This window comes from Squalius cephalus, assembly GCF_949319135.1.
Source record: "Squalius cephalus genome assembly, chromosome: 11".
NCBI classification, from domain to species: domain Eukaryota; kingdom Metazoa; phylum Chordata; class Actinopteri; order Cypriniformes; family Leuciscidae; genus Squalius; species Squalius cephalus.
Genome location: NC_137132.1, coordinates 40,877,424 through 40,949,512, shown reverse-complemented (window position 1 = coordinate 40,949,512; position 72,089 = coordinate 40,877,424). Strand labels below are relative to the sequence as shown.

Here is a 72,089-nt window from a genome sequence, read left to right as displayed (position 1 = left end):
TTTAGATCCGCGGATTCAAGCGGTTCAAAGGGAAAAGCCTTTAGGGCCGCTAGGACCAAGGACAGATCCCACGAGGGAACCGAGGGGGGCCGCGGGGGGTTCATCCGTCTAGCTCCTCTGAGGAAGCGGATAATGAGCTCATTCCTTCCCATTGCCCGGCCGCGCGTCGTCTCAGCGAACGCTGCAATAGCGGCCACATACACTTTGAGCGTGGAAGGGGATCTGCCCTTTTCCAACAGCTCTTGCAAGAAGGAGAGCACCCGCGGGACCCCGCATGCGCGCGGATCCAAGTTTTTAGTAGCGCACCATTTAGAAAACACCGACCATTTAGACGCGTAGAGCCGTCTCGTAGAGGGGGCTCTCGACTGTGTGATCGTGTTCACGACCCCGTCTGACAGGTCAACGGGTATCCGTTGATCACCCATGCATGCAGCGACCAGCGCTCTGGATGGGGATGCCAGATCGACCCACCGGCTTGGGAGAGGAGATCCTGTTTCACCGGGATCGGCCATGGGGGTGAGTGCGACAGCCTCACTAGCTCTGGGTACCAGGTTTGGTTTTCCCATCGCGGGGCTATAAGCAGCACTGAGTGGTGCGTTTCTCTGATCCTCGAAATGACCTGTGGCAACAGGGAGATCGGAGGAAAAGCGTACAGCGGGAGGCTGGGCCATGTCTGGGACAGCGCGTCCTCGCTCTTCGAATAAAACTTCGGGCATTGAGCATTGTCTTTCGACGCAAAGAGGTCGATTTCCGCTCTGCCGAATAGGCGCCAGAGAAACTGGACTGTCTGGGGGTGCAGAGACCATTCTCCCGGGGGAATGTTGTCCCTGGACAGTCTGTCTGGACCGACATTCAGGTGGCCCGGCACGTGCGCGGCTCTCAGCGAGCGCAGCGAGCGGTAAGCCCACACGAGAAGGCGTTCTGTCAGCCTGCACAGATTCCTGGATCTGATACCGCCCTGTCGGTTCACATAGGATACCACGGCCGTGTTGTCCGAGCGGACTAGCACATGGTGATCCCGTATGAATGGGAGGAAGCGCCTGAGCGCGTTCTCGACCGCTATCATCTCCAAACAGTTTATGTGGAGGCATTTTTCCCGGTCTGACCATAGGCCAAAAGCCGGTTTGCCCTCGAACAGAGCGCCCCAGCCGGAGGTGGAAGCGTCCGTCGAGATAACTTTACGGTGTGAGATAGCTCCCATTGTCACTCCCCGCTGGTACCAGTCGGCCGCTAACCAGGGCTTCAGAGCTGAAATGCAGCTCTGAGTCACTCTGATGCGAATACCGCCAGAAGCCCATGCTCTGTGAGGCACTCGGGCATTCAGCCAGCGTTGTAGCGGGCGCATTCGTAAAAGACCCAGCCGAAGCGCTGCTGCGGCTGAGGCCATACAACCCAGTAACCTCCGAAACGCGCGCGCTGTGTCGACAGGCGGGCCGTCATCGCTACAGTGTCCAGATCCAAACCCAGAAAAGAGGTTGATTGACTGGGCACGAGCGAGCTCTTGGTCCAGTTGACCGTAAGCCCCAGGCTGTCCAAATGGCTTAAAAGCACTGTTCTGTGGGCGATGAGTTCGGCCTCTGACTGTGCTAGGATCAGCCAATCGTCCAAGTAGTTCAAAATTCGCATTCCCCGACCCCTCAGGGGAGCGAGAGCCGTGTCCATGCACTTCGTGAATGTGCGAGGTGCCAAAGACAGGCCGAACGGCAGGACGGTGTATTGATATACCTGACCGTCGAAGGCGAATCTCAAGAATGGCCTGTGACGGGGTATTATCTGGATCTGAAAGTACGCGTCTTTCAGATCGAGAGATATAAACCAGTCCCTCGGGCGAATTTGCGCGAGGATTTGTCTGGTTGTGAGCATTTTGAACGGTCTTTTCATAAGAGCCTTGTTCAAACGTCTCAGATCCAGAATTGGTCTGAGAGCTCCGTCCTTCTTGGGAACGAGGAAATAACGGCTGTAAAAGCCCGACTCGCTCATAGAAGGGGAAACCGGTTCTATTGCCCTTTTGCACAGCAGTGTGGCTAATTCTGCTCGAAGTAGATGTGCTACTTCCCCATTCACTCTGGTCTCGATACGCGCTTGAAAGCGCGGAGGGCGGCGAGCGAACTGCAGAGTATAGCCTCGTTTTACTGTGCTCAGCACCCATTCTGACGCACCTGGAATAGCTTCCCACGCTCTCGCGTGTGCAGCCAGGGGCAGAATGGTCTCTGGGCTCTGATCGCCGCTGATCGCGGGCTCGAGAGCTCGAGACGGAGGGGCGGGCGTGACGCGCGCGCTCTCGGTGCTTAGATACGGCGGGTCGCACACAGCGGTGACTGGCCGTTTTACACACAGCGTCCCGGTGGCTTTTGACGGGGAACATACAGTGTGAAGCACGACGCTCGAAGGCGGCGTGGGGGGCGAAGTAAGAGAGCGGATGTGTGAGCGCGTGGAAGCGGGCACAGCATCCGTGTTTATAACTTGACCGGTTGTGAGGGGTTGTGTAACAGAGCGGGTAGTGAGTAGGTGTGGGCACAGCGGGGTGGACACGTGACCTACTTTTATCACTCGAGCGGCTTGTGCCAGCTTTATGCGAGTGGGCTCTGTGAGAAACACGGGGTTTATGGTGCTTGTGTGCAGAGGTGAACACAGATAAGTGGGCACATTTTCTGCATTTGAAACACTTACATCGCAAGGCGCGCGACCAGGCATAATACTCTCTTTGAGATTTCTCTGAGTCGCCGTGAAAACGGCGGTTGTGTGCAGGCGAGAGGGTGAGTTCACCGGCTCGTTGGCTGCGAAATGAGTGTCTGCAGTAACCGTAGCAACGGGGACTGACAGAACGTGAAGCTTTGACGACGGTCCGGCCGCGGCGGGACCCAGTCGTCGCTTTTCTCCTCGGGCTAGGAGGATTTTGGAGGCTCAGGCTTCACCGCGATCCTCTGCCGGGGTCCCCGGGGAGGCGGCGGTCTGACGCGGCTGGTCGAGCGAGAGCGAGGGCGGCCGCCCTGTCGTCGCTGCGAGGACGGAGGTCGAGCTGGGCGCTGGGCAGAGCTATGTGCAGGCTGGTCCGAAGGACGGCGTGCAGCAGGCCTGGAGCGTCGAGGCAGAAACAAATTCATTGCCTGTGTAGTTTTTTGAACCTCCGAAAAGCGGTCGACGATCCCGCTAACCGCTGGGCCGAACAGGCCGGTGGGGGAGAGGGGGGCATTGAGAAACACCGCGCGCTCAGACTCCCTCATGTCCGCGAGCGTGAGCCAGAGATGCCTCTCTGTAACTGACAGAGAGGCCATGCACCTTCCAATGGCCTGGGCAGCGGATTTCGTGGCGCGAAGGGAAAGGTCCGTCGCGCTCCTCAAATCCGTGATGGAAGCAGGCTCCGAGCGCTTCTCGTCCAGATCACGGAGGAGGTTAGCCTGGAGAATCTGCAGTACTGCCATAGAGTGGAGTGCTGATGCGGCCTGCCCCGCGGCGGCGAAAGCGCGGCCGACGAGGGCTGAAGTGGTCCTGCATGCTTTGGACGGGAGGGCAGCCTTTGAGCGCCAACGAGAGGGCGGGCAAAGGTGCGCTGCGACCGCCTCCTCCACAGGGGGGATGGCATTATACCCCTTCTCAGCGGCGCCATCAACCTGTGAGAGCGTCGATGAGGCGTGTGAAGACACTCTCGCGGAGAATGGAGCATTCCACGATTTAGAGAGCTCGCTGTGAAGCTCAGGCAGGAAGGGTGCTTTTCTGGACGCCAGCTGTCGGCGGCGTTGGTGAAGGAAGCAGCCGTCGAGTCTGTTCGGGGCTTGCTCTTCCGGGGAAGACCAGTCAAGGCCCAGCTGTTCGACAGCACGCGTGAGGAGGCGTAAAAGTTCTGCGTCCTCGCCCGCTCCAGATCGGCGTGAATCCTGGACTGAAGAGGAGGCGGTAGACCATTCCTCGCTGTCAGAGGCCAGGAGAGAACAGCTATCCGCGGCGCGTTCACCAAGTTCATCCGCCTCATCCCCTGAAGCGGCGGCGGCCGGCGGCTGCGCGGCCGTGAGGGGGGGCGGGGAAGGCGAAGGAGAAGCTCGAGGGAAAGGCTCCGGCGAGCTTCTGTACGCCTGGTTGGTCTCCGGTGGTCGCTGTGAGCGGCGCTTTTTCTTGCGCGGCCCAGCAGGGACGGGCGGGGAGACATGTAGGTCGAAAACTCCAAGCCGAGCCCGCAGGGTCGACATTGGAAGTTCCTCGCACTCGGGGCAGCCGCCCGTGGAGAGTGCGGTGGCGGCGTGATCGCGGCCCAGGCAGAGAGCGCAGATGAGATGGCGGTCTCCGTCGCTGAGCGGGGCATGGCACGAGCCGCATGGAAAACGGGGCATTTTTAGAAAAACGCCCCGCGCTCTTTTAGAAGGAGAGGGTGTGATGCAGTAGGCAAACACACAGCAGTGAAAAGGATATGACGCCGGATAGCGTAGCAGGCACGGAAGGCTGAAGGCGGCGAAGGCGGCCGGCTTCTTCAGGCGCTGTCCTAGGCTTGCTGGTCGCTGGTTTCAACGGCGGCGGCTTCTCCAGATCCAGCGATGCGAAGTGCTTCGCTGAAGACAAGAAAATCCGAATTTTAGCCTGTGAGCGCTGAATTTATACACGCTGGCCACACCCATTCTGACGGTTAGAAGGGTGTGGAGGGCGCAAAGCGCCCTCATTGGTTGCCGCGTTCAGAGCGCTCACCGATAGGCTTAAGCAGTTGCCGCCCAGCAGCCAATGAGCACGCTTATACAGCCTGCCTAGGTCTGTCGGCTGCTGCACTGCGTTGACAATGTATACAAATTAAGGATAATTTTTTGGCTTCAGATCTCGAAGAAAGAAGACTTTCCCGATGCGTAAGCTAACCTTACGCAATACGAGAGACCTCTCGTAAGAGAACAGCAAAAATTCAAAGTGGCTTGTTTGGAGCATATTTTTTCCATGTAGATCCATGTAGCTCTCTCGGTCTCGGCCCCCCCATCGCTATCAGATGGGTCTGACCCAGCAAAAATCCAGTTTGGCGCTGTTTGACAGTGCGCGCGCTCAGAAAAAGTGCATCACGTCAGAACAGAACGCCAATGAAATGTTTACCCGGCAAAGCTTTAAAACACGAGCAGATAATGAACTTTTGTGATTGTAAATAAGTGCAGTGTCCTGTGAGTGTAACTCTACCGCTGCATTAACATGTGATGTGAATGTACGTCGAGTTTTACAGTATTGGGACTGAGGAGCCAGAACTGCAGCTGATAGAGTGTGCGCTGTACGATACTACAATATTTTAGTCATGATTATTGTGTTTCCACAACAATGTTAGTTCTGTCAGGTCCATTAAGTCAAGAACACACAGACAATAAAAATAATTTAAGAATTTTTATTGAATAGATTGCAAACAAGTTGATGTTCCTGAATTGAAATTTGGCGGTATGGCTCTGTTCAGGGAGTCCTCTGACCTTTCATGAGCACCATGAAATAGCAGAGAGTCAGAGGACAGCAGCAGCAGCATTAGGGAACGCTCACACAGTTTAGGACTGTGAGAGCTAAAACATCCCCCCCTGTGAACAGAGCAGGCAACATGACATAAAGCAAATGCCACGTTATGCATAAGGAGGAGCTGGGGAGGTGGCGGGCAGCAAAAGCGAGCAGCAAGCATGTATGAGCAAACTGAATGTGCTTTAAATAGGGCGCCTTGTTTGAGCTTGGCCATTGAGCAGCGAGGGGAGTTAACGAGCTAATGCAGCTCAGCTGGAGCAGATCAGCTGACGGGACAGTGTTGTTAGCAAGTAGCATTAGCAGCGTCTTGACTACCTGGCCTGCCAGAACTAACGCTGACGCTCAATTGAGTAAATCTACTGAAATGGCCACCATAACAGTGGAGTGTGATGTGTAAGATGTAGGGCTACCACATCTTTAAATTACTATTAGTATTATTTGAAGTTAACATAATAAAATACGTAGACCTACACCAAAAAACTAGTTGAGGATAAATTCTTTAAAATTGGGCAATTCCAGCGTTATGGATGTGACATTTGCAGCCAAAACTTGAAATATAAATTCTCAGAAAATGCATTTAATACCAATATAGTGAAACGTCTGTTTATATATACATAATCCCTTAAAGGTATAGCGGAGGATCTTTCCGAATTTTAGATAAGTCCCGCCCTCTCCACTTTTTGAAAAGTTTGTATAGGGTATCCACCCGGAAGTAAAAAAATCCTCCGCTATAGGAGTCTAGACATTAGAAAAATATCAGTCTACATGAGTTTTATATTTAATATGAGGGAAATACACATGACGTGACACAAACAATCTTTAACTTTTAGGTGGCAAAATATTTTTTCGTAATTCTATGAATTACACTGCCCAAAACAAAAGTAATATACCCACCGGATGAAGAAGGGTCAGCCTCCACAGAACATAAAATATTCTTTTTTTTTTTTTTTTTTTTTTAGGAAAAAAACAGTGTTACGGACGTGACTGTCAGGATTCCATCTCCACCAGCACGCTCATCATCACCTCCGCCCACTCATTCTCTTTCTCCGCCCTCTCATCCAGTCACCCGTTCATTATCCCCGGACTACTAATCACTGTCACCTGTGTCCCATCACCAGCACTCCCTTTATAAGGTGCACTCTCCCTGCAGTTACTTGTCTGGTCTCGTCATTACATGACTCACAGACTCCCTACACACTTACCTGGATACTTACCTGACGCTAACCCTCATCCTTCTGCCAGCCCGCCTTCCTCTTCAGCCTTCCATCCTGGGTCAACTACGAGAGAGAGAAATAGAGAGACATTACCAATCAGATAAGCATTCACTGTTATTCTGTGTTGCTGTTACTCACCATCTTCCTGCATCTCCGTTCATTCTGCAATTAAAAGAGTTAAACTTACCATCTTGTCTGCTTCCTCTGTAAACCCTGACAGAAGACCAGACCGCAACATGCAGAAAGCGGAGTCTTCCGAGGACTTATACACGGATTTCCCTGCCGAATCCGTTGCTTCCATTCCATCACGTTCACTTCCGCAAACACCCGCTGCTTCGTTCACTGCCTCTGCGAGTCCCATGGCCCGGCCAGCGACCTACTCCGGTGAGGCGGAGAACTGCAGTGGGTTCCTCCTTCAAACATCACTATATTTCACCATGAATGAACATCAATTCCGTAACTATTCCGCCCGAGTGGCTTTCATGATTTCCTTTCTATCAGGTCAAGCACTTCAGTGGGCTCAGTCTTTGTGGAATTCAGAGTCTACAGTGGTAAGATCCATTACAGATTTCACTCAACATTTCAAAGAGGTTTTCGGGCAAACCGTCTCCGAACTGTCAGTTCACGACCAACTGTATAATCTTCGTCAAGGAAAATCATCGGTGAGTTCTTTTGCCCTGCAGTTTCGCACTCTAGCCGCATCCAGCGGCTGGAATGAGACCTCTCTGATCACAGCTTTTCGACATGGTTTAAATCCCAACATCCGCCATCTGTTGGTTGTGTATGAAGACAGCATGGGGTTAGAGAATCTGATCCAGAAATCTATTCGCATCTCCCAGCGCCTCACAGCTTGTGATCAGTCTGCACCCACTGTAAGTTCTCCGCCTGCGGCTACATCCATCACTCCTCCAGCACCTATTCCAATGGAAGTTGACTCCACCCATCTATCACCCTCTGAATGTCAGCGCAGAATTCAGCATCATCTCTATCTATACTGTGGATCAGATAAACACCTCCTCAGCACCTGTCTCATTCGACCTCCGCATCCGGCGGTAAGTTCAATTCAGCTAACTCCAAAAATTGAATCCTTAATCCGTACCAGAGTACATATCCTGACGTCCTGTGTGTGTCTCCCAGCGCAAGCTCTCATCGACTCCGGGTCAGCGGGGAACTTTATATCCACCCAATGCCATTGGGACGAGGTCGTGTTCGTCACTACATACCCACTTTAATTCTTCGCATTGGCTGCTTGCATACTGAGGAGATTTCGTTTATGGTGCTGGAGGAGTCCACCGCGGATATCATCCTGGGACGCCCATGGTTAGTGCAACATCAGCCAACACTCCACTGGGAAACCGGAGAAATTCTTCGTTGGGGTGAAGACTGCCACGTTTCCTGTCTTAGTTCTATCAAGAAGACTCAACCTTCAGTTCGTTCCAAGTCTACTACGGTTGAATCCAGTGTTCCTATCTGCTCGACTTCGGTGGAAAGCTCAGAGACTCAAGTTCAGGTTGAGATCCCAGTGGAGTATCGGGCGTTCCAGGATGTATTCAGTAAGGTACTGGCAACAAAATTACCACCACACCGGCCATGGGACTGCGCAATCGACTTGCTACCCGAAGCCATCCTACCCAAGGGTCACATATACCTTCTGTCCATCCCGGAACAGAAGGCCATGGAGGAGTATGTTAAGGAAGCCTTGGAGCAGCAGTTCATTCGACCATCGACCTCCCCTGCCGCTTCAAGCTTCTTTTTCGTGGCCAAGAAGGACGGAGGCTTGCGGCCGTGTATCGACTACCGTCAACTGAATTCACAGACAATAAAGTTCAGCTATCCCCTTCCTCTGGTCCCAGCCGCCTTCGAACAGCTACGAGGTGCACGCATCTTCTCAAAACTGGATCTCCGAAGTGCGTACAACCTGATTCGAATCCGGCAAGGGGACGAGTGGAAGACAGCCTTCGTGACCCCCTCAGGCCACTACGAATATCTGGTTATGCCCTTCGGATTGTCCAACGCTCCTGCCATGTTTCAGGGCTGGAGGGAGCTAACCATCAATTCGAGGTCATCACAGATCATCGTAACCTCGAGTACCTCAGAGAAGCCAAAAGACTGAACCCTCGCCAGGCCCGTTGGGCTCTCTTCTTTACACGGTTCGACTTTGTGGTGTCGTATCGGCCTGGGAGTAAGAATCTCGGCTTCATCATGCCTCCGTGGAAGACCTTCATCCTGAGACTATCATCCCTCCAGCCATGATCCTCAGTCCCATCCTCTGGGAACTAGACCAACAAATCACCCAAGAAGTGGCACGCCAACCCGCTCCGCCGTGAGGTCCAGAAGGGCGCATCTTCGTACCTCCACATCTTCTGGACTCAGCTCATACTGTTCCGGGCTCTGGACATCCGGGTAGCAAGCGTACCCTCTCGCTCCTCAGTCAACGGTACTGGTGGCCGTCCATCTCCGAGGATGTTTCCAAGTTCGTCCGCGGATGCTCAGTCTGTGCCATCACCAACACCCCGAGGAGGCTACCTGAAGGCAAGCTCGTGCCGTTACCTCTTCCTCGACGACCATGGTCCCATATCAGCATAGATTTCATGACTGATCTACCCAATTCTGGAGGCTTCACCTGCGTGTTCGTCATTGTGGACCGGTTCTCCAAGGGCTGTAAGCTGATTCCTCTACCTGGTCTTCCCACAGCTTTTGAAGCAGCAGAAGCTCTCTTCAATAATGTCTTCAGGAATTTCGGTATCCCAGAGGACATCGTCTCGGATAGGGGACCCCAGTTTATCTCCCGGGTATGGCACCTGCCATCAGTACCAGGACAGCTGGAGCCGCTACCTCCCTTGGGCCGAGTACGCTCAGAACTCCCTTCGGCAGAACACCACTTTTCCAATGTATTCTCGGATATCAACCTCCACTCTTTCCTTGGTCGGGTGAGCCCTCGGAGGTTCCAGCTGTCGACTTCTGGTTCCATCAGAGCGAGAGGGTATGGGACTCAGCTCATGTGCACCTCCAACAGGCAGTTCGGAGGTACAAGGAACATGCGGACCGTCGTCGTCTTGATGCACCTCAGTATCGGCCAGGACAGAAGGTATGGCTATCAAGGTGACTGCTCTGAAAGCGTCTTTAAAACTTTCACAGAGACCTCAAACAGAAAGCACAAAGCCTTTCTTTAAAGTGAATTTCGTTTTTTATTAATTGTATCTTAATTTTAATCAATGTTTCATCAACCAATTGCCTGAATTTAATAAATAAATATAGCAGACAATGATAATCATGACACGGAGGCGCCGGCGCGTGAACTGGAGCTCCTCTCATAAATGAACCGAAACTCAGCGTATAAGGTAGCCTATTGCCTCACAGACCTGAGAAATATATAGAAAGCTTGAAATGTCTACTTTTAAACAGAACAATTCAAAACGAAAGAAAACAGACTGCTCTCTGCTTGTGTAATCCGCATGAAATGTGCATTTCTCTCTGGCGCGTTCACTACTGTGAAGATCGCGAGTCAGCATCATCAACTTCATCTTTGCAGCCGCCACTGATACAGAAAACACTTGTTTATTAATAAACAAATAAAATTTCTCCTTGCTATATTTGACATCATTACTTTTGCCGGTTCTTTGTGCCAGCTTATAGATGCTTTATTGGCAGCGCCACCCTTACATGTGACATGAACGTGTCACCACCGCATCAGCACTGAACAAAATCGTTAAAAATTTTTGATTTAGATTTTTTTCAAAAATCGTGATACGAACCGAATCGTAGGTTTGGTCTATCGTTACAGCCCTACAAAGATTTGAAAGCAGGAGTTTAATTGTTTGTCATGGTTGTAAAAAAAAAACAATGGCTATCTGAACATCTTCGCCAAGCGCAAACCAGTAGACTACAGAAGTAATCAATAAATTATCAGGGAGGGTCATGCCTTTTTTCACAATCATTCTGGAGGCTCATAGAAAAATGTATTGTTGGCGAAGGGAGGGTCAAGTCTATTTTGACTACAGGGGCCGGTTGCATAAACATTGTGATTATCTTAAGACTGTGTCTAAGGCTGCATTTACACTGCAGGTCTTGATGCCCAATTCCGATTTGCTGACTATATCCGATTTTTTTGACGACCCGCTTACATCATCTTTTAAAAGTGACCCGTATCCGATATTTGCATTTACACTATACACTGCCAAAACAACCAAATGTAGACGTTCTGGCCCGGAAAATGAAGTAAATCAGCTCGATATGCAATGGATGCAGAACCAGACAAAATTATTGTAGTGATGCGCGGATCGCGGTCATATCCGCGGGGGCTCTGTGGATAATCCGCGGATCGGGCGGGTCAATAGGCTAATAAAAATAACATTCTGATTAATTTTGGGTGGGTCGCGGGTGGATAGATAAATCATTATTAACGAAAATATTAACTACATTCTCTAAAATATGAGCATGTTCCATTCCAGTTTAAGTTTCAAGGGAGTAAAGCCTGTTTATGCCATTAAGAAAATGAAATTCTTTCAAATAAATTTTGTTTTAAAGAAACGTTCATTTAAAAGCAGCGCTCATTCATCATTGTATTAGATGCGCGCAACAACCGTCGCCTCGAGTCCGCTGTTGATGATCATCCATTTATCCTCACGCGTAACAACACATAATAGTAGGCTACTTTGACCATCGGATACTTAAATCAGAGAAAATGATTGGGTGGAGGATCTGTTTTTGGCTGCGGATCCGGGTGACGTTGGAGCTCATCCGCGCATCTCTAATTATGCAGTGTTTTGCTTTCCGCACTATTTTCAAAGGTCAGTAAAACATTGCTCTCGTAAGGTGTAGAAAAAATTACTCCACTGTGTTGAGCCTTCGTCCTCATTAATAAGCGCCATTAATAAGTCATGTGATCTCAGTTGGTGGTGTCCACCTGAGTTGACGTCACTTTTTTAATGACGTACGACTCGCATTTACTGGGGAATATCCGATTTGTCTGCTTACATGGCAGACGCAAATGCATGTATCCGATTCATATCTGATTTATTACCACATATGAGTGAGGCCTGAAACCGATCTGAGAATATCAGAATCCATGTGCTTTTTTTTCCTGCTTACACGTTCACCGGTCATATCTCGGATTTTTAATTAAATGATATCGAATCTGTGCCACATGAGAGGAAAACATCGGAATTGGGTCACTTGAACCATGCAGTGTAAATGGGGCCTAAGAAACGGTCTGACTAACTGAGGTGCATCAAGACGACGACTGGAATCCACTTGCGATTGCTGTCTGCCGATCGATTGCTCCTGTCTGCCTCGCTGCCTGCTGTGAGTGTGTTTGTGTGCTTCGGTGCTGTAAGCTCCGTCTTAGCCTTATATTTCTTTGTTTTGAACCATCATTTTACTACCATTTCTAGTTGTTTATACTACTACATTTTACCCAACATCTCAGATTAACCTGACATCGCTAGCTTTTGTTATTAGTACTACTAGCACAAAACGCTAGTAATTCGCTAGCCTGTTAACGCGCCACCCGTGCGCTCAGCTATTTTTATTTATTTATTTTTCTCTCGCGCGTCCGCGCCTTTGAGTTCATAAAAGCTCAGGTGAGTAAGAATCAGTCAACAAACACGGTGAGTAATGTCTTGTCCTGTTATTGTCACTTGCACTTCATGTCACATGTTTAGTATAGCCTTCTCTGTCGACAATATAGGATTTATATGTGATAAATGTAAGGAGACAGTTAGGTTGACAGAGAAGATTTCAGAATTAGAAACACGCATCCAAACTTTAATTGAGGATAGTAAGAGTGCTAGTGCTTTAGATGTTTTGGATGCGCATAGAATAGTGAACACTTTACATGGCGTGGTTCCGGCTGAAGTAGAGCCCGTGCAGCCGGGCAAATGGGTGACAGTGAGGGATCGCTCTAGTCGCGGATCTAAAAACCACTCTTCCGTTCCGATTACCATAACTAATCGATTTGCCCCGCTCAGTGAAACACCCACTGAGAATGATTGTGCCCTAGTTATTGGCGATTCTATCACACGGAACGTGAAAATAGAGACACCAACCACCATAGTCACATGTTTGCCGGGAGCCAGAGCGCCTGACATCAAAGCAAATTTAAAAGTGCTGGCTAATGCTAATCGTAAATTCTCTAAGATCATTATTCATGTCGGCACTAATGATGTTCGACTCCGCCAGTCGGAGATCACCAAAATTAATATTAAAGAGGTGTGTGAACTTGCAAGTACGATGTCAAGGACTGTAATTTGCTCTGGCCCCCTTCCTGTTCGCAGGAGTGATGAGATAGTTAGTAGATTGTGTTCGCTTAACGGTTGGCTGTCTAGGTGGTGTCCGCTTAATAATATAGAATTCATAGACATTTGGAAAAGTTTTTGGGGCAAACCTGACCTGTTGAAAAGAGATGGTATTCATCCCTCCTGGGATGGTGCTGCTCTTCTCTCTAGTAATATGGCTCATAGTCTTAGAGCTCAAACATGACAATCTGGGGCTCAGGTCAGGAAGCAGACAGACTGGCTAAACCGACCGTCTGCTAGCGGCCTCACGTCACCAAGGTCAGATAAATCCTATCACATAGAGCCTCTTTCACCTAGCTATCATCATATAGAGACTGTGTCTGTTCCCCGAATTTGGAAATCCAAAAAAACGTTTAAACCCATCTAAGGTTAAAAATTTAATTGATGTTCAACAAATAAAAAACAGCTATATTACAGATGAGCAAATGCTAAAGCTTGGGTTGCTGAATATTCGATCGCTTACTTCAAAAGCACTCGTTGTTAACGATATGATTTCAGATAATAACCTAGATTTGCTGTGTTTGACAGAAACCTGGCTAAAACCAAACGATTACATTACTTTAAATGAATCAACCCCGCAAGATTACTGTTATAAACATGAGCCTCGTCCGAAACGCAAAGGGGGTGGTGTTGCTGTAATTTATAGTAATAGTTTGAAAACCACTAAGAAATCAAGTTTTAAATATAATTCTTTTGAAGCATTGGTGCTTAATGTAAAAATATATAGTGTAAACGATAAATCACGTTTGAGATTTGTGTTGGCTACTGTATACAGGCCACCAGGGCACCATACAGACTTTATCAAAGAATTTGCGGACTTTCTATCAGAATTAATATTGACTGCAGATAAAGTACTAATTGTTGGTGATTTTAATATACACATCGATAATGAAAAAGATGCATTGGGATTGGCATTTAAAGACATTGTAAATTCAATTGGAGTTAGACAACACGTGTCAGGACCTACTCATCGTCGTAATCATACTCTAGATCTAATATTATCACACGGAATAGATGTTGATGCCGTTGAAATTCTGCAGCAGAGCGATGACATCTCAGATCATTACCTAGTCTTGTGTAATTTGCATTTAGCCAAGGCTGCAAAGCCGACTCCGTGTTTCAAATATGTGAGACCTATCACTTCTGCTACTAAAGATTGCTTTATTAATAATCTTCCTAATCAGTTTCATCATCTCAGCATCTCAGATAGCTTAGAAGAAATGAAAGCTTTAGCATAAAGTTCTGCCGGGAAGACTTAATTGTTACGTCACTTTACCTTTCATCTATCCAATCACATTATCACACTCGTGGTATAAAAGATCGGTACTTACTCATGTTTGAGTTCGCAGATGCTGACGCTCCAATTCACCACCATCCTCCCCACCACCTCCAAGTCTAATTCTTCCCTCCATCCTCCCCATCACCACCACCAGGATGGTCCCTTCCATACTTCACGGGGGTCGGCTGCGCCTCTGCCTTCATCTTCAGGCAGGATATGCAGAGTCCGGACCCTCAGATTGCGAGCTACGGACGGGGCCTATGCCAAAGTACTTTATTGCTTGCTGGGTTGTTAATAAATGGATAATTGTCACAGTATTTATTCTCCCGAGTCTTTCTGGTAGAACTAGATATTACAACAGAAACGTTTAACTCTCTCTTTTCCAGCACTTTAGACACAGTTGCTCCGTTGCGCTTAAAGAAGATTAAAGAAAATAGTCCAACGCCGTGGTACAACGAGCACACTCAGGCACTTAAGAGAGCAGCCAGAAAAATGGAGCGCAACTGGAAGAAAACAAAACTAGAGGTATTTCGCATTTCATGGAAGGAGAGCTCTATTGCTTACAGAGAGGCTTTAAAAGCTGCTAGATCTGCTTATTTTTCAACCCTATTAGAAGAAAATAAACATAATCCTAGGTATTTATTTGAAACGGTGGCTAAACTAACGAAAAATAAAGCTTCAAGCCCAGAAGTTTCCAAGCAACACAGCAGTAATGACTTTATGAACTTCTTCAATTATAAGATTGATAATATCAGGGACAAAATTATAACTATGCAACCGTCTACTACAGTATCGCATCAGGCAGTGCATTGTAGTCTCCCTGAGGAAAAAATTGATTCATTCGTTGCTATAGGAGAGGAAGAATTTACTAAACTCATTAAATCATCTAAATCTACAACATGTATGTTAGACCCTATACCGACTAAGCTACTGAAAGAAATACTTCCAGAGGTCATAGATCCTCTTCTTAATATCATTAATTCATCTTTGTCTCTAGGATACGTACCAAAAAACTTTAAGCTGGCTATGATTAAACCGCTTGTTAAAAAAACGCAACTTGATCCTACAGAATTATTCTATTACAGGCCGATCTCGAATCTACCTTTTCTGTCAAAGATATTAGAAAAGGCAGTATCCTCACAACTGTGTTCCTTTCTTGAAAGAAATGATATCTGCGAGGATTTCCAGTCCGGATTTAGACCGTACCATAGTACCGAGACAGCTCTCGTTAGAGTCACAAATGATTTGCTCTTATCATCCGATCGTGGTTGTATCTCTCTATTAGTGTTACTCGATCTTAGTGCTGCATTTGACACCATTGACCACAACGTTCTTTTAAATAGATTAGAACATTATGTTGGCATTACGGGAATTGCACTAGCATGGTTTAAATCATACTTATCTGACCGTCATCAGTTTGTAGCAGTAAATGATGAGATGACTTATCAATCACAAGTTCAGTATGGCGTACCACAAGGCTCAGTACTAGGACCGCTGCTGTTCACTCTGTACATGCTACCATTAGGAGATATCATTAGGAAACATGGCATTAGCTTTCACTGTTATGCCGATGATACTCAGCTCTATATTTCTTCAAAACCTAACGAAACTTATCAATTCACAAAATTAACGGAATGCATAGCGGATATAAAAAATTGGATGACTTGTAATTTCCTACTTCTAAATTCTGAAAAAACAGAGTTTCTAATTATTGGACAAAAAACTTCCTCACGTAATAATCTAGAATACTGTCTAACACTCGATGGCTGCTCTGTTAAGTCTTCGTCGTCGGTTAGGAACCTGGGTGTGCTCTTTGATACCAATCTTTCATTTGAAAGTCACGTGTCTAGTATCTGTAAAACTGCATTTTTTCATCTTAAAAATATATCTAAATTACGCCATATGCTCTCATTGACAAATGCGGAACAATTAGTTCATGCGTTCATGACCTCAAGGTTAGATTATTGTAATGCTCTACTGGGTGGTTGCCCTGCACGCTTAATAAACAAACTACAGCTGGTTCAAAACGCAGCAGCTCGAGTTCTTACCAGAACCAGGAAGTATGACCATATTAGCCCGGTTCTGTCAAAACTGCACTGGCTCCCTATTAAACATCGCATCAATTTTAAAATATTGCTGATCACTTACAAAGTACTAAATGGTTTAGCTCCGCAGTACTTGAGCGAGCTCTTAACGCATTATAGTCCGTCACGTCTATTGCGATCTCAAAATTCCGGCCAGTTGATAATACCTAGAATATCAAAATCGACTGCTGGCGGTAGATCCTTTTCCTATTTAGCACCAAAACTCTGGAACAGTCTTCCTACCATTGTCCGGGAAGCAGACACACTCTGTCAGTTCAAAGCCAGATTAAAGACACATCTCTTTGACCTAGCTTTCACATAATACATTATAGACTTCTATAATTTAATGTTAGGCTGCATAGATTAGGTCAGCCGGAACCGGGAACACTTCCCAAAAATCCTGATGTACTCGTTACATCATGAGAAGAATGGCATCTACGCTAATTTTAGTGTCTGTGTTTATCCCGAGGTTTTCCTGTAGCCTGCCGGATCCAGGCCGTATCCAGATCTGACGAAGGACCTTCGCCTGGACCAATGACAACGCAGTGCTGAAGTGCCAACTAGTCTCTCCCTATGGAGGATCCCACTACCACTCTACAGATAAGGCGTTGTCGGGAAATTCGTTTCGCGTTCCTACCCCAAAGCAACAAAATAAAATAAAATTCTTTATCAAAATTTATAGGGAAAGACAAGTACTTTGTTTAGGCTTGGCTTGTAGGGAATTCCAAACCTGCGTATATTCAAACGCACATAACTATAGAACCCATTCTAAATGCTCATGTGAACGCCATCAGTGTTTCTCACAGGTTCACGTTTAAAGTCTGTGTAGAGGGAATGGTGTCGTCTTAGCGGCCCCTAATTTAATAACAAATGATCGTTGCGACGGAAGCGAATCAATCAAAACTAACTTTAGATGGAAATAACTTAACTCTGCTGTAAAGCCGAAACAATCTCTGTTACCTTAAATTATACGCTTATCTCTGTAAAGCTGCTTTGAAACAATCTACATTGTTAAAAGCGCTATATAAATGAAGATGACTTGACTTGACTTGACTTGACTAAAGTCACTGAAGAAAGACCATTGCATAAAATAAGCTCACATCTATCTTTATCAAGACAGTCTAAATCACATTGATTTGTGGGAGAAATAAGACGTTGAACAACTTAAACAAAATGGCCGACAGTATGCGCTCGTCACAGTTTTCCTTTGCGGAAAATATTTGTATATTAGAGGAAATACAATGCTGCTAAATCAACTTTATTGTACACATTTAACGATTACAACGACAATAGCAAAAAACACAAAGCTTGGACCACAATAACGGAAAGAGTGAACAGTGTCAACCCATCTGTCTCACGATCCGTCAAAGATGTTCAAAAACGGTTTAAAAATATGGTTCAAGAGGCAAAAAAGGAATTTTTAAAAAATTTTAAGCGAAAAAACCCAGCAACGGGGGGAGGACAATCTCCTAAATTGAAAAGGACAACGGAAATGATCATTGAAATATACAGAGACGAATCTCCGATGTTTTGGGGAATCCCCGGGGGGAGGGAGAGCGGAGTATCCGGGCGGACGTTACCCTCAGCGGGGGAAGATACACAGCCTCATACCGCTGTCACATCAACTCTGCTTGGACAGTCTCGTGAGTAATAATGTTTTGATGGTGATTGTCTTTGCTTCATTTTAAACACTGTAGGCTACTGCTGTTTTAGATTGAGTAACGCTTATTATCTTCTAGTTGACTAGTTCACTAATTTTTTTGTGTTCACATAGCCTGTGCCACACACACACACACACACACACACACACACACACACACACACACACACACACACACACAATAAATATACCCAGAAGTGAGCAAAACCTGACAAAATCTACAAAAACGAACGTTTGATGTCCATTTTAAAAACTGGTATAAAAATAAAGTTTTGTATTAAAATTGTATTAAGCTTTCTGTGATGGGTAGGTTTAGGGAGTGGGTTATATAGTTAATATAAAATGTTCAACTATCTGTATATAAAAAAACTAGAAGTCTATGCAGTGTCCCCGTTTACATAGCTAAGTAAATGTTTTGTGTGTGTTTTTGTCTAAAATGAATTAACTACACGAGGGTGAAGTAGCATGTAGTGCATTTTAGCAGAAAAAAAATGTACAACAAAAAATACCGTGCCTTTCCCTTTCTAATTTTGCTAATGTTGTTCTTGTTCTTTTTTAATTTATTTTTAAAGATGATGATTTGGACAGCACCAAATGGCACCTGTGGGAAGTGGCTCAGACACCGAGACACAGAAAGACACTCCAAGCAAGATAACCATGAACAATATACTTGAAAAACAATATAAAATATTAACAAACTAAACTAAAATTAGAAATACAAAAACTAGAATTAGAGAAAACTAAGCTAAAGTTAAAAAAATTTAAAGTTACAGCTACAAAAACTTGGACATGAACTATAGATCTCATCGACCATTGTCCAAAAACTAATTCATCTTCAGGCAGGAGATGTCGAATGTAACGGCCAGATCCATCTTCACCTCCTGCCTCAGTAATCTCCAAAGTGGGTTCTTCACAAATTTGGTCATCCTCCAAGTCTGGGAGTGCAAGATCTCTATTAAATGGAAAGTGATATTTACATTTACATTTACATTTAGTCATTTAGCAGACGCTTTTATCCAAAGCGACTTACAAATTAGGACTAAATAAGCGAGTCATCTAAAAGAGGCAAAAACAACAACAACGCAAGGAGTGCTCAAAATACGAAGTTCAGACATTATTCAGAGTAGCATAAGCCTGATAAGTGATGTTTCAAAGGGAAAGGAATTTTTTTTTTTTTTTTTTTTTTTTAAGAGGTTAAGTGCTCACGGAAGAGATGGGTTTTCAGCTGTCTTTTGAATGTTGTCAGGGATTCTGCTTTCCGGATGAGGGAGGGAAATATTTTACTCATTTAATTTAAAATCATTGGGGAATATGTAGCTAGGAGTTTTAATTACAGTTAAAAACATATTTATTACCTTGCCATGTTGTGCAAAACAATTACCCTTCAAATTGCACATGTTAAAATTGCGAATTGAAAATACGCCCAATAGTAACATGTAAAATTTGTGAAAACGCGCATTTATCGCAAAAAAGTTTTTGAAGAGAGTATTTTCGCAAAATGTTATGCCTACACCACTGTTTGAACGATTGACATAATGAGCATTTGACAGAAATAGCGGCCATCTTGAAAAAACGGCCGCCATGTTGAATTTTTGGGTGGCCAATGCCTTTTTCCCAAAAAGTGACCCTTAGAGAGTATCTGTGCCAAATTTCATGCTTTTATACCAATTTGAACGATTCTCTTGAAATATGCCATTAATCTGCTGCACTACTCGCATGAGGAGGTTTTTCAGGCAATTCGAAAAAGGAATATTTCGCAAATCTGCAATGGAAACAGTTTTTGCGCATTTACAGTCACCTGACGTAGAAGGCGCGGTGTGTTTGGACAGAAGATGAGACAGTTCTTGAAAAGAAAGAATGACAGAAATACTGGATTCTAAACTTCATGCCACAATCAAGAGCTTGAAGCAGAAGTGAGTGAGAAACACCCAGAAACACCTCATATGTGCCGCTCACAGTTTAAGGGTCTTTCCTTGCCATTAATGCTTGGATAGCACGCCTACGTAATAATAATGTCTAGTGCGGTACGTGACTGATATATATAAACTTACCAACGTCCGTTGCCATGATTTTTGGAATGACTTCTCGCGAGAGGAAAAAATTATGTTTTAGTCGCATAACATCGGTTAATGGAAACGCTGTCATTTCGCAATAGTTTTTTGACGATATTTAGAAAAAAATCGCAAAAGTTTTATGCAAATCTTTAATGGAAACGTGCCCAATGAAATCTTCGTTTCAGGACTGCAAAACACCTTTCAGTAACATTTCTTGTTTTGGCGTGGGCTGTGTTGTACCGAGTTTGAGGCACACTGACTGGGTTTAAGAAAGGTGTGAGTAGCCAGGGTTCTCTTACGAGAGGTTCTCTCGTATTGCGTAAGTTGCTTACGCATCGGGAAAGTCTTCTTTCTTCGAGATCTGAAGCCAAATATTATCCTTAATTTTGTACTCATTGTCAACGCAGTGCGGCAGCCGGCAGACCATGGCAGGCTGTATGAGCGTGCTCATTGGCTGCTTGGCGGCAACTGCTTAAGCCTATCAGTGAGCACTCTGAAACGTGGCCTCCAATGAGGGCGCTTCGCGCCCTCCACACCCTTCTAACCGTCAGAATGGGTGTGGCCAGCGTGTATATAACCAGTGCTCACAGGCTAAATATCTGTAAACCAGTGCTCACAGGCTCGCCCTGCGACACACACTATCTCTCACTGTTCTAAAAGAGCATGAGGCGTTTTTGTCAAAACGCCTCGTTTTTTTCCTGCGGCTCGTGCCCCGCTCAGCAACGGAGACCGCCACCTCTTCTGCGCTCTCTGCCTGGGCCGCGAGCACGCCGCCACCGCACTCTCTACGGGCGGCTGCCCCGAGTGCTAAGAACTTTCAATGTCGACCCTGCGGGCTCGACTTGAAATTTTCGACCAAGCTGTCGCTCCGCCTGTCCCTGCCGGACCGCGCAATAGGAAGCGCCGCTCGCAGTGACCACCGGAGACTGTTGTGACTGAGGAGCTCGCCAGAACCTCTCCCTCGAGCTTCTCTCTCGCTCTCTCCACCCCCCCTCCCGGCCGCTCAACCGCCGGCTCTCAGAGAAATCTCAAATGAGCATAATGTCCGGTTGCACGGCTCACGCCGTATGTGTTTCAAATGCAGTGAATGTGCCCACGTTTCCGTGTTCACCCCTGCACACAAGCACTATAAATCCCGTGTCTCTCACAGAGCCCACTCTCAAATGCCTGGTCGCGCGACTCGCGCTGTATGTGTTTCAAATGCAGTATATGTGCCCACTTATCTGTGTTCACCTCTGCACACAAGCACCATAAACCCCGTGTTTCTCACAGAGCCCGCTCGCATAAAGCAGGCAGAAGCCGCTCGAGCGTTAAAAGTAGGTCACGTGTCCACCCCGCTGTGCCCACACCTACTCACTGCCCGCTCTGTTACACAACCCCTCATGACCGGTCATGTTTTAAATACAGATGCTGTGCCCGCTCCCACGCGCTCACACATCCTCTCGAATACTTCGCCCCCGACGCCGCTTTCAAGCGTCGTGCCTCACACTATGTTCCCCGTCCAAAGCCACCGGGACGCCGCGCGCGCCCCTCCGTTTCGAGCTCTCGAGCCCGCGATCAGAGCCCGGAGGCCATTCTGCCCCTGGCTGCACACGCGAAAGCGTGGGAAGCTATTCCAGGCGCGTCAGAATGGGTGCTGAGCACAGTAAAACAGGGCTATACTCTGCAGTTCGCTCGCCGCCCTCCGCGCTTTCAAGCGCGTATCGAGACCAGAGTGAATGGGGAAGTAGCACATCTACTTCGAGCAGAAATAGCTACACTTCTGTGCAAAAGGGCTATAGAACCGGTTTCCCCTTCCATGAGCGAGTCGGGCTTTTACAGCCGTTATTTCCTCGTTGCCAAGAAGGACGGAGCTCTCAGACCGATTTTGGATCTGAGACGTTTGAACAAGGCTCTTATGAGAAGACCGTTCAAAATGCTCACAACCAGACAAATTCTCGCGCAAATTCGCCCGAGGAACTGGTTTATATCTCTCGATCTAAAAGACGTGTACTTTCAGATCCAGATAATACCCCGTCACAGGCCATTCTTGAGATTCGCCTTCGACGGTCAGGTATATCAGTACACCGTCCTGCCGTTCGGCCTGTCATTGGCACCCCGTACATTTACGAAGTGCATGGACACGGCTCTCGCTCCCTTGAGGGGTCGGGGAATGCGAATTCTGAACTACTTGGACGATTGGCTGATTCTAGCACAGTCAGAGGCCGAACTCATTGCCCACAGAACAGTGTTTCTAAGCCACTTGGACAGCCTGGGGCTTACGGTCAACTGGATCAAGAGCTCGCTAGTGCCCAGTCAATCAACCTCTTTTCTGGGTTTGGATCTGGACACTGTGGCAATGACGGCCCGCCTGTCGACACAGCGCGCGCGCTGCATTCGACGCCTGGCCGCGTCCTTCCGGCCGGGCAGCACCGCACCTCTCAAAATATTTCAGAGGTTGCTGGGTTGTATGGCCGGACAAATGGACGGACGCTTCCACCTCAGGTTGGGGCGCTCTTTTCGAGGGCAAACCGGTTTTTGGCCTGTGGTCAGACCAGGAAAAATGCCTCCACATAAACTGTTTGCTCCCATTCATACAGGATCACCATGTGCTAGTCCGCTCGGACAACATGTCCGTGGTATCCTATGTGAACCGACAGGGCGGTGTCAGATCCAGGAATCTGTGCAAGCTGACAGAACGCCTTCTCGTGTGGGCTTACCGCTCGCTGCGCTCGCTGAGAGCAGCGCACGTGCCGGGCCACCTGAATGTCGGTCCAGACAGACTGTCCAGGGACAACATTCCCCCGGGAGAAGTGCTCTTAAATTAATACAGCTGTAACTTCTACATCCTGTACCCAGGACTATTCCCTGGTCTCTTATTTCTTCACTCTTTTTTATGTTTTAATTTATATACGAGCATTATATTTCTTAAGAGTTTTTAATTTATCTATCTTGCCTTTAATTTCTTTTATATTTCTTCTGTCACAGCTTACGCTCTTTATTTAATATCTTCAAATTTGGATTTAAGAGTGTATTATCCTATACTTGCTCAAATAATTTTGGGTTTTTGTATTTTATACTTATCTTTAGTTTAATGCCCCTTCATTATTTTATCGGTAGTCTATTCTAGTTCTATTTTATTTTAGTCTATTCCTTTATTTATTTATTTATTTTATTTTCTCTTGCAAGATCTCGTAATTCTGCATATTTTACTAATTTCTTCTCTACAGAAAGAAATGTATTTTGGGGATTTTCCCAGCTTAAACAATTAACACTTTAACACACTCTAATATACATATTGGTATATTGGTTTTCTTATTCTTTGCTATAAATTAATAAGCAGTTAAATCTATCTATATAGATCAACCTCTCCTCATCTCTCCCTTCTAGGAGCTAAAAATAGCTTTTTTCACTCTAGAAATATTTATTCTGCCTCTTCACTACAATACAACGTATTGCCTTTTATTGTATAATTTATTTGTCTATCTTTCTGAATAAATTCAGGAATTATATTTCTCATATGATTCATGAGCCCCTTTCCTCTTTTTGTATCTTTCTAACACTCTCTGGGGTTTTTAGATCTGCTATCCGCTCTTTCATGGATTGCTTAATTCTTTTGTTTCCTACAGATACCCAATATCCTAAATTAACCATATCTGCCATTACTACACTTTGTTTATTTATTTATTTAATTTTAATCCAGCCCTGGTAAGCCAATTAACTTAAAGCCTTTTTTTCACGGTTTCAATATGCTCTTTTTCCTTCTTTATAACTAATATATCATCAATATAAACTTCCACAGGTAATTCTTTAATAGAAATACTGCTGAGGAATTTACATATCCCTTTGGTAATATGTATATTCTGATATACAGTACGTAATGTTGGTTATTTACAGTATAAGAAGTCTTTTCTTGACTAACCTAGCTCTGCTAATGGAATTGACCAAAAGCCATTAGCCAAATCCAATTTTAAGAGAAATTAACCTTCCCTCAATTGTTCAACCATATTACTAGCATTAATACCATAATGCCTATTTGACTTTATTACTCTAATTAGTGCTTTATAATTTGTTACTTGTAAAAGTCTCATCTTATTTTGGTGTTTATTGTACAGGACTTTTTGTTATTGCATAAGTAATTTCCTTAACTCCTTGCTCTAATAACTCTTGTATTGCCTTATTTACTTCTTTTGCATCCATTATACTAATTGGATATTATCGTGGTAGTTTATGTATTTCACTGAGTTTTTTATGAGCATATTCTTCACCAATTAGTTTTTACTCCAGAATCGTTTTTATATTTTAAGGAATTTCTCGTAAAACTCATAGTAATTCTTTTTTTTCTCCATTCTATAATTTTACTCCATATTTTATGTATATGCCATTTTGCCACTCCATTTTTATTCTTATTCAATATTTACTTTTAATCTCAAGACTTTCTTTAAGTCTCTTCCTCCATGTAAATTGTCTGCACTTTCTATAATTTTAATGCCGAATTCTTCTCCTACTTATTCACTTTCTATTCTTTCATTGAATAAAAATTTTCATCTGTAAATAGAATTAGCTCTGCTGTTGAGGACACCTGAGCAGCTTTGTCTAATATAAATTAAATTTATTTAACCTATTTAATTAACAAAACAGTTTTTATTTTTATTACACTCTTTGGTCACACCCGTTCCATTTTAACAGCCTAAATATTTTCAATGTATCCTATCCTTCTTTTTATCCATTTGTATAAATTATTATATAATTTATTCTGTTCAAGTCTTTTCATACTTGATTTTTGTATTTTACTCATCACCTATCTTCTTTGTTCTAGGGTTATCTCTTTCCATTTATCATTAGATATAACTTGTCTATTGTATACCATTTTTATTTTCATCCTCACAAATTCCTGTATTATTTTCTGCCAGGCTCTTGTATTCTATTCTTCTGTATTAATTCAAGTCATCTTTATTTATATAACATCTTGTGCTATCAGAGGATCTACTTTTTGTGTTGTTTCTATATTCATTTATTTGGAGGCTGCTTTTTCTTCACTATTCTCACATGCTGAGAGCTTAAATCATACTCAGCTATATTTTCCTCTATTTGTTTTTCAGTTACAGTATTCAAAATTGTTACTAATTTGTATCTATTTAATATTTCCTGAACTACTTCTCTTATTTATCTTACTTTATCTGTTATACGTATTTCATCCTCTTTGATAACCATACACTTAATAGTGTAATGTGGTCTTTAGATGCATTAACTAACATCTCCTCTCATTGCCTATATTTCACTTCTGTCCCTGGTAAACTTCTTATTTTGTCAATAGCTTCTTGCTTTTGTTATAGCTATATTGACTTAATCAGTGTTATATCTTCTACTCTTAAACAATTTAACAATCTGTATTAGCGTTGTGGTCTTCTCTTAAACATTTTAATTCTATCTGTTTTCTGACCGCATCTTTTAACTACAGCTTCAAAAACTTTTCTCCTACACATTTCTTTGGGTTGTTGAATTCCAGTTGTCTGACTGGATTCCTCTCCTATCAGAGGTCAAAGGTCCTCTTCTATCATCCTTCCTCTGCTTTGCGTCTATACTCTTTTAGTTCTCAGATATCTCTAAGTTTAAGAGCTTTATAGCTTGCGGACCTTTTTTATTGTTTCCAGCATTCTCTTTAGTCTCTTTATTTCAGATGTTTTAATGTTTTTATAACTCTTTACATTTCTCTCACTATTCTTCTGTTAAATTCAAAACTTAAAACATAATTATATCATATTATTCTGTTCTCCTGACTTTCACAATCCCTTTTCTTTAACTATTTTTTGAAGCCGGAGGTATTCGGCTGTTTCTCTTGCCCATAAGTCAAGTCTCTATCAGGATTTCCCCGTTTCTTATCAGCGCTTTTTTCACTGCTAGGATTTCTATTTAATCCCTTTAACGTATTCCTCAAATTGTTTAGTTATTCTTTTCAACTGCAATATACTGCAATATATTTTTTCATAGTTTTGTCATATTCCTAACTTTGTTTCAGTATTTTCACTTTCTGTATTATTTATTGATGAATACAATTCATAATTCTCCTGCTCTCCGTCTGAGCTATTCTCAGAAGTCCCTGGACCTGTGTCTGTCTCCCTGGAACTTAGAGACTGCTGTTACGGCAATCATTGCTGCTACTTCTATCTTATCATACATTTGTTTAAACTCCTCTTCATTTCTATTATTCAACATGTCTATGTTAAGAGATTCTTCTTCTGAATTCTCTATTATTCTTCCATTAATCACATTTGTTACTTAATTTCCAATCGGTCCTGTCTCTATTAAGGTTAAATTCATTATTATAACCTTTCCACTTATTTCCTTTTGAATTAAGGACAATATTATTATTTCAGCTTTTTACTCAAAGCATTTAGAAGTACACCATAGTGTTACAATCTGCCATCATAGCTTATGCTACTCAATTCCAAGTTATTCTTACTGGATTAGACTTTTAATCTCCCTTTTACATCTTTTATCTCTTTAACGCCTGTATTTCTAACATGTTAAAAACTGCACTGCAGTCCCAACAATTATCATTTGTTTATTTCTATTAAAAACAACCATTCTCTATATAGCCTTAACTTTAGATCATAACATTGTTATTTTTACTTTCAATAATTTGTAATTATTATTTTTTGTTCTTTCATTGATCATTAATTGTTCTCTTATTCTATCTCAGCTTGGAAAAGCTCTTTTTAGTATTTCCAAAATTAATTATTTCTTCCTCATATTTCTTAATTTTTTCCTCTTCTGCCTATTCACCTGGCATTCTGTCTAGTTTATTATCATATATTGTTATTGTTCTCTCTTCTGGACTTTCTGACAATATACTTTCAACTTCTGTATCATTACACTGTATACAGAACTGTCTCTGGCAGTCTCTATCTCGTGTGCCCACTGCATTACTGCTAAGGCTACTTCTGTCTCATAAAATGTTCCTATTTTCAAGTGGTCTCTGGATGAAAACCAACGCACTAATAGATCTGACTCTATTTCCATCGCCGATCTATTTGTTCTTAAAGCTTTCTTTTCCCACACAAATACACTAAGATCACTCCAAATGTATAGTTTTATGTGGGTCTGTGCTGTCGTGGCCATCCAGTGAAGCGTCCCCCACTGAACAGTTATACAGCTCACACCAAGTCCTTTTCTTCTTCAGACTTAGCTAATCTCTACAACTCATGCGTATCCAACCTTTCCTTTAGGTTGCTTTAATAATTCATTCTTGAATTATTTTCTCTATTAAGTTTTTTTTCTCTATTTAAACTTAACACTGTAGAGATAGTAGTGTTGTGCATGCACTTATAACCCTGACCAGGTTATTTTAATAATTCTACGGTGAATTATTATTTCCGTCTATAGGATTTTCTTCTCCTTTTTAGACCTATCTCATTCTTTTGAGATAATAACACTACTTTTTTTTCTATAACCCTTCCTTTGGGTTTCTTACAATAATTTGTTTTTAATTATTGTCTTTAGGATTTTTCCTTAATCCTACCTAAGCTCATCATGTAATTTACACGACAGTCTTAGTTTTTTGAGCAATTGGTCATCGGTCTTGGCCAGGGATCAACGATCAATCTGCCCCTTTCAAGTTGGGCGCCATGTTTTATGGTGCTTAATTTAACCCCTTGTTTGGGTCTTAAATATAGACACCTTCTACCTTATTTTGTTTATTCTCATGTTAGGTAAAGTCAGTCGAATTCGTTCTAAACAATAAGTATATAAATTTCCATACTTACAATTCAGTCGAAAGACTGCTCCGTGGTTTAGTTCAGCTCAATATTTGGTAAAACAGAGACTTAAGGCAGGCGAGCTTCTTAATTTAAATTATATGTATTTTTTATTAAATACAGGTTAAATAGTTTACATAAACAGTACTAATATATAAAATAAAAATAAAAGCAAATCCAAACCAAATAATTTACAAGCTTTTATCTTCATGAGGCGCAATGGCAAGGCATCTAACACCGGAGAGGCCGTCCTTGGTGAATCAGCATCTGACTGGACATGTCATTCCAGCTCTTTTTAAAGTCCATCAACTTTTGGACATCTTCAGAAATCTCCTCCTGGAAACTCCCTAAAACTTGTTCATTGGTCATCCTCTCCTGGAAACCCCCTAGGCCTTGGTTATAAAGCCTTTGTCTCTCCGTCCTCTTTCTTCTGGACCTTTTCTTCATCGCTGTATCTTCTGTGTCTCGTCCGCAACACATAGACGGTAATGTTTGCATTTTTCTTCTTTCTTTGGTAAAGCTCTTTCTAATACATTTTCAATTTCTCTATACTCTGCCATATGCTTAATAAATGCTTACAACATTCAGTGTGGTCTGTTTTTCTTTATAAACCATCTTCTCAATAAATGATTTTACATCACCAATTGCAGTGTCTCTTTTTTATAAACCATCTTCTCAATAAATGACTTTACAAACAACAGTTGTGGTGTCTTTTCTTAATGACAATTTCTTAATAAACGTTTATAAAACCAAGTCTCAGTGTCTTTTCTAATGAACCAGATTCAAGGGTTTCTTATAAAAACTCTTTACAGTGTTTTTCTTAACAATAAGGTTTCTTATAAAAACCTTTAATATTGTTTCCATATAATAAGGTTTCTTATAAAAACCTTATGAAAGTGTTTTTCTTATACAACACTTTTCTTACAATTATTCTTAATACCCTATTAGAAGCTTATATATTATGAGGCATTAATTATAACAGAATGAATTGCATGTTTCACCCAACAATATATATATATATATATATATATATATATATATATATATATTTGATCCGTAGTAAATGGTGACTATACTGTAGCTACTTGTATTTTTTTTATTGGATACTTTTTTACTTTACTTACTCGAGTAACTATTAGATTATTACTTTTACTTTGAGTAAATATCTCTATAAGTAATTACTTTTTAGTAGCCTTCTGATTAAATGAATATGAGTGTGATATAACTACACTCACCTAAAGGATTATTAGGAACACCTGTTCAATTTCTCATTAATGCAATTATCTAATCAACCAATCACATGGCAGTTGCTTCAATGCATTTGGGGGTGTGGTCCTGGTCAAGACAATCTCCTGAACTCCAAACTGAATGTCAGAATGGGAAAGAAAGGTGATTTAAGCAATTTTGAGCGTGGCATGGTTGTTGGTGCCAGACGGGCCGGTCTGAGTATTTCACAATCTGCTCAGTTACTGGGATTTTCACGCACAACCATTTCTAGGGTTTACAAAGAATGGTGTGAAAAGGGAAAAACATCCAGTATGCGGCAGTCCTGTGGGCGAAAATGCCTTGTTGATGCTAGAGGTCAGAGGAGAATGGGCCGACTGATTCAAGCTGATAGAAGAGCAACTTTGACTGAAATAACCACTCGTTACAACCGAGGTATGCAGCAAAGCATTTGTGAAGCCACAACACGCACAACCTTGAGGCGGATGGGCTACAACAGCAGATGACCCCACCGGGTACCACTCATCTCCACTACAAATAGGAAAAAGAGGCTACAATTTGCACGAGCTCACCAAAATTGGACAGTTGAAGACTGGAAAAATGTTGCCTGGTCTGATGAGTCTCGATTTCTGTTGAGACATTCAGATGGTAGAGTCAGAATTTGGCGTAAACAGAATGAGAACATGGATCCATCATGCCTTGTTACCACTGTGCAGGCTGGTGGTGGTGGTGTAATGGTGTGGGGGATGTTTTCTTGGCACACTTTAGGCCCCTTAGTGCCAATTGGGCATCGTTTAAATGCCACGGCCTACCTGAGCATTGTTTCTGACCATGTCCATCCCTTTATGACCACCATGTACCCATCCTCTGATGGCTACTTCCAGCAGGATAATGCACCATGTCACAAAGCTCGAATCATTTCAAATTGGTTTCTTGAACATGACAATGAGTTCACTGTACTAAAATGGCCCCCACAGTCACCAGATCTCAACCCAATAGAGCATCTTTGGGATGTGGTGGAACGGGAGCTTCGTGCCCTGGATGTGCATCCCACAAATCTCCATCAACTGCAAGATGCTATCCTATCAATATGGGCCAACATTTCTAAAGAATGCTTTCAGCACCTTGTTGAATCAATGCCACGTAGAATTAAGGCAGTTCTGAAGGCGAAAGGGGGTCAAACACAGTATTAGTATGGTGTTCCTAATAATCCTTTAGGTGAGTGTATAATCTTAAACTGCAATAAGAGTCATTTCGAATCACAGTTATGATACACATACCGTGACATAATAATGTTGTGTGAAATAAGATTTGTCTCTATAACTAGAAGTTAGGGTTAGGGTTAATTAAACTATGTTAAATTATGTTAGGGTTCGTCAAAATTAAAGTATATTGCTTTTAAATTATATTATAATTATATTAGGTATTTATATTGCTCAACATAGTCACATAATTATTTGATCACTGTATGAGATGTACTCTCCCAATGTAAAGCATTAAAACATTATTTAATATTTAATTATTTATTTATATTTATTATTATTTTGTTTAAAACTGCTTTTAAATAATGTGTATTTTGAAAAGCGCTATATATAATTAAATATGACTCAACTTGACTGCACATATTTACAAATCATTATTCTTACGGTTTTAATTGATTTGCTTGAGTTTTTGTATCTTTTCACTTTGGCAAAGTTGGCCTAATGCTAAAATATATGGTGTAATGATCCGAAATCTCATCATCACGGACACGGACATCAGAGACTTCAACATTTCTGCTGAAAACCAGATCCAGGATGCCACCTGATTCGTGTGTTGGTTCCTGTACATGCTGTGCAAAGTCAGAGATCATATAGCTCGTTTCAAACATAAATGTTCTCAGCGTATGGGATTCCTCGACATGGACATTAAAATCACCAGCCACAATGATACTGTTGTAGCATGTGGAAGCCTCCTTCAAGAGCATGTTAAACTCATCAACGAAAGCGTTAAACTCAGATCTGCTATGTCTCGGTGGGCGATACACATTTATGAACAGAACAGCTTCGTTCCAGTTGTCATGTTGCAGAGCTGTGGCTACATATTCAAAGGTTGTTCTAAAGCCAAAAGTAATTCTTTGACCTCGCAACACCGGTGAAAACTGAATGGCAACACCTCCCCCTCTACCCTCCCTGGGCTCATGATGGAACGTGAAGTTTGGCGGTGAAGCTTCCCTAAGGGCTTCATCTGCAGTGTCATTATCTAACCATGTCTCTGTTGTGAGAAAGACCTTCAGGTTATTATCTGTTATGATGTCTTTTATCTTGACTCTTTTTGTCTTTTGTGCCTTGTCACTTTTGATTGAACGAATATTGAGCAACCCCACATTCACTGCAGGAGGACCCTCAGTCTCTTCATCGCTGTCTTCCTTCTGTTCAATCTCTTTTGACTTCTGTTCAGTCTTTTTTGACTTCTGTTCAGTCTTTTTTGACTTCTGCTCAATCTCTTGTAACTTCTGCTCAAGCTCTTGTAACTTCTGCTCATGCTCTTGTAACTCCTGCTCATGCTCTTGTAACTTCTGCTCATGCTCTTGTAACTCCTGCTCATGCTCTTGTAACTCCTGCTCAAGCTTTTGTAACTCCTGCTCAAGCTCTTGTAACTTCTGCTCATGCTCTTGTAACTCCTGCTTAGTCTCTTGTAACTTCTGCTCAATAATCTCTTGTAACATTTTCCTGTGAATAAAACAAGTAAATGTACCATTAGGATGATTTAGTCTACCAGTGGTATCCAGATGTCAAAAAAAATTTAAAATATTTTATTAAATATTGTCTGATTTTAATTAATTCATTAAAAAAAGTTAGATTATTTGTTTGATCAATCTTTTTTTACAAGATTTTAAAAATGAAAAATGTTTCCCCCTGTATTCAGAATCAGAATCAGAATAAGCTTTATTGCCAAGTATGATTACAGACACACAAGGAATTTGTGTTGGTGAGAGGAGCTTTCAGTGTAGAAAAAGTACATAAAGGCAATAAAATGGACTATCACACAATAGTCAAGTCAAGTCTATAAGTATACAAGTATATAATGTGCTATATACACACACCGATCGGGCATACCATTATGACCACCTAATATTGTGTTGGTCCCCAAACTCACAGGAGCTGCTGTTGCTATTGTAATGAACAAATCTTCCCTGCGCACATTAGATTGACAGATATAACTCATTCTCTTACTTCAGTGTTGTTGTTCATTTTATTTCAGCAAACAGTTCATAAGTTAAAGGGGGTAAACTTGATCATTCATCCAGTGATGGGAAGTTCGGATCATTTCACTGAATCTCTTGTTCGATCTCGTTCATCAAAAAGAACAAATCTTTTTTCAAGTCATTTCGTTCATTTAAGGGGCTTTAAATGTTATACTTTTAACAGGCAAATTCCCTGAACACATCCACCTACTCAATCTTTATCATGTTCTGAATTAAGAAATCATTATAATGCAGTCAAAAATAATTTACAGGGAACATAAATAATTACTTTAACTTCCGAGTCCACGTGACAGACGCATACATTTCATTTCATACAGTTCATGAAGGACCCGTCACTACTTTCATCTGAATGAACTCGAGATCAAGCCTTATTTAGGGAGATTCGGCACAGCAGGTTGAGTCTGACCAGGACTCGCAGATTGAGACTCTGCCAGTGTAAACCAGTGTAGAGTTTTCTGCATCAGCTCTAGAAGTGTAACCACACTTTTGAGCGTTGTAATGGAAATTTTACATTTAGATGTGTTCTTTTACTTTGAGATGTGTTTTTACTTCTAGGTAACTTGTGTTAACGTTGAACATTCATTTTTTTACTCATAAGCATTTAAAGAAATATAATCATATAAGCTAAAAGCACATTATTAAAGATATGTAACCAAGTTTTAGAAATGCATAAGTTAAGACAAGCTTACAGGAACGAAATGTTCTGGGTGATAGACGACTTAGTAGCAAAGAGACTGTGTACTCAAAGTGACCTATTGTTGTACTTCAAGTGTGAAAAATGTGTGCGCAGCTTGGATCAAACTAAAGATAGGCAAAATGTGTGAATTTGAGCAGCAGCTAAACAACAGGAACCTTTAGCAGACAAGGTATTGTTCTGTCTAGATAGAATTTATGTTAGACGAGAAATCTTGAACTAAGATGATTCCTTTTAAGGTAAACAAGACCTGATGTAGCCTACCCAGGATGTGTTAGGGGTATATAACAATGGCAAAGGGAACTAACCCCTTGCGCTTCTCATATCAGACTCTGACTGATGTGTGAACAGCCTTTCTTGCAAGAAATAAAGATCTTTATAACTTTTGAAATTTCCAGCTGTCTTCCAATTATTATTTAAAGTCATGAAAGTAATTTCCACGACAGCGTTTGGTTCCCTCCGCCATCATCGCTCTATGATTAAGCGGGACCTTTCATGTTGTAGCGCGAGACAGACAGACTCTGCACACAAGAGATCTCACTTCTTGTGAATAACAAAAAAACTAGACGAAATTGACGAATGTCTTAATATTATCGCAAATTAGAAATGGTTGGTGAGATAAAAGGTGCAAGATAATGTTTATTTAGCAATAATAAAATAGGAAGTGTATTTTCTTATTTTCTCTGGTACTGAAAGCAGAACAGACGCATCAGTACCCATCCCTATAATCACCACCAATGTCCTCAATCTCCCAGAGCCTGGATTTTCAAAAACCCGTCTTCATAAGAGCAGGACAGCTTCCAGTGAAGCCAACTAAGAACATGGGATCATCCCTACTTGGTGCTGCCCGAGACTGGACAATGCAGGTTGATCTAGACAAGAAGCTCAGCTTTCCACCTGAGATAATTACAGCTAACCTTAGGCCTGACCTGATCTTGTGGTCAACCCTGCAAAAGTCCCTGTTCATCATGAAATTAACTGTGCCATTGAATGGGGATACAATGGGTGAAGTGAATGAAGGTAAAAAGCTGAAGTACTAAGAACTAGCAGCCGAAGCAGTACAACGGGGCTGGCGAACCCAGATGCTCCCACTAGAGGTTGGTTGTAGAGGTTTTGTAGCCACTACTGAATCCCTTAGGAGTTGGAGGCCAGGCCGACAGACAGGCTGGCTGTGGCTAAGAAGGAAGGATCCCAAATGGGCTGCAAAATGATCATGAGGGGTAAATACGGAGGATGCTGGGGTTTGCCCTGGAGATGCTGTGGGCAAATTGTGTCTCAAATTGACAAAACATCTGAGAACTGACGACTAATTAAGTTGCAAGGGTCCACTTTCATCTGACATGAATCAAACTGCTGCTGTCTCAGATAAGAAATGTAAACTCTTTACACACCTACAGGAGGTAGAATTGTCACGGGGTGACTAAAAGCCGGAACTTTTCTTTTGTTGTTCCCCCTCCCCCCGGACGTCTTTCCGGAAACCCCGAGTCTGATTCCGGTGGCTAGTGCGCATGAACTCGAGACAGCTCACATTGATTATGAGAGATTGGCCGCACCTGTGGGAGAGAACAAAGACGCGAGTGATATGCGAGAGAAGGATATAAAAGCAGCGTTCTACAGGAGTGTGGGTATGTAAGCTGTGACGTTGATAATTTGTGGCGTGAGCTTTTTTTGGGAAAAATCGACAAGTGCAGTGTTGAGAGGACGTGCTCAGTTCATCTGGCCAGTTTCTTCCAGTGAATCCGTGCATGTGGTGATGAATTATCAGCTGTGGAGTTGAGGAGGGAAGGATTATACATCGGAGCTACCACTAGAAAGATAAGTGTTCCACTTTGTGTTGTTTCACTAGATGTCCGCCATCGACCGGCATGGAAATATCTCGCTGGACTTGAGCATTGTTCTAGTTTTGGGGAATTGGAGTGATACTGCGGTGTCTGCTGAACTTTGCACGATTAATGAGAGTGATATTGCGGTGATTGCACTTGTGGGGCGGAGTACAGTGTTTGCAGCGAGGGAAAAAGTGCAACAACAACGTGTCGATGGACGGAGGATCCAAGCATCTGAGTTGAACGCAACCACAGCTGAACGCCCATTGTGAGTCCTCTCTCTTGAAGTTACACTGAACGTTCTGAATGGTTTCCTCTCTTCATGCTGTTGCATTGATATCTATATGCTGAGTCACCACAGTTTAAAGCGCTGTCTTCTATGCTGAGCCACCACAGCTGAACGCCCATTGTGAGTACTCTCTCTTGAAGTTACACTAAACGTTCTAAATGTTTCCTCTCTTCATGCTGTTGCATTGATATTTATATGCTGAGTCACCACAGTCTAAAGCGCTGTCTTCTATGCTGAGCCACCACAGCTGAACGCCCATTGTGAGTACTCTCTCTTGAAGTTACACTGAACGTTCTAAATGTTTCCTCTCTTCATGCTGTTGCATTGATATTTATATGCTAAGTCACCACAGTTTAAAGCGCTGTCTTCTATGCTGAGCCACCACAGCTGACCGCCCATTGTGAGTACTCTCTCTTGAAGTTACACTGAACGTTCTGAATGTTTCCTCTCTTCATGCTGTCTTCAATACTGAGCCACCACAGTCTAAAGCGCTGTCTTCTATGCTGAGCCACCACAGCTGAACGCCCATTGTGAGTACGCTCTCTTGAAGTTACACTGAACGTTCTGAATGTTTCCTCTTCTTCATGCTGTTGCATTGATGCCTATATGCTGAGCCACCGTCTAAAGCGCTGTCTTCTATGCCGAGTCACCACAGCTGAACGCCCATTGTGAGTACTCTCTCTTGAAGCTACACTGAACGTTCTGAATGTCTCCTCGCCTTATGCTGTTGCATTGATGCCTATATGCTGAGCCACCACAGTCTAAAGCGTTGTCTTCTATGCTGAGCCACCACAGTCTAAAGCGCTGTCTTCTATGCTGAGCCACCGCAGCTGAATGCCCATTGTGAGTACTCTCTCTTGAAGTTATACTGAACGTTCTGGATGTTTCCTCTCTTCATGCTGTTGCATTGATACCTATATGCTGAGCCACCGTCTAAAGCGCTGTCTTCTATGCCGAGTCACCACAGCTGAACGCCCATTGTGAGTACTCTTTCTTGAAGTTATACTGAACGTTCTGAATGTCTCCTCTCTTTATGCTGTTGCATGGATGCCTATAAGCGGAGTCATCACAGTCTAAAGCGCTGCCTTCCATGCTGAGCCATCACAGCTGAACGCCCATTGTGAGTACTCTTTCTTGAAGTTATACTGAACGTTCTGAATGTCTCCTCTCTTTATGCTGTTGCATGGATGCCTATAAGCGGAGTCATCACAGTCTAAAGCGCTGCCTTCCATGCTGAGCCATCACAGCTGAACGCCCCTTGTGAGTACTCTCTCTTGAAGTTATACCGAGCAGCCTGAAGGTCCTTCCTCGTAAGCTGTATGCTTTGAAGCCGCAGTCTCGCGCCACTACCTCCAAGAGCCTTGTCCCCTACGTTGAAGCACCACCATTGACGGCTTGACCTGATTACCCGAGTTCGATTCAGATCTCCCGAGGCCAGAGTGGCGGCTCCACGCAGCCCTCGAAGAGGTGTACAACCCGAGTCTAGAGCCGTTCCGGTGGCGCATTGATCCTGAAACACAAAAGCCGAAGAATAGAGGATATAGCTACTTACCCACATTGACGTCGTCCCGAACCTCCTGTAGTGCCGTTTCTGTCCAAGTCGACGATCCTTCCCGGCCGTGGTCCAGGCTGACCCTGTGGAACAGATGCTCAACGTTAGTGCATTTACTCTCATCCAACTGCTGCTGTGGAATTAGTACTGCCACTTTCCTGTCCTTCCCTTGCTGGTTCCGGCCCGTCCTCGGAAGAGTTCCCACCTCCTGTAGTGGTGCCTCGCTTGGCTAGCCGAATCCCGATTCTGTGAGGTAGAAAACAACGATAAAGAGTACCCCCATCGAGTTCCCTGTGCCCACCCCTTTGTAAGAGACAGAACGGCCACAAGGAGTGAGGATCTGCGCCCCCTGTGTTCGAGAGTCTTTCCCCCAGTGCCATACTCGCCCACCACGGGCCTGACCTTGGTGTCCAGATACTTACCCCCCGTCCACATTTAGAGCAGCCTCCAGTTTTAGAATCATTCAAATAATAAAGTCTTTTAAATTGTTACTCTGTTGTCTGTCGTCTCTGGGCTGTGGGGTAGCTCCTCGGAAGGGCACTGCCAAGGGGTTAACGGGGAGGTCGGTTGGCGCGGTGCCATCGTATCCCCGACCTGTGACATCTGGCGTAGTCGGCAGGATAGCCCTTCTGAGTTGAGCACCCGTAGCTAGGAGATGGCGGATGAAGAGGGACTGGCCGCTAGACCCCAAGTTATGCCCGTTTTCATGGGAGCACCGTGGGCGCAGCGATTTGGGGGGCCTGGTTCGGAATTGAACTTATACGAGTGGAAGACTCGACCGAATACTTGGCCGGGTTACAAGGGCTGAGTGAACCACAGAAACTGCAGTTTGTACTGGGGTCCCTCGAGGGGGAAGCCAAGAGAGAGGTCCAGGCCGCACCCAGAGCTGTCAGAGCCACCGCCAAGACAGTTTACGACGTTCTTACTGAACTATATGGGGACACCACTCCAGTCGCTGCGCTCCGGGCCCAGTTCTTCAATTTCCGACAAGGCCCCCGACAGAACCTCCGTGCTTATTCCTTGCGTCTCCGAGAGCAGTATACCCGCCTGAAGGAACGAGCGGATCATGGCTTGGGAGAAGAAGATACCTTATTACGAGATCAATTCCTGTTGGGGCTTCGTGACGGACCGATTCGTCAGAGCTTACGGTTGCAACTTCGCCAGGACCCCACGTTGACTTTCGAAGCCCTTCGCCGCGAGGCTTTGGCCCAAGAAGCTGATCACGCCGAGACACCTGATCCGCCCGCTTGCATGGCCGCGAGCGGGACCTGTCCCCCTACTGCTCCGACTGTGGTCGATTGGAAGCAGGAGCTACGAGCAGAGCTCATGAAAAACGTTAAGGAACAGATGGCTGAACTCTCTAAGACCTTGATCGGTGAGCTCCAACGAAGCCGGCCTAGTGGGGTGCCTTTGCTGCGGGAGCGGTCTTACTCCGAGGGAAGTCGGGAGATGGGACGCCGACCGGGAAGACCGGGCCCAGCTCGGTTCCAGTGGGATGATCAAGGACGGCCAATTTGTAATCACTGTAGAGAGGCGGGACACATGAGTCGCCAGTGTGGTTCACGGCGTGGGTCGCAAGGGGGTTTTTAAGGTTACCGGCCACTGTGGGTCAAGTGGTCGGGACCCCCACAATCGACCCCCCTTCCTTGCCTGTTCCTAGAGACCAGTTAGTTGGACGTTGTCCGACGGTTGAAATCCAAGTCAACGGCATCAAACTTCAGTGTCTGGTCGATACCGGTTCACAAGTCACCTTGTTCGCAGAAAACTTGTCTCGAGAACTCTTCCATGAATGTCGCAGCCCGGGGACCGAAGCACCCTGGCTCACCCTTAGAGGGGCGAATGGACTTGACATCCCGTATATCGGATACATAGTGGCTGACTTCCAGATCAGAGGGGTTGGAGTCCAACAGAAGGGCATTGTCATCGTCCGGGATCAGTGTCTGGGAGCCCACCGAGCCCTTCTGGGCATGAATGTGATATCGGAGTGTTGGGAGGAGTTGTTCCGGAGTCGGCCCGCTCCGAGGCCCCCATCAAAAGAAGCAAGGGAGTGGGAAGGTATAATCGCAGATTGTCAACGGATTTATAGTGCTCGAGCACAGTGGGACTGGGAGGAAACCGGACGAGTGGCCTGCAGGTATGCCCTTTCCGTTCCGGCTAGGAGCGAGGCTTTCGTCTGGGCTCGTTTGCCAGTACGGTCAAGTAGGCCGGATGGCTGGGTTCTTGTGGAACCACACGGGGCGTGCCGGGCCGTCGAAGTCGCCCGAGGGCTCGCCGCCGTCTGCCGAGGCAGAGTAATTGTCAAAGTCAGGAACAGCAGTCCTTATCCCGTCAGTCTCTATCGACATCAACAACTGGCTCGAGTAACGGCAGTGGAGCCTCAACAGGTACGGGAAAGCCGAGACATATGCTTCAGCCGAGTGGATGCAGCAGTGGTGGAGGTGGCTATTGCACCTGAGGGCCAGCGAACGGGTCTGAGCGACCGTGAAGTGCCTGACCATCTGACCAGCGAAGCTCTACAGGGAGAGGGGCTGGAGGAGGAACAACAGCGTCAGCTCCAAGCTTTGTTGAACAAATGGCGGCATATATTCTCCACCCATGAAGAGGACTATGGATGCACGGGCATTGTGAGGCACCAGATCCCTACGAGTGATGCTGCACCCAGCCGGGAGCGCTATCGACCGGTCCCACCAACCTTATATTCCGAAGTTCGTACCCTGTTACAGGGGATGCTAGAGAGAGGCATCGTTCGCGAAAGCAGTAGCCCTTGGGCGGCCCCGATTGTCCTGGTCCAAAAGAAGAGCGGAGCGTGGAGATTCTGTGTAGATTACAGGAAACTGAATAGTGTGACCAAGAAGGACGCCTTCCCCCTGCCCCGGATCGAAGACTCGTTGACTAGTTTAACCAAAGCTGCCTGGTACTTCACGTTGGATCTTGCCAGTGGGTACTGGCAGGTCCAGGTAGAGGAGGGGGATCGGGAGAAGACCGCGTTTACGACCCCCTTTGGTCTCTTCGAGTGGGAACGGATGCCGTTCGGCCTTTGCAACGCCCCCGCCACCTTCCAGAGGCTGATGAGTCTGGGAGGTCAGTTGGTGGACTCCACGTTGGTATATCTGGACGACGTAATCGTCTTCTCCCCAGACTTTGCTAGCCAGCTACTCCACCTGGAGCAAGTGTTCCAGGCTATGGAAAAATACGGGCTGAAGCTGCGGCCGGACAAGTGCCAGCTGTTTAGGCGGGAGGTCAAGTTCCTGGGCCATTGCGTCAGTGCGGCAGGAGTCTCTCCCGATCCAGAGAAAGTGAGGGCTGTACAGGGATGGGAGCCTCCGAAGACGGTTCGACAGGTGCGGTCATTCCTGGGGTTTGTGGGCTATTATCGGCGCTTTATTCGAGACTTCTCCAAGATAGCCAAGCCATTAAATCAACTGCTTGTGGGCACGGCACGGTTGCGGGGTCGCGGCTCCCCTTCTGTGATCTGGAGCGACGCATGCAAAATAGCCTTCCGAAGTCTCCAACAACAACTGCTACGGGCCCCAATCCTGGCATATGCCGACTTCTCGCTCCCATTCGTCCTGTATACCGATGCAAGTAACTTGGGGTTGGGTGCCGTACTGGCGCAACGACAACAAGGCGAGGAACGAGTGATCGCCTATGCCAGTCGGAGCCTCCACCCGGCGGAACGGAACGACTCCAATTATAGTTCCTTTAAAATCGAGCTACTGGCGATGAAGTGGGCCATGAGCGAAAAGTTCAAGGACTATCTGTGGGGAGCTAAGGTACAGGTGGTGACGGATAATAATCCCTTGGTACACTTGCATACAGCAAAGTTGGGCGCAGTCGAGCAACACTGGGTGGCTCAGTTGGCTAACTATGACTATCAGATCCAGTATCGGCCAGGGCGAGAACATGCTAACGCGGACGTACTGTCCAGGCTCCCGGTGCACCATGGGGAGAACCTAGGCGAGGCCCCTCCGAGGGAGGACCAAGAGGAATTCCTGGTGGGAATAGTGGAAGCCCCCGGAGCAGGTAACAGCGATGTTCCCGAGAGTTGGGGCTGGGACCCTAAGCGTTGGAAGGAGCTGCAGGGGAGGGATGCTGATTTGATGGTCGTTTGGAAGTGGTTGGAGAAGGGCTCCCTATTGTGGGATGCCGCGAGACAGACGGAGACGGTGAGGTTGCTTCGTGGGCAATGGGAGAGGCTCTGTTTAAAGGAGGGGGTGATCTGCCGAGCGTTCCAGGATCCTGTTACCCGTGAGCCGGTGTAACAGGTGGTAGTACCGGCAGGGCAGGTACAGCCGTTACTCCACGCCTACCATACCCAGATGGGCCATCAAGGCCAGGATAGGACTTTGTCGCTATTGAGGAGACATTTCTTCTGGGCTAGGATGGGAGCGACGGTGGGTGAGTTTGTCCGAGATTGTCCCCGCTGTCTGCTGTTTAAGGCCCGAAAAGAAGTGAAAGCCCCCCTTGTCCCAGTACGACCACGGGCACCGTTACATATGGTGGGGGTAGACTTCTTGACGTTGAGCCGGCCGGCTGACCCATTTCAGAACATCTTGGTAGTCACAGACTTATTTACTAAGTATTCTTGGGCCATTCCCACTCCGGACCAGACGGCTACTACTACAGCTGCAGCCCTCTGGAGAGCCGTGTTCCCGAGCACTACTGAGTGGGTGAGTCGGCATCACCAACAGCTACACGCTGCCTACGAGAGAGTCACCGAACACCTAAGCAGGGCCGCAACTAAGAGTAAGAGACTGTACGATCGTACTGCCAAAGAGGCCCCGTTGTTGCCGGGAGAGCGAGTAGTAGTGAGGGATAATCGACGTCAAGGAAAAGGGAAGTTGAGTGACCGTTGGGAGGCTACGCCTTACGTGGTGGACCGGCAAAAAGATCCAAATCAGCCGGTATACGTCCTCCGCCCCGAGGGGAGGCTGGGCCCCGAAAGAGTGTTACACCGTAACTTGCTTCGGCCCTGTCCCAACTATCCGGGACCCGTAAGGACGGTCCCGACGCCCCCTGAGATGCCTGAACCCCTAGGAATAGGCTGGGGGGTGATTCCTGAGGAACCAGAACCCGTAGCGGACCGTGGACCTTTACCACTCCCGCCATCACCACCCCGACGCTCACAGCGCGACAATCGGGGACAACCGCCGGCGAGGTATGGCGAATGGACGTCTGGTCCGGGGTTCTAGGGACTAGAACCCATTGGTAGGGGGGGATGTCACGGGGTGACTAAAAGCCGGAACTTTTCTTTTGTTGTTCCCCCTCCCCCCCGGACGTCTTTCCGGAAACCCCGAGTCTGATTCCGGTGGCTAGTGCGCATGAACTCGAGACAGCTCACATTGATTATGAGAGATTGGCCGCACCTGTGGGAGAGAACAAAGACGCGAGTGATATGCGAGAGAAGGATATAAAAGCAGCGTTCTACAGGAGTGTGGGTATGTAAGCTATGACGTTGATAATTTGTGGCGTGAGCTTTTTTTGGGAAAAATCGACAAGTGCAGTGTTGAGAGGACGTGCTCAGTTCATCTGGCCAGTTTCTTCCAGTGAATCCGTGCATGTGGTGATGAATTATCAGCTGTGGAGTTGAGGAGGGAAGGATTATACATCGGAGCTACCACTAGAAAGATAAGTGTTCCACTTTGTGTTGTTTCACTAGATGTCCGCCATCGACCGGCATGGAAATATCTCGCTGGACTTGAGCATTGTTCTAGTTTTGGGGAATTGGAGTGATACTGCGGTGTCTGCTGAACTTTGCACGATTAATTAGAGTGATATTGCGGTGATTGCACGTGTGGGGCGGAGTACAGTGTTTGCAGCGAGGGAAAAAGTGCAACAACAACGTGTCGATGGACGGAGGATCCAAGCATCTGAGTTGAACGCAACCACAGCTGAACGCCCATTGTGAGTCCTCTCTCTTGAAGTTACACTGAACGTTCTGAATGTTTCCTCTCTTCATGCTGTTGCATTGATATCTATATGCTGAGTCACCACAGTTTAAAGCGCTGTCTTCTATGCTGAGCCACCACAGCTGAACGCCCATTGTGAGTACTCTCTCTTGAAGTTACATTAAACGTTCTAAATGTTTCCTCTCTTCATGCTGTTGCATTGATATCTATATGCTGAGTCACCACAGTTTAAAGCGCTGTCTTCTATGCTGAGCCACCACAGCTGAAAGCCCATTGTGAGTACTCTCTCTTGAAGTTACACTGAACGTTCTAAATGTTTCCTCTCTTCATGCTGTTGCATTGATATTTATATGCTAAGTCACCACAGTTTAAAGCGCTGTCTTCTATGCTGAGCCACCACAGCTGACCGCCCATTGTGAGTACTCTCTCTTGAAGTTACACTGAACGTTCTGAATGTTTCCTCTCTTCATGCTGTCTTCTATACTGAGCCACCACAGTCTAAAGCGCTGTCTTCTATGCTGAGCCACCACAGCTGAACGCCCATTGTGAGTACTCTCTCTTGAAGTTACACTGAACGTTCTGAATGTTTCCTCTTCTTCATGCTGTTGCATTGATACTAGAGGTGGGCATAGATTAATTTTTTTAATCTAGATTAATCTAGATTAATTTTGAAATTAATCTAGATTAAAATGGCTCATTTGAATTCTGCCGAAGGCATTCAGAATATGTGTGCTACCCAAATAATGACTATAAAAGTAAGTCTTTGAGAACGGGTTTCTCAAGCCAGGTGGCACATTAGACCAGGGGCTCATCTCCTGTTTCCACAATGCATCACAAACTGCTTGAGAAAGCTGTTCTACTCATAGACTTTAAAAGGTTACTACTGTACTGTTACCGTACGTAGGCAACATTAGGTAGGCCTATGTTATTATCAACTACTATAGGCTATCAATTAGGGATGGGCGATATGGCCTAAAATCCATATTGTGATATACATTGCAGCCTCTTGCGATAACGATATTATAATAAAACCATTTCAGAACAGGTTACACAGACCCTGTTAAATGTTTTTTTTTTGTGTGTTTTTTTTTTTTTTTTTTTTTTTAAAGGGTGTATGTAGTTTTGAGAACATATATTGTGCAAAACTGTAAGTATACAACATAATTTTGCAGATAAATAAAATTTAAGTACACTAGCTGCAGAGACTTAAGTAGGTCTAACGTTTATTATGGCTTGGAGCTTATGAAACCCCAAATTTAAAATTAGAATATTGTCTAACTGATGGCTTTTCAGTTAAAAAGAAACACAACAACGATTCTTAAAATCGGGCGCTTTTAATAAAAAGAGATTATGTGCTACACCACTCACTAAGATATATTGGGGAATAATACGCGCGCGCTGGTATTCAGTGATGTGTTTCGTTTTGAATTTGAGGTGGTAGAACGGATCACACTGGATCGTGTGTTAACTTACCGAACTGTTACACCACACAGTCTACGTCGGACGGCTTAAATCCGAACCAAGTCCAAATAATGGATGTTGCACCGATCTTTTACACCAGCTTTCACTTTCAGCCGTGTTTACTTAAGATGACGACGAATATGATGCGTTGCAGCCGGGTGTTCCTCTCGGCCGCGGGTAGATTGCGTCATCATAGCTTGTGTAGCTTGAGCCAGCTCCCAACCCAACTTGGAGAATAGATTAACGGCGATATTTTTTTTATCGCGCGATAAGAGTTTTTTATCGCGCGCGCAGTGCGTTAACGCCGATAACGGCCCACCACTAATTGATACCTATATGCTGAGCCACCGTCTAAAGCGCTGTCTACTATGCTGAGCCACCACAGCTGAACGCCCATTGTGAGTACTCTCTCTTGAAGTTACACTGAACGTTCTGAATGTTTCCTCTTCTTCATGCTGTTGCATTGATGCCTATATGCTGAGCCACCGTCTAAAGCGCTGTCTTCTATGCCGAGTCACCACAGCTGAACGCCCATTGTGAGTACTCTCTCTTGAAGCTACACTGAACGTTCTGAATGTCTCCTCGCCTTATGCTGTTGCATTGATGCCTATATGCTGAGCCACCACAGTCTAAAGCGCTGTCTTCTATGCTGAGCCACCACAGTCTAAAGCGCTGTCTTCTATGCTGAGCCACCGCAGCTGAATGCCCATTGTGAGTACTCTCTCTTGAAGTTATACTGAACGTTCTGGATGTTTCCTCTCTTCATGCTGTTGCATTGATACCTATATGCTGAGCCACCGTCTAAAGCGCTGTCTTCTATGCCGAGTCACCACAGCTGAACGCCCATTGTGAGTACTCTTTCTTGAAGTTATACTGAACGTTCTGAATGTCTCCTCTCTTTATGCTGTTGCATGGATGCCTATAAGCATGGATGCCTATAATGCAGCCTCCAGTTTTAGAATCATTCAAATAATAAAGTCTTTTAAATTGTTACTCTGTTGTCTGTCGTCTCTGGGCTGTGGGCTCCTCGGAAGGGCACTGCCAAGGGGTTAACGGGGAGGTCGGTTGGCGCGGTGCCACCGTATCCCCGACCTGTGACAGAATCTCAATTTTTATTTATATTAAATTAAAAACATACTTGATGTATTTGATCTGTTCCTTCATTGTCTGAGTGGTCTTCTGGATTTGTTCGGCTGTGTCTCTCAGTGATTGGCTGGCTTCAGTCACATGGTTCTCCTCGATCAGTTTGGTCCAGTTGTCAATCATTTCAGGAAGTTCCAATGTTAATACACCATATCCTCCAACAACCTGATGTTCAATAAGAACCAATCATTACAGGATTCATTTTCATTATTATTAGACTGTCAGACAGTCATAAGCACTTATAAGAAACTTAACAGCTTATGGATTGCTTAAGAAAGGTTAAAAGCCTTATGAGTTTCTAATAGTTGTTTATAAACACATTTATTTTCATTATGACTAGCACACATTAAAGGCCATTGCACACTAAGTAATGTGTTTTTTCATGTTCGTCAGCCTTAAAATTCGTCACGCACAGAAACCTTGCACACTGAGTCCGATGCGTATTTATTAAACTTTTGCGGAAAAAACGCAAAAAATACAAAATGGATTCGTCAAGCAATGAGGATGATTTTGTTGCCCTCCTTCTAAAAAGAGAAAAAGAAAGAGGAAATATTGGGTCCATCCAATCCTGAGATTGCGCCGAGAGGAAGGAGAGTTTCACCTCCTTATCAAGTTGTAAAATTATCCCGAGCGATTAAAAATTTACCTCAGAATGTCAGTGGAACAGTTTGATGCTTTGCTAGCGATACTGGAACCACATATTAAAACAAAGACCACCAATTTCCGTGAACCAATTGATCCTGAACAGAGACTGGCGCACACACACACAAACAAACAAACACACACACACACATACACACACACACACACACACATACACACACACGGCCGGCGGAAGCGCTGGGCAGACAGAACAGTATACAGGTTATATTTTATACCCAAATAATACATGGGTTTTGTCGTTCGCTTGTACGGTGGCTCTGAATTGTCAAAACACCATTCAAAATGCTTGCTACGGATGCGAAAAACGGCGAAAGTTTCGGAGACAGTGTGCAAGCGTGATTGACATAACGTGAGGTCGTATTTATTTTTTAACGTGCGAAAATTTCGGATGCGAATTTCAGACTCAGTGTGCAATGGCCTTAAGTCTTTATATTTTGTTTCTGGTGACAAATGTAAATGTATCTATATCTGTACAAAATATGTTTATCTCGAGAAACTTTTACTTCACTCCATTTCAAAGCATAATATTGTACTTTTACGCCACTACATTTCATAAAAGCATCGTTCCTCTTTATTTTGAACTAGGACATTTGACACCCGCTGTGAGACATGGAAGCAATGCCCTTGTATCATTTTCACTGAATACGACCACAAACCGAACGTTCTGTAAAACACAGCCTCAAGAATGCCCTTCGAAAATAAAAGGACAATTATTAGGACAATTACAGTATCTTTCAACATTGAGGTAAATTGAATTGTGAACAAGACATCCTAAAAATTTTATGTCTTTCTAATCAAGACATTACCTCTAGTGTCTGGTGTTGTGTATTGTCTGTTTCCTCCATATCCATATTGCCTGAGTTAGTTAGCTGTGCCCTTCTTCTAGTTTTCTTCCATTAATTCCCCGACTGTGCTGGATTGCCCTCCTGGTTTTCCCTTGAGTTTTTATTTTATTTATTTATCTTTAATACATTTCCTGTTGTTGTTTCAGCATATTATGATAAACTGCATTATCAATGTTATTCAATATGTTACATATTTAATCATTATTTTATTGATGTAATATTTTAGTCTGAATATTTACTTAGTTTGAAAACAGCTTGGCTTGTAGTCTTTCTTTGTGTCTCTGTGTAAAGGCCTTTTCTCTTGGAAAATGAGTTAATGATTATAACTGAAACCAAATAGGACAATGAACTATAGATATATACAGTATGCAAAGAGACAGGGTATACCTGTCAGAGGAGTAAAGGAAGTGTAAGAAACTGGGCAACAATTGTTTAAAAAAACGAAAAGAGAGAAAAAAAAATGGCAGCGCATGTACAGATGTGGCCATTAAGAATGAGCATTTTTCCCACGGCTTCCCACAACCTTTTCACAGGTCACAAATTTGGTCCGAACTTCACGAAACTGGACATACTTGATCCTTGGACCAAGCCTCACAAAAGTTACTAGAAGGATTTTTGATTTTCGGAAGCGTTTGCCCGTCACAGCCAAACGAAATCAGCGGCGTAGTCGCCAAAACAGGAAGTAGTTCATATCTCAGGAACGCTGTCACGTATCGAAACCAAACTTTGTACATGAACTGGGGACTCCAATGTGAGGATGCACAAGATCTGAATTATTTTTTTTTTTTTTTTCAGGCTAATTGACAAACCCATTTACCTATGTCTATCCAAAGAGTTTCACCTCACACTTTTAATGTTAATGCATTTAGACAGTAGGTCTTGTTGTAAAGTTGTATTACATTTCACAGAGCTGCCAAGTCAGTGAATAGACTGCATTCGTTTTTACTAGGTTTGTCTTAATAAATGCAGGGCCTGAATTTCGTTTTTTAAACTGGGAGGGAATTCCACCGCTTACATGGGTCACGGGGGGATCTAAAGATTATGGGGGGGGGGGGGTAACTCGTGATGCATCGGTCTAATTTAATCATCTTCATTTATTAATATCTACAGATTTGTATGCATGAATTGTGCATTTCCAGTTCTCAAAACAGTTAATAACTACAACAAAAAAAACTTTATACAAAATACATCATCATGATCATGCTCTTCTTCGCTAACCGAACAATTAATTGTCTGTGGCTGTGTTTGTGCGTGCGGGAAATATGCTGCGCATAACAATAGAAAACAAGGAGAAACGCGCAGTCACATGCTCAAACAATCAACAACGTTGCTCTAGATGTGTAAAAACCTATCTTTTACAGTCTATGGTAAAAACAAGTGGAAAGCGCGGGCGCGCCGCTCTCTCCTTTCCACAAGCTTGCTCTCCCGTGGCGTCTGTCGTTGCTATGCAACCATGAACTGCGCTCTCCATGATGACAAGGACGTATCAGCAAAAGATTAATTGATTTCTAGCCCTTGCATTAGCTTTACTACTATATATATTTAAGGAGATGTAAAATAATAAGGCGCCTGTACAGCTATGATCAGCTGTTCGGCCGAGCATTAAATGTTGTTACCCTGCAAGCTGATCAGTTGGTTCGTTGCTGCCGCGCTCTATCACTCGCACACCATAAAGAGCAAAATGGTTTTTAATGTTTCAATTTCGTGATTAAAATGACATAATTTGGAAGCTTCACAAACAGCTCATTATGACTCAATGTTAGAATGCTGCACCTACACTCGATAGTGTGAATAAGATCAGCACAACGCAGACCACTGCATTGACAGCGTGAAACATGATCTGTCTACGGCCAGGGCTCAGCGGAAGACAGAAAATGCCGGTCCAGCGCTGATTGAGGAAATAAATTCGAAAATAAAAGACAGTTTGACATATTTTTTCACGCATCTGTGAATTTATTTTTTAATCATTTGTTCTGAGATGAAGCAATTATATTTGTGCGTGAATTTCTCGCACTATAAAAGCTCACCTTGTGGGAATGGTTTAAATTATGCGCAATCCCCACATTCCCGCACCCAAATTCAAGCCCTGAAATGGCAGCGGGATGTGTAACTCTAGCATTTTGGCGCATATGTCATATAAAGTTAGGCAAGGCCAAACAGTGTTATCCATGTTTTTGCGATTGCATCGTTAGAGTAAGCTAATAGTGAAACTGATAGCGTTTTTCATTTAATTACAATATGAGGACTGACGGTAGGCTATAAAAATCAACATTTCTGTGTAGGTGATGACAACCATCTTGACAGCAGCAATCAAAGCATCGCTAATTATGGTAGACCTTAATTTGAGATAGTAAATTTGTTCCTAATCAAAGGGAACACTCAACCACAGAACAGCTGGGTGAGTTTTGTATTGGCTTATTGGATACAGTAAATGAAGACTGTCAACTTCTTTTCAATACTATTTCATCACCCAAAACACTCCCACTCTCTGCTGTATATTCATAACCAATTATTTCAAAACCAACCACCAAGCCACATAAACAAGGCCATTGGCACTAGTCTACATTGCAGACATGTCTCTTAATGCACATAACTTTTCACCTTTTTGCACAATCTTGAAAAAAGTACTATTGTTGAAATTCTCAGATCAAGCAAACTTCAACGCACCCTTAACCTGCTAACGTTAGTGAACCGCACCCAAGCAAGCACACTTCGCAGTTCCTCCGGAAATACATTCTAGTTTATCTTGCAATTACAATTGCAATGTGCAATTAAATGCTTTCTACTTAAGATAAATGCTGTTCTTTTGAATTTTCTATTCATCAAATAATCCTGAAATAAAAATGTAAATAACCGTTTTAACACTGATTATAATCATAAATGTTTCTTGATCATCAGATCATCATATTAGAGTGATTTCTGAAGGATCATGTGACACTGAAGACTGGAGTAATGATGCTGAACATTCAGCTTTGATCACAGGAATAAATTACACTTTACTGTATATTCACATAGAAAACAGCTGATTTACATTGAAATAATATTTCTCAATATTACTGTTTTTTTTTTTGTATTGTATTTTTAATCAAATAAATGCAACCTTGGTGAGCAGAAGAGACTTAAAAACATTAAAAATCGTACCGATCAAAAACCTTTGAACGGCAGTGTATCGGTAAATCACGTATTTTACAATAAATCTTGCATGATGAATTTTGGGAAATGCGCTTTATAAAATTCAGTTTATAATAATGAGATGAGATGCATAGATACAGGGTTTGTACGGTCATGAAAAACATGGGAAAGTCATGGAATTTTTAAATAGCAATTTCCAGGCCTGGAAAAGGTTTGGAAAAATAAACACAGACAGAAAGTGGTAGTATTGGTTTAACAAACTACAATACTTAATGTTCATTCGATCCATCCATCTGCGGCATTCAGTCAGATATCCTTTTGCAGCGGTGAGCGTTCAGCGTTCAGATTAGTCATCGCTGAAACGCATTGTTTGAGATGTAAGCTCTACGCATGTAAGAGATTCATGTCGCAGTGTCGTCAGCTTCTGTGATTTTAACAGGAGTGTTTGTGAGAGTTAGATCGGTCACATTCTCTGCTCCCTTTCTGCAGTTTATGTTAATAATTTATTCATCATGCTGATAAGATTATGTGAAGTCTAATGCGTAAAATGCATTAAAATAACAAATAAATGGTTATAAGATTGTTTTATTTGTGTAGCCAGAATATGGCTTGCAATTTCCCCAAACACAAAAACATTTTACTACCATTTTACTAATTATTATTACTATATCAAATATTAAATATTTGTGGTAATATCTTAGTTTTTTATCTGTTGAGGGGTGATAATTTTTGGCTTGAAACTGAACGAAAATTGAGCGGTGTGGTGAATGTTTTATGGGTAATCGCTTTAGTTCCTGGTTACAAATCAGACAAAATCACTTTATTATATAAGTTGTTTGAACTATATTATATGACCATTAATGTCCGTTAACTTATATGTTTCATATACTAGTATATAACCGAAGCTATATATTGTGAAATTAAACATTTCTCGTGTGTGTACCTACTATGAAAACCGCTTTACAAATAATGTTTTACTTGATGGCTCAAAATTGCCTTTATCGGTTATTTTTATCTTATCTTGTACATACTGCTGTAGGCCTTCATAGCAGCGGGATATAGCATTCTACATAAAGCTACCACATAACGCTAAAACAGCTCACGTTAGCTACAACAAGTTAGCGTGAGAACAGATTTAGAACAGGCATACTAATGCGGTCCTAAGCTGGGACTCATCTCCATAGATATCATATAAACGCTAGATGTCTTATGGCGCAGTCACTTCCGGCATCACCGTTCGGCCATCTTGTCTCAGTGAAGCTGTGAATTAAGGTGAATGATCAGCACGCACACAAATCCTCATATCTCGCTGAAATCTTGACAGATTTACAAACGGTTTGATTTCTTCCAAACGTTATTAACGTGGCTATAATTCCGAATGCTTGAACATGTATGTTATAATTTTTCATGTGTATGCAGTATATGTATAAAGTGTCATAACTACATCTCTGACGTTTATAACAAACCAAACCGTTTGAAAATCGGTAGAAAATTGAGCAAGTTATGGTTATTTAAAAGTACATGCAGCATTAAACAAGTGAGCGAGAACACTGTGGCAAGATGGCCGCCACGTGCGGACGTCGACCTCCATTGGCCAGCAGCGCGCACGAGACATCTAGCCTTTATATATGATATCTATGCTCATCTCTACACCACACCGGCCTGTGCTGCATCATACGGAGAAGCCAAGCCGGTAACACTTTATTTTGATAGTCCGTTTGTTGAGACTTTACTAGTTATTAGTAGCCATTCAGTAGCTTGTCAACAGTGCATCAGTTGACATTCAACAACACTGTTTCAACAGACAAGTAACATACGTTCAGCTGACTGCCTATAGACTATAAGGTACAATTCAAGTGTTAATCTACAGATTTTACGAAAAAGTGTCTGTTGACTGTCGATGTTATTTTGCAACAGGTTATTAACCAATTGTCGACTAACTTTCAATTGTCAACTAACTTTCTGTAGATTGAGTACCAACAACTCAAGATCAATCTGTCAGTTAAAAGTCAACAGTCATGTCAGCATATGAAGTATATGATACTGTATATCCTACTCAAGGGGTCTCATGTGCAACAAATTAATGATTATTTTAGCTGATTTAAAACTGTTTTTAAAAAATTGTTAACCATTTGTAGATAGTCTGTTGATAGTCAACTAAAGATTAGATCTGTTGCTTGTCAACAAAGAAATTGTTTATGATCAGTAGACTATTAATAGACATTCTCAACTAAGCGTTAGTAGATATATTTTAGGACTATCTAATTAAAGTGAAAAACAGTTTATATCAGTAGAAAGTCTATAACCTATCAACATATCGTAAACATACTTTTTTTGGATAGATGCTGAAACGTATGATACAGACATGTCTGCAACGTAGAATTATTACGAATTCACAGCTACAAAACGTTTACGAATCATAAAGATATCTGTATCATTTCCCTTATACTGTTTTATAGATAAATGTAACTTCCCTTAACCCTACTCCCAAACCTAAATATAAATTACTCATTTTATACAGAATATAAAAAGAATACAACACTTTATGGACAGAGATGTGTAGGGAAATGCCAGTTTTATTAATAGCATTAAAATATATTTTAAGCCACTATTAATCCTACTTCTGCCCCTAAACCTACCCATAACCATTTCTTAAAACTATGCAGGCTAAAATTATGAAGAAAAACAACAGATGTGTAATCATAATAATTTATTGCGAAAATGTAAATCGGTACCAAAAGTCGCTCAAATGACGATGTGTTGCAGTCCTCTCTGGCAGTATATAATAGTTTTGTATAAGGGACAGAGCAGAATTTAAGTTATTAATCCATGAAAATGTTAACCCAGCTTCCCTCTGCGTGAAGACGCTTCTGCATTTCAATGTTGTTTCAACTGAAACACGGCATGCTGCAATCTGTGACGAAGCAGGCGAGAGCCAATGAGCCTTTGATATCACTGCCGTAAAAACATGTCGTAATGCTTCTCGAGGGCGCAATTTTTGAATTTAAATTCATCACGAGCGCGGGCTTTGACATTTACGAGATGGAGATCGCTGGGTGTGGATGAAGGGCTGAATTTGGATCTGTTTCTTGCTTGCGTATGGATTATAAAGATTTGGATTACATCTAACGTTACGTTAGCTAATAAAAATGATGTATTTTGTTAATTTATATTGTGTTTTGGTGTATTATGGTTCTATAGGAGAAAACACCTTTTGCGTCTCACCGTAATGTTAAATAAACTAAATGTTACAAAATGGTTAAACGATTAAAGAAGGTATTGTTAAGGGTTTAAACTATAGTCTTGTCTGTTAATCCTCCGAAGCGAGTTTGCAGCAGGAACAGAGATTATTTCTTAAATGAGTAACTGTTATAACGTTAAACTGCATTTAATAAATGCGATTTTCTGTAAAACTTATTGTCATGAAAGGCTAAATGTATTAGTTAATAATTATTGTTATTTGTTGTTTATAACTTTTGATCTTGGCCTCGGCATTTGAAATGATGTAGACTATTGAGAGTTTTCTCATTTGGAATGCTCAATATCATTTTTTTCACATAATCAGATGGTTCAGATGTGATCGTGATATCCTAGTAAATAATGGGTTGTATTATTTTTATTTTTTTATTTAATAAAAGTGATTTTTTTTTTCCTCTGATGTGCTGGCCATGTTTGTTCTACTTCAGTCAGGTTAGGTATGCAATCTGTTGATAGGTTATAGACGTTCTACTGATATCAACTGTCTTTCACTTTAATTAGATAGTCCTAAAATATATCTACTAACGCTTAGTTGAGAATGTCTATTAATAGTCTACTGATCATAAACAATTTATTTGTTGACAAGCAACAGATCTAATCTTTAGTTGACTATCAACAGATCTACAAATGGTTAACAATTTTTTAAAAACAGTTTTAAATCAGCTAAAATAATCATTAATTTGATGCATATGAAACCCCTTGAGTAGGATATACAGTATCATGTACTTCATATGCTGACATGACTGTTGACATTTAACTGACAGATTGATCTTGAGTTGTTGGTACTCAATCTACAGAAAGTTAGTTGACAATTGAAAGTTAGTCGACAATTGGTTAATAACCTGTTGCAAAATAACATCGACAGTCAACAGGCACTTTTTTCGTAAAATCTGTAGATTAACACTTGAATTGTACCTTATAGTCTATAGGCAGTCAGTTGAACGTATGTTACTTGTCTGTTGAAACAGTGTTGTTGAATGTCAACTGATGCACTGTTGACAAGCTACTGAATGGCTACTAATAACTAGTAAAGTCTCAACAAACGGACTATCAAAATAAAGTGTTACCGCCAAGCCACCTTTCGGCCCATTGTTGTGCCCTCTATTGTAACACTCTTTTACTCATACTCGTTGCAATGCCCATGATATGCATGTAAAAACCATTAATAACCGAATGATTAATATTTTATATTAAATATTTTATTAATATTTAATTTCTATTTGAGCTGTACATCAACAATATACTTTTTAAGTTTAAGTATTTTTAATTTGGTTCTCACTCGTTTATGAGCTCTGTCACTTGCTGTCAATGCGCGCCTGAAAGAAGTTATCACATTCGTTGCATATTATTGTCTTCAGTACACGCTATAACTGAGAAAGAAACAGGACTGCCCCCTACTGGTGATGTACGGCATGTGCCAGAGAACTTGACCAGGGCCACGGCAGGCAATGCTGTGATGCGCATTCTTAATGGCCACATCTGTACATACACACATCTGTACATTTTCGTTTGTGACCAATACACTAAAATAAGGGAAATCATTTAAAATATAAATCAAATGAATGTAGAAAGTAATGATTGTTAGTCAATATATTTGGTGATGTGAATGCTGAAAGAGATATGTGCAAAACAGCGGTTGCTAGACGTTGACATATTATAAATATATCAAAATAAATGTTTAAACATTGTTTAATGATTTTTTTAAGACCTACATTTTTATGTTATAAATGCACTTTTTTTATTATGTTGATTGTGAAAGAATGTTGTTCAATATACAATTTACCTCAATATTGAAAGAATAACAATAAATTACAATAAATGTTTGAGGCCCCTTCATAGAAAATTGATTTAGGTCAAAATAATGGAAAGTAGAAAAGACTTTTTAAGAGCTTTCTTAAAGTGTTTTTGTGCTCCACCACAAAATTACATTTTAGCAAACTTGACCACATGTAGTACCTAATACATCACTCTTAATAACAACAAAGAAAGCCTAAGTTAACCTTAAATGTGTTTCTAATAGTAATATAAACATTTATAAGAAACTCATAAGGCTTTTTTAAACATTCTTAAACAGTCTAAACTGTTAACAAGTTTCTTAAAAGTCCTTATGAACGTCTTATTATCTAACAATACATGTGTTTTCAAATCTGTTATTAAACATCCTATAAGGGCTATAAGAAATTCTGTTCTGTTCCCAACAACTTCCTCTCCAATATATATATATATATATATATATATATATCAAATGTTCCTTTCACATTTAAAAGAGCTTAATTATCATATAGAGACGATTACATCCAATCTCAGTAATATGAAAATAGTATCACAGAGGCACAGGTGTCACCTATAGTTTGGGAGTGACAGAGGGCAATCGAGAAACATCTTGATTAAAGGGACTTCAAACAATCTTATCACTTTAACCTTTGACTGTTCTTATTTGAAAGAACAACAGAGAGCCTTCTGTGGGACACTAGGGACCATGGGGTGTCTCAATTTCATTAACATACAGACCACAGCTGTTGCAAGAAGAGCAACTTCATTTACATTAAGACCAGGATAAAGGGTTTAGGATTGGGTATGTTCTGGGTTCATTCTGACGCCGGTGAACCCAAGGTGCTTTGTGTAACTTGCCACTGCTATGCTGTAATAAACTTCATTTTTGAGATCTTCGACGTCCACATCATTTTTTCTTACAGGGCCTTATTACCTATTAACTTATGCTTATTAGAAGGACCTTAATATAAAGTGTTACCCAATAATCACTAATAATCAATGATATTCACAAAAAATGCAATTATATGTGTGATCTAATGTCTACATGTGTACAGGATCTTACCATGGCACCTCCTCGCAGGGCTGTTTTAAATCCAGGTGTAGAGATTAACCTTAAACCTATTTCAAACAATTTAGATTCCATCCCTGGTTTAGAACGACTCAAACTGAAAACGGAAAGGGTTACGGTTAGGACCGCACACGCATATGTTGGCAGCATTTTAGGTTCACGGCTGAACTCCATCTCTTGGGTGCTCTGTGGGCTTGAGCCCTTTGAGTCAAAAGTGCCCGACCAATCTCCAGAGTGTCCCGCCCCTGATCGTCGCCCCGCCCCTGATCGTTGTTCCGCCCATGAACGTCGTACCGCTCCAGCCCCGCAACTGTGCATATCACTGATCATCTCCAGAGGAAACTTGTGAAGCTTGAGCTTGAGCATGTCATTGAGGATTGAGTCATTGATGATTTCATCATTCAGACCACTCCGTCTCGCAATAGCTCTCAGAATGTCAGCCATGATGTGATACTCTAATTCATCTGGTTCTGCAAAGGAGTTTAACTCCTCCTTCATCTCGGACTTCAGTTTCTGGAACAGTTGCGATATTTTTCTTACAATTTGGATGCTCTTCTGTTCTTTATTCTGCACCTTCTTCATGGTTCTGCTGGATAAGAAGCCCTCAGTGATTTTAGTCGTTACAGAAATAGTGGTACCTATGCTTGTATATGCAGCTGCCAAGCTCATAAGTGGAGCAGCTGCTCCACCTGTAAAAAAAGTGGCCACACCGGCCCCGATCATACTTGCACCTCCTATCACCGTCAATGTGCTGCCAACACATTTACTGGCATTGCATTTTTCCCTGAGTGACTCCAGCTTCTTAGCCAGTTTCACCAGCTCGTCTGCAACGCACTCCTTCTCCTCGATCCAGGAGAAAATCAGCTCTACCAGCTGGTCAGCGATGGCCATGATGGGTCCTCTGTGTCCTCCTGATCCTCTGAGCAGAGAGCAGAAACCTGAGAAGGAAGACAGAGGACAGATGAGAAGACACTTCGCTTTATTCTTCAATTAATAATTGAGCATTGACCGATCAAACTTATTCTGCCGATGAAGACCAAAGCCTGAGTGGGTTAACTTTCATACAGTATTAATGTCCCACACTGGTCAACAAAGGGCTAGGTGCTAAAAGAGAACATTTTGAAATATTGCACACAGACAAGAGGACTGTCTAACTCAATAACAAAGCAAATCTGGAGTCTCCTGCTCAATCCGCTTAGCACCACCAACAGGTCAATATTTGACTAATAACTTTTGAACCATGAGCCCTAGAGACTAAATTTGAAACACATTTTTCTCTTCTTATCTGGTCTTAAGACGATTTGATTGCAAAATATAAGCCGTTTATCCGATTTTCACCAAAATCGAATCCGATCATCTACAGACCCCGCTGACAAAAATTTCTGGAATTCAAGTTGATTCGTCAAACTGTTCTTGAAATAACTATTTCAGCACACAAAAATAGATTTAAGGCTGTTTCTCAGCAAAGCTTTTATGGATTGTGACGAAACTTGGTTTGTGTTGTGGTAGATTTTTCCTCTACGCACCTGACTTAAGTTGAACCGAGTGTCCTTGACACCTGAAAATATTATACTCAGTTGAGTTGCCTCTGAATGCGCGGGTTGACGCCTAAGCGTAGCTATTCTTACCGCATAAATAAAATGACCAAGAACTAGAGTTACCTGACTGCAATCTAACCCCGCCTAAGAGTCTCACAAAGAGTCGAACGACGTCTCGCCCCCTATTGAACACTATCACTTGGGAATAAGGTCTCTAGTGTTTCGCTAAATAACTTGTTTCACTAACTAACTTGCTGCACAGCAATAATAACCAGACAGACTTCAGACAATGTCCTTCACATGTTTTAATCACGGCCGGGAGAGTTCTCGGACAAATTTCAGAGAGAATCCCACCCGAAAATAGGAATACAAATCCTGTCCCAACAATCTGCAGCCATGGGCTCCTCTCTGAAAATTACAATAATTGATGCTCACAAAGCAGGAGAAGGCTATAAGAATATAGAAAAGTGTTTTTCTCTGTTCATAATATAATTAAGAAATTAACTTACAGAAACAGTGGATGTCAAGTTAAAGTCTGGAAGACGTATTACTAGAAAGGCAAATCAAAACACCAGTTGACCATAGAAGACCTACAAGAGGATTTAGCAGACTCTGGAGTGCTGGACTGTTCTACTGTGCAGCGACATGCAACAAATATGAGAAGAAAACCTTTCTCTGTCCACAGCACAAACTTCAGCGTCTGATATATTCTTGTGGACTGAATTGTGAAGTGACAGACATGGGCAGTATTTCAATTAAATGTATTTTAAATACGTATTTAATTACTTTAGTGTATTTTGTAATTTGTATTTTGCAGGTGTGGAAAAAATAAAATGTAGTTTGTAACAAAATATTTTGAGGGAGTGTATTTAGAGTATTTCAAATACTTAAATACTTAAGAAAAATCACCATATGCTTATCACCATAGTAAATCATTTTGCCATATTTTCGGTCTGATGTTGGCAATGGCAATGTTCAGGTTAGATGCACGAAAATCACGTGACACCCTGTAGACCGGGCTCCCTCCAAGAAGTGAATGAGTTTTGAACACAGGAGAAGAAGTGGCGCTGCTCCTCTTAAAAACGGCAAGGGTTAGTTCACCCCAAAATGAAAATTCTGTCAGTAATTACTCACCCTCATGTTGTTCCAACCCCGTAAGACCTTCGTTCATCTTCGGAACACAAATTAAGATATTTTTTATTAAAATCTGAGAGCTGGCTCACTCCTCCATAGGCTTCTAAGACATTATAACTTGCTGGCCCAGAAAATGTATTAAAGACATTGTTAATATAGTCCAAGTGACTACAGTTGCTCAATCTTAAGTTAAAATAAAGTAACTATACTTTATAGCTATAAAGTGACGAGAATACTTTTTGTGCGCAAAAAAAAAAAAAAAAAAGAATGACTTTATTCCACTTTTCATTTCCTTCTCTCTTTGGCCTCAGAAGCGCTGCGCTAAACCACTACGTGAACCAACTCGAGGCCCAGAGAGAAGGAAATGACAACAATTAAAAGACTCTTAGCTGGTTACAAAAAGCGTTTACAAACTTTGATGCATGCAAAAGGGGGCATTACTACTACTGACCATGCAGGGTGCCCAAACTTTTGCCTCATGCAAATTTTCCTTTTTTATTATTTTGAAAATATAAAAATACAGTAAAAAAAAATAGTTAAGGTAACTTTATAATAACTCCATGCTAGTAATCACTAGTTAAGCATCCATGAACAGTTCATTAATAATTTATAAAGCATTAATATTCATTATTACATGGCTTGGTTGAATTCCAATGTAGAATGCTGTTATTTCTTGATAACAGACGCTGCGAAGTATAACAGACCGTTGCCATGAAAAACAGCGTTGCTATGGACACGGAACGGACTATTTTCTTTAGCGGAAGCAATACAATCGTTTTTAAATCAATAAACACTTTATAATAACTGCATGCTATTAATCATTAGATAAGCATTTCTAAACCATTAATTCATCAATTTTAAAGCATTAATAGACATTAATAAGCAGTTTATAAGTACAGCTATAAATGCTTTATTCTTGATTTATAAGCATATCTATAATGTGCTTAATAATTGCATTTTCATACTTTATTAATGATCAATTTATCATTTCTAAATGAAGTATACTATTATTTACAAACTAGGTGTTGTCATTGATTAATAAGATCACTTAGAAAGTGTAAGTAAATGTAGCAAATGCAGGTAGTTATAAAGCATTTAGTAGTGGTCTGTTAACTATGTTTGTGAGCTCATCTAAAGTGAGGACTAGTTATGACTTGTAAAGCATTTATAAAGGAGATTTAAAGGCTCATTAATCTTGTAAACATCATTTTGTCACAGTGTCTGGTTTATGTTCCTTGGGTCACCACTAGTTGTCCTCCTTCCTCACGGTGTCCAGCACACTCTCATACTACATTCCCCATGATTCTTGTCTTTTCATTGCACTCAGCTGTCCCTTATCACTCATCATTGCTTACAGCTGTTTCTCGTCACATTGTTTGTACCTGTCTATTTATACCCTGTCTGTTCTGTGATTGTGGCGGATTCCTTGTTTAATGTCATTGCACCTCTGTGTTCCATGCCTGTTTGTTTCTTGTTTGTTGGACTGCTTTTGTATGGATTTTGACCCTTGCCTGGACTAGTTTGTGAGTACGGATTACCCTAATAAATTACTTGCGATTGAATCTTACCTTTTCCCTGTGTGTGCGTTGTGACAGAAGGAATCCGCCAATATAAAGATCCAGCAAGTACGGCGGAATTAGAGAATGGACTGACCAATATGTGGATACCGCGGAGTGAGGTTTTTCCATCTGGAGGAGATTCAGGGTCTCATATTTCACTGCTGGAGTATTTTTCCATGTGTGTGCGAAGGCCTGCGGAGATTGTTGGGCCTCCAGAGGCGGTGGACTCGATACCACCATCTTGCCGTCGTAGGCGGAGGAGAAGGAGGAAGCAGGCGTCCTCTGTTCCTCAAGACCTGGAGGTCGTTCCCGAACAGCCCGCTGTCTCCCTGGAGGTCGTCCACAAATGGCCTGCGGTCGTCCCGGAGGCCTTCCCCTCGGAACAGCCCGCTGTCGTCCCGGAGGCCGTCCCATCCGAGCAGGCCACTGTCGTCCCGGTGGTCCCTGTCCCGGTGGTCCCTGTCCCGGTGGTCCCGAGTCCGGTGGTCCCAGTTCCGGTGGTCCCAGTGCCGGTGGTCCCAGTGCCGGTGGTCCCAGTTCCAGTGGTCCCGAGTCCGGTGGTCCCAGTTCCGGTGGTCCCAGTTCCGGTGATCCCGAGTCCGGTGGTCCCAGTTCTGGTGGTCCCAGTCTCGGAGGTCCCTGTGCAGTCAGAGATTGACAGAGCAGCTGAAACTCTGTTGGAGTACTTCGAGAGGTTATATCAAATCCTGGAGAGTGTCAAGACTGTTCACGTCACGTCTGCCGAGCCTATGTCTTCAGACAAGATGGCCGCCGCCGAGAGTGTTCACGTCACGTCTGCCAAGTCTGTATCTTCAGACAAGATGGCCGCCGCCGAGAGTGTTCATGTCACGTCTGCCGAGCCTGTGTTCCCTGACAAGATGGCCGCCGTCGAGCCTGTGTCTGTTCCTGAGCCGGAGCCAGTGTCTGTTCCTGAGCCGGAGCCAGTGTCTGTTCCTGAGCCGGATCCAGTGTCTGTTCCTGAGCCGGATCCAGTGTCTGTTCCTGAGCCGGATCCAGTGTCTGTTCCTGAGCCTGAGCCAGTGTCTGTTCCTGAGCCGGAGCCAGTGTCTGTTCCAGAGTCGGAGCCAGTGTCTGTTCCAGAGCCGGAGCTAGTGTCTGTTCCTGAGCCGGAGCCAGTGTCTGTTCCTGAGCCGGAGCCAGTGTCTGTTCCAGAGTCGGAGCCAGTGTCTGTTCCAGAGCCGGAGCTAGTGTCTGTTCCTGAGCCGGAGCCAGTGTCTGTTCCTGAGCCGGAGCCAGTGTCTGTTCCTGAGCCGGAGCCAGTGTCTGTGTCTGTTCCAGTTCCTGAGCCGGAGCCAGTGTCTGTTCCTGAGCCAGAGCCAGTGTCTGTTCCTGAGTCTGTGCCTGTGCTTGTGTCTGTTTCTGTGTCTGTTCCTGAGCCGGTGGTGTCTGTTCCTGAGCCTGAGCCGGGGGCGTCTGTTCCTGAGCCCTCAGTGACCGCGACACTGGCCATTATGGCCACAGCCATGTGGTGTGTGTGGGCTACGCACACACTTGGACCGGTGGTGTCTGTTCCTGGGCCAGTGGTGTCTGTTCCTGGGCCGGTGGTGTCTGTTCCTGGGCCGGTGGTGTCTGTTCCTGAGCCGGTGGTGCCAGTTCCAGTGCCTGAGCCGGTGGTGCCAGTTCCAGTGCCTGAGTCGGTGGTGCCAGTTCCAGTGCCTGAGTCGGTGGTGCCAGTTCCAGTGCCTGAGTCGGTGGTGCCAGTTCCAGTGCCTGAGTCGGTGGTGCCAGTTCCAGTGCCTGAGCCGTTGGTGTCTGTTCCAGTTCCTGCGCCGTGGCCACCCGAGGGGTCTTCACCGCCGTGGCCGCCCGAGGGGTCTTCACCGCCCTGGCCACCCGAGGGAAAGTCTCCGCCCTGGCCACCCGAGGGAAAGTCTCCGCCCTGGCCGCCCGAGGGAAAGTCTCCTCCCTGGCCGCCCGATAGACTGTTATCTCCACTCTGGCCGCCCGAGGGAAAGTCTCCGCCCTGGCGGCCCGATGGACTGTTGTCTCCGCCCTGGCCGCCCGAGGGAAAGTCTCCGCCATGGCCGCCCGATGGACTGTTTGTTTCGCCCCGGCCACCGGATGGACTGTTTGCTTCGCCCTGTTCCCCTGATGTATTGTCTGTGTCACCCTGGCCCCCTTTGAGTCTGTTACCCCCTGTTTCTGTTTCCCTTCATGGACCTGGCCCCCCGTCCCTCCCCCTGATCCTCCACCGTGCCACCTCCCTCCTGAACTCTTGTTTTGTTCCGTGTCTTGTCTTGGAGTGTCTGGGAGCCACTCCATAGAGGGGGGGTTATGTCACAGTGTCTGGTTTATGTTCCTTGGGTCACCACTAGATGTCCTCCTTCCTCACGGTGTCCAGCACACTCTCGTACTACATTCCCCATGATTCTTGTCTTTTCATTGCACTCAGCTGTCCCTTATCACTCATCATTGCTTACAGCTGTTTCTCGTCACATTGTTTGTACCTGTCTATTTATACCCTGTCTGTTCTGTGATTGTGGCGGATTCCTTGTTTAATGTCATTGCACCTCTGTGTTCCATGCCTGTTTGTTTCTTGTTTGTTGGACTGCTTTTGTATGGATTTTGACCCTTGCCTGGACTAGTTTGTGAGTACGGATTACCCTAATAAATTACTTGCGATTGGATCTTACCTTTTCCCTGTGTGTGCGTTGTGACACATTTATAAAGGAGATTTAAAGGCTCATTAATCTTTTAAACAGATAAAGGAAACAAACACACAGTGATACAGAACATAAAAGTATTTAACCATCTTTAAATCTCCTTTGTAAATGCTTTACAAGGCATAACTAGTCCTCACTTTAGATGAGCTCACAAACATAGTTAACAGACCACTACTAAATGCTTTATAACTTCCTGAATTAACCCTTAATTACAGTAGAAATACATGTTAATAAAGCATTTATTAACACACTAAGTAACTATTACTATATGTCTTAATAATAATATGTATTTAAACCATTTATTAATCATTTACTTACACTTTCTAAGTGATCTTATGAACCACTGACAACTCCTAAATAACTGATTTGTAAATAATCCAATACTTCATTTAGAAATGATAAATTGATCATTAATAAAGTATGAAAATACAATTATTAAACGCATCATAGATATGCTTATAAATCAAGAACAAAGCATTTATTGCTGTATTTATAAACTGCTTATTAATATCTAATGTTCTCACTAAAGCTGATCATCTGTGAACCAACGCCTAGCCTTACAGAAGAGTGGAAGTGTGGAACATTTACATGTTTACTTTCCACCTCTGTATATTTCAGATTGAAAACAGTCTGTAAATTAATCTAAACTAAAAGCAGAATCCCTAGAGCTCGATATCATTATAATCCTGAAGATTAATTCCTGAAGACTTACCGTGATGTGATATTTGTGCCAGTGTAAAATATGTTTTGGCTCCGTCACCCTGTTTGAGTTTGCATTCTGTACGCTGTTTACGCTTTCTCTTCCTGTCTGCGGATTTCCTGCCTGCAACTTTGATGCAAACAGGAAACAGGCTATGGAGAATGTGGGAGCAATGTTACAATAAAGTGTTGTAATTGTGGAGGGAACAATACAGCAGCGTATGGGGGCTGTGAAGTCAGAAAAAAGGCAGTAGAAGTTCAAAAAGTGAAATCAAATCAGAAAGTAACATATGCAGAGGCTGTGAAAATATGTAATAATGAAAGAGGGAAAGAAGTCATTAGTACGACTAAAGAAGGAATGGGGTCAGGACAGGAAAACACAGAAATATCAATGGACAGGATAGTGCTTTTTGTAGCATATGTCATAAACTGCTCAGAACAAGTAAAAACAAAGACAGAGAAGATTAAAATCATAGTTAAGGCAGCAGCTAAGTTCCTAAACATGAAAGATTTGTCATGGGAAAAGATACATGCTGACCTTAGCCATGGAGAAGGGAATGCAGATAAAGCTTCTCAAAGCATAACTTAATGTTGGTAATTCAATGGAATGCTAGAAGTTTGTTAGCAAATGGATATGAGTTTAAGGGATATGTTGATAAACTAGGAAATAAACCGGATATCATATGTATTCAGGAAACATGGCTCAAACCTAATCTGGATTTCATTATTAACCCTCTGAGGTCGGCAAACTCAGCAAATACTTGTCACACATTTATGAGCCATATACCTTTATAATCATTTAAGTGTGTACTTTTAAATGATTGGATTCAAACTGAAAACAAATATTCTCTGTTTAAGTAATTTGTATAAAACCAACAAGATGTCCAGCTTCTCAAATGCTTCCTAATTATTTTTTATTTGACCACGCCCACGAGCGCAAAAGAGATTCACATGCTAATCTCCACATGGAACGCGATCGCGCTTATTACCTCAAAAACAAAACACCAAAACACTTCACAAGTCTCTGCTTTTCGTCGAGTTTGAAAGGCGCACCGTGAGCTTACATTGGATTTACCTCAGAAGAAGAACGCGATTTGAAGACAAGAAAGATGTAAGGTAAGAAATTCTTACATATTAGTTTGTTATTGTTGCATAAATTTCACATTGCAGTTTAACTGTTGCTCGATATATGGTGAATATTATAATATTTAGACCCGTGTTTACTGTTACTGTGTTTGTGGATATCTGCTCAAACGTAGATATGTAACCATGGTAACCATAATGTTTTATATTTGAGCGCGATCGCGTTTGAATGTATCATATTTTGGATCGCGATCGCGTTTGAAAAGCAAAACGCACCAAATGGCTTCATGTTTTTACTATTAGCTCATTTCATATCATCATAACGAATGGAAACATTTGAAGTAACATGATAATCAATATATTTTTTTCTCTAGCTTAGTTGTTACTGAAATCTTTTGGAAGATTTATAGGCTGCTATAGGTTATTGTTATTATTATTTTATCCAGCACTGCGCATAGCCTATGCCTACAAGGCACAACAAACCTGGTGTTTATTATATTATATATTGTTGGAAACATTTGTGTGTGTGTGTGTATTCTGTGAATTTTAAAAAGCAATTTTAACCAGAAAAATCTAAAATTTATTCCCAAAAATCGTGCAGGCCTTTCTCTTGATATCAGTATGTTCACTTTTTTCTTTCTTTTTTGAAGTCCTGCTGACTTCAACATTCACACGAGTCTCTGTACATTAACATGGTAAAGTGAAAATCAAACACCTTGGAAATGAAAGATATGTACAATGTTTTTAGGAATGGCACAAATGTCTCTGTCTTTGGATCATTGTTTTTAATAAGTGCTCTTTTGTCATTTGTTGTGTATCTTTGGATTATGTTGTGTTGTAAATAAATCCAAACAATCTAAAATCCTTTATTTTTTAAATCTCCTCATTCTTTGTGCAAGGTTGCTCAGAATGACAGAGCCTGATAGCTCCTAATAGGGCCGTTAGGGGAGGGTCTTTGTCTTTCTCAGGTGTGAAAGGCTTACATATTAATGACCTCCCGCATAAAGCTTTCTCACACAAAACACGTCGTAACATTTTTAAATCAATATATTGTCTTCTCTAAATGAGCAGTCAGGTTGATTTTCACATAGTTTTAGAGCAAATATTCTAGGCTACGTCATACAATTTTCAAAAGTCTTGTGAAGAAATAATCAGTCTGGGTTTCATGGCCTTATTTCAGTGAGAATTATTTTTGTATTTTCACAAACCACGCATAAATGTCATTATCTCAAAACTACAAACTTTTACATACATGCTGCTGATATATTATTGTAGCAGAGTTTGTGCTGAATACATTGTAATTAGACTTTAGCCATGAAAATGTCACAAGTAACAGAAATAATCACAAATGTCAGAGCATGTCAGAACACCTCCAGGGCCCAGAAAACAGCTCAGACCCCAGAGGGTTAAAGGATATAATACCATACGTGAAGATAGAAGAAATTAGCCTGGTTAAAACCAGACCATTCTCAGTAGTAACTGAGTTATGGTCTGGCAAAGCTCCATAGACAAATCACTTCCAAAGGGGCGTCACCAACGGACGTCGCTCAAATGCCTCTGGACAGACCTAAAACCAATCAGAGCGATCGTCATCGTGTAAAGCCATATGCTGCGTCCCAATTCGCCTAAGCTACACTAGCTACGCCATAAAAGTATGAACTCTTTTTGTGAAGAAAAGGTATTTACTTTTGAATGTGTAGCAAAAAAGTAGGCAAGCTTTGGGACATACTACTTCGTCATCTTTATCGGACGGATCTGTCGCGTGCATCCTGTCACTCAAACTGCCCTGTCAATCATCGTGTCACAGTTAAAATCCTCTATTAAATCTAATTTAATTTCCTACCGTTTCGGAGAGAAATGTAGTAGCACGTTCATCTGTGTCTTTCATGGAGACTGTCCTCATGTGTTTGCAATTTGAATATAATAATGCATTTAAAAGTTGAACGGACGTTGCTCAAATGCCTCTGGGTGCAATTGGATAGACCTAAAACCAATCAGAGCGATCGTCATTGTGTAAAGCCCGCCTCAACGTTTCTGATTGGTGCCGCGATTTCTAGGCCATGGAAATGGGCTTGAATGAGCTCTTTGCCAGACTTACTTCTCGAGCAAATCTGAATTTGCCGGAAGTTGTCTGGGTTTTCCCAGGCTAAGAAGAAATGGAATTGGAGGAGGGTGTGCAATATTTATTAAAGATGGTATAGTATATAGGAGGTTAAAAACAATACAAGAATTAGAGGTAATAGTTATTGAAATATGGAACAAGAAAGAAAAGATTAAAGTGATTAACTTCTATAACCCATGTAAGAAATTAGAGAGAGTACAACTAGAATCAATACTGGAGGAGTGGAGAAGAAAAATTATTTGGTGTGGGGATTTTAATGCACATAGTAAGGTGTGGGGTGGAAAATAAGATTTGAATGGAGAAATTTTAGAAGAGATAATGGATGAAAGGGAATTAGTATGTCTAAATAATGGATCTGGTACAAGGATAAACTTAAGTAAGGGTACAGAATCCGCAATAGATATCATGTTGGTGTCCCAGTCTTTGGTAGGGATAAGTAGTTGGGAAGTAAATAAGGAAAGCACTATAGGGAGTGATCATTATCCTATATTTACAGAAATTGGAAGAGAAAGGGACATGCAAAAGAAAGAGAGAGTAAGTAGGTGGAAATTTGAGGAAGTAGATGGGAAAAAGTTTAGAATATTGTCCAAAGAAAAATTAAAGAAGATTAGTATAAATCAGGGAATAGAAGATCTGAATGAATAAATAAGTAGTATTATTTTAGGTGCAGCAAAAGAGTCGATACCAAAAAGAGGAGGCAGTAACAGAAAGAAAATAGTTCCGTGGTGGACGCAATAATGCACAAAGGTAATTAAAGAGAGAAATAAGGCATTTAACTTGTTAAGCCTCACCAGTGCGCGGGCGCACTGAAGCGTTTTTTTTTATATATAGTTCAAAGTTACTATCAGATTTAATGTTATACCTTGACAAACTATACATCATTAAAAAGATATAAGACTCAAGTTTCAGTATTTGACCACTATTGTATTCTGAGAAACTTATAGCGACAGTTATTTCTTAATTTGTGTCAGGAGTTATGAAATGAAAAAATGAGTCGATACCTTTAATATGAATTATGCGCGTCAGCCGCTTTCATTCATAAAAAAAACTCCGTGCTGTCGTCATGACAGCGATACACAAAACAACGTCCTTCAGGGCTTTAGCTCAAAAATGTGCAGATTTGGAGAAATATTGATAGATTCTCATAGATTTACATCAGATTTCTATAGACAGGAATAATATTTATTGAATTTATACCCAAATGCGTCAATGTAATCATTATAAATGCTTAGAATCTCTGATACTGTGTTTTCAATTCATACCAATAGCCTGAGGGCGCTATTATGCACAATAATAGTCCATATATGGAACATGAAGAAGAGCCATGATCATGTGACATTCCAGGACGTCACTGATACACACAAAGCTACAGAGATCGCTGTTACATGCAGATACAGACGTTTTGAAGACTATAAACATGATTGCAATGATATTTGAGTTACCTGTGTTTTTCAAGCCATGCCAGGTATTTCCATAATAAAAGATTATATTTATAATGTAATGCTAATCTATATAGACTGTCATTGTGCAGAATACCATACAATAGTATATTTTCTGTCTGATTTTTTTATCTGAAGCCAAATTAGATCACAGAAGATTATTTAAAACACTTATAAAGTGTTATAAAGTAAGTTTGAAGCACAAACATGGTTTTAATATCATAAATTGTCGTGTATTGATGGTGTGCTAAGCTAACATGCTAGCTAGCCCTAGGTGCACCTGCAACCTAAAAGTTATACTTTTATGACTTTTTGAATGCTTTCTGAAATGTTTCCTTATTCAAGAAATGCATTTGATACAGTTTTAAAGGTGAAGTGAACTTTGAGAAAAGAAATTAGGGACTGAAACCCTATGAATAGCATGTGAATAGCCAGTCGTTAGTAGCTATAATGCAGACATAAGAAATGCATATTTAGGGCCATAACCAGGCTGGAGAGGTGTGAATGTGTGCAGGGGGAGACTGAGACTGAATGGGGCTCGTCTGCACCACAAAACAATAGAGACAAAAGACTGAATAGATGGTTAGAAGATAACAATGAACATCAGAAGCATATTAGCGTCAAATCAAAATAAAGTCATTGACATGGTCTTGAAAAACATTTAACTAAATACAGAGTTTTGGACTTATTATCTTCAGATTTTAAACATAAAATGTTTACACATGTGGCTTTAGCTGTAGTGCATTTCTAGATTGCTACAGTGCCAACTTCAATTTTATTTTCATGAGGATGTTTCATAAAAATTAATTTCTAATAACTTTACAAAACTTTGAAGCTATTTATAACAATTTTTGTCATTATGACAATAATTAATTCTACATTTACAATAAACTGCCAGGTGTCAGCTTTCAAATGAGATCATACTTGTGCTTTTAGTACAAAGGGTTCATGAACTGTATCTGTTTCAGTTTGGGTATGCCATTTCTGGGGATTTTTCAAAAGTGGGGTTGCAGCTTAACAGGTTAAAATCCTGAAAAGAACACATAACTTTCAGAATTTAATTGAATATAAGAGGAAGCAGGCTATAGTAAGGCAGACAATGAAGATAGTTAAGAAAAACTTTTGGGGGAAGTATTGTGAATCTCTAGGAAGAAGTACACCATTAGATAGAGTATGGGGTATGATTAAAAGAATGTCAGGAAATAAAAGAGTATGGTTGTCCTATAATGAACGTGTCAGGATTCCATCATCACCACCATGCTCTCCTTCACCTCCGCCCACTCGTTCTCTCTCTCCACCCAGTCATTAAGTTACCCGTTCACTCTCCCCTGATTACTGATCACCGTCACCTGTGTCCCATCACCTGCACTCTCCATATAACCCACTGGTTCCCTTCACTCAGTGTCTGGTCTCGTCATTACATGACCCACAGACTCCCGAACACTTACCTGATCACCTACCTGCTGATTATTCTCTCCGGTCCGTCCTGCCTGCATTCCTGTTCTGCCTTCAGCCCATCTGCACCTGCAAAGAGAACGAAAGAGAAGGACTTTACAAACCAGCTAAGCATTCACTGTTATTCTGTGTTGCTATTACTCACCATCTGTCTGCATCTCCGCTTTACCTGCAATAAAACCTATAACCTTACCATCTTGTCTGCATCCTCTGTGATCCCTGACAGAAGACCAGACCCAACATGCAGAAAGCGGAGTCTTCTGAAGACCTGTACACAGATTTCCCAGCCGATTCTGTTCCATCCATATCTTCCATGTAAACACGTCCACTTCCGCATTCACCCACTACTTCGTTCACTGCCTCCGCGATTCGCGTCCCATGGCCCGGCCAGCGACCTACTCCGGTGAGGCGGAGAACTGCAGTGGGTTTCTTCTTCAAACATCGCTATATTTCACCATGAATGAACACCAGTTTTGCAACGATGCAGCCCGAGTCGCCTTCATGATTTCTCTCCTCTCAGGCCAAGCACTTCAGTGGGCTCAGTCCTTTTGGAACTCAGAATCTACAGTGGTAAAATCCATAACTGAATTCACGCGGCATTTCAAGGAGGTCTTTGGACAAACTGTTTCTGAACTATCAGTTCACGATCAACTGTATAATCTTCGTCAAGGAAATTCATAGGTGAGTTAATTTGCTTTACAGTTCAGAACCCTTGCCGCATCCAGTGGTTGGAACGAAACCGCCCTGATCACCGCGTTTCTCCATGGCCTGAACCCTAACATCCGCCATCTGCTGGTGGTGTATGAGGACAGCATGGAATTAGAGAATCTAATCCAGTAATCCATGGTTTATCCAAGCCCTTGGTTAGTACAACATCAGCCAACACTCCACTGGGAATCCGGAGAGGTTCTTCGCTTGGGTGAGGATTGTCACGTATCCTGTCTTAGTTCTGTCAGGAAAACTCGACCTTCAGTCCGTTCCAAGTCATCCATGGGTGAGTTCAGTTTCCCTGTCTGTTCAACCTCGTTGGAAAGCCCCGAGACACCTATTCAAGTCGAGATCCCAGTGGAGTCCCGGGCGTTCCAGGATGTCTTCAGTAAGGTCCTGGCAACGAAACTACCACCTCACCGGCCATGGGACTGCGCAATCGACTTGCTACCCGGAGCCATCCTTCCCAAGGGCCGCATTTATCCTTTGTCCATCCCGGAACAGAAGGCCATGGAGGAGTACGTCAAGGAAGCCCTGGAGCAGCAGTTCATCCGACCATCTACCTCCCCTGCCGCTTCGAGTTTCTTCTCCGTGGCCAAGAAGGACGGAGGCTTGCGGCCGTGCATTGATTATCGTCAACTGAACTCCCAGACCATCAAGGTCCGTTATCCCCTTCCTCTGGTCCCAGCCGCCCTGGAACAGCTTCGTGGTGCGAGCATCTTTTCTAAACTGGATCTCAGAAGTGCTTATAACTTGATTCGTATTCGACTAGTGGCCTGAGTGGATGACCGCCTTCGTGACCCCCTCAGGCCACTACGAATACCGGGTTATGCCCTTCGAACTGTCCAACGCTCCTGCGGTATTCCAGGGCTATATGAACGAGGTCCTTCGTGAGTTTCTCAACCGGTTCGTAGTGGTCTACATCGACGACATACTCATCTACTCTTCTTCCATGTCAGAGCACCGTCATCACGTCATTCAAGTCCTGGAGAAACTGAGAGAGCACTGATTATACTTGAAGTTGGAGAAGTGCGAATTCCATATCTCTACCGTTCAATTCCTGGGTTACATCATTAACCAAAACGGCATCCAAATGGACCAGAGGAAGGTGGAAACCATCCAGAACTGGCCACAACCTTCTACAATTAAAGATCTTCAAAGATTCCTGGGCTTCGCGAACTTCTATCGACGATTCATCCAAAACTACAGTCAGATCAGTGCTCCTCTCACCTCAGCTCTCAAAGGCCGGCCCAAGTCTCTGTCCTTATCCCCCGGTGCCATTCAAGCATTCCAGCATCTGAAGGAAGCCTTCACTACAGCTCCTATCCTCGTTCACCCAGATCCAGATCTTCCATTCGTGGTAGAGGTGGACGCCTCTTCCACCGGGGTAGGAGCTGTCCTCTCTCAGCGGCAGGGCGAGTCACGTAAACTCCTTCCATGTGCCTTCTTCTCCAGAAAGCTGTCCCCGGTGGAGCAAAATTATGACATCGGCAACCGGGAGCTGCTGGCCATCGAACTGGCTCTGGAGGAATGGAGACACTGGCTGGAGGGAGCTAACCACCAGTTTGAGGTAATAACTGACCATCGCAATCTCGAATACCTCCGAAAAGCCAAAAGACTGAACCCTCGTCAGGCCTGCTGGGCTCTCTTCTTTACCCGGTTTGATTTTGTAGTGATTTTGTATTTTTCGTACCGACCTGGAAGCAAGAACTGTAAGGCGGACGCACTATCCCGGCTCCATCACGCATCTCAAGCCGACCCTCATCCTGAACCCGTCCTCCCTCCAGCCATGATCCTTAGTCC

General features: G+C 42.9%; 1 protein-coding gene across 1 annotated transcript; it reads right to left on the bottom strand.

Annotated features, from left to right (window-relative positions):
• Positions 1–30,688: 30,688 nt before the first annotated feature.
• On the bottom strand, positions 30,689–69,736 carry LOC307167889 (uncharacterized protein; the record flags this gene model as incomplete). Its single annotated transcript, XM_079887195.1, has 6 exons — positions 30,689–31,718; positions 45,121–45,290; positions 55,860–56,803; positions 63,493–63,632; positions 69,584–69,647; positions 69,724–69,736. The coding sequence occupies 6 exons, from the start codon at positions 69,734–69,736 to the stop codon at positions 30,689–30,691; spliced, it is 2,361 nt and encodes a 786-aa protein (XP_079743321.1).
• Between the last annotated feature and the right edge of the window lie 2,353 nt (positions 69,737–72,089).